The sequence below is a fragment of the Gossypium arboreum genome, chromosome 3 (assembly GCF_025698485.1).
Source record: "Gossypium arboreum isolate Shixiya-1 chromosome 3, ASM2569848v2, whole genome shotgun sequence".
Lineage (NCBI taxonomy): Eukaryota > Viridiplantae > Streptophyta > Magnoliopsida > Malvales > Malvaceae > Gossypium > Gossypium arboreum.
In genome coordinates, this window is record NC_069072.1 from 7,296,752 (window position 1) to 7,368,840 (window position 72,089).

Genomic DNA, 72,089 nt, shown 5'->3' on the forward strand with positions numbered 1-72,089 from the left:
TTTGAATCAAACATTCTCGAATTTTATCTCGTATAAAATGACAATCGATCTCTATATGTTTGGTGTATTCATGAAATATAGGATTGGATGCAATTTGTAATGTTGCTCGATTGTCTGAAAACAGTAAAGAAGTGCGACACTGATCAAGGCAAATTTCTTTTAACAAGCCATCCAACCAAACAACTTTTGCTACTACTGCTTTCATACTCCTATATTTAGCTTCTGCTTATGAACGAGACACAATACTTTTGCTTCTTTGACTTCCATGAAATGGGAGAGTCCCCAAGCTTAACACAAAAACCAATGATTAATCATCTGGACATGGGACATGAAGCCCAATTTGAATCACAAAATGCAACAAATTATGGTTTATTAGATGCAAGCAACAAAATACCTTGGGCATGATTTTTCTTTATATATCGAACTACTTGAAAAGCAGCTTCCAAATGAGATTTCTTTTGTTTGTGCATTAATTGGCTTAAGTGTTGAACCACAAAAGATATTTCTGGTCGTGTGTTGGTCAAATAAAGGAATCTTTCGAGAAGTCGTTGATACACTGCAACATTTGAAACCAACTCATCACCATTGATTGTAAGTTGTATAGTTTTGTCTTATTCAACTGAAATAAGTTTCTAATTTTGTTCAAGAGGTGTACTTGCTGGTTTTGCTTCTCCTGACCCAACATCGGCTATCAAATCCAATGCATACTTCCTTTAGCTTAACATAATACCTTTACTTGACCTTATAACCTCTATACTAAGGAAAAATTTTAGTACACCCAAGTCTTTCATCTTAAAGTTCTAGTGTAGAACCGTTTTAAGCTCATTGATTGTACCAATGTCACTTTCTGTGATTAACAAATCATCAACATATACAAGTAGTATGACTATGTTACCTCCCAGCCTTTTTGAAAATAAAGAATAGTCATATCTGCTTTGTGTGTAACCTCCTTGCAACAATGCCTCAGTAAGCTTCAAATTCCATTGTCGAGAAGTTTACTTCAACCCGTACAATGATTTAAGCAAATGACACACCTTGTGCTCCCCCTATTTATGAAAACTTTCTGGGATATCCATATAAACCTCCTCATGCAGATCACCCTACAAGAAAGCATTGTAGACATCCATTTGGAAAAAATGCTAGTCATTCATAGTAGCCACATTAATGACCGTCCGAACAGTAACATGCCTAACCATAGGAGAAAAGGTTTCCTGAAAATCAATACCAGCTTGCTGGTTGTATCCTTTCCCTACCGTTCGAGATTTAAATCGTTCAAAAAAACCATCAGAATTGTACTTGATCTTATAGACCCATTTGTACCCTATAGGAATCATGCCAGAGGGTAAAGAAACAACCTCCCACGTACTATCATCTTCCAAAGCATGAATTTTTTGTTGCATGGCATCAACCCATCTTGGATCTGAGATAGCCTCAGTATATGTTTAGGGCTTAGGCATGGAAAAAATATGGGCTGCAAATGACTGAGAATGAATATATAAATGTAAAGGAGAACACACATGAGAAATATGGTATCTACATGTAGCAAGGGAAGTGGAAGATTGGTTAGAGCAAACATAATCCCTCATCTATGCTGGTTGCTTGACAGACCATGTGGTGCATCGTAAGGGGATTGAAGTAGGAGAGGTTGGTTGAACAAACGGGGGAAATGATGGCTTAGGAAAAGTACATGACTGACTTGGTGAAATATCATCAGGTGGTAAGATTGGAGAGGTAGAATCTGCTGGTAAAACTGGGGATGTGGAAAGTATAGGAATGGAAGGCATGGGCTCAAGATCAAGGAAATGAGAACTATCAGATGTAGGGGAAAATAAAAAAATTTTGTTGGGAAATGTAAAAGAAAACACAATCTCATAAAATATAAAGTCTCGATTAACAAAAAAAGCTTTTAGTTTCAAGATTGGGTAACAGGTAGCCCTTTTGAACATTAGAATATCCCATAAACACAGAAGGAATAGCCTTTGGAGAAAATTTATACCGATAATTTCACAAAGTATGGTAGCATAACAAAGACATCCACCAAACACACATAGACAAGAAAGATCAGGAGGTTTATGATATAAGACTTCAAAAGGACTCTTCCAATGCAAGAGAGGAGTAGGTAGACGATTGATAAAAAATAGCAGTTAAGACACATTCTGTAACACCCCTAACTCGTATCCGTCACCGGAACAAGGTTACAGAGTATTACTGAGGTTTACAGATCAATCAAACAAAAATTTCAAACGTTTCATTACATATAAATATTCATAATAAAACCAAACAAAATCATACATATTGTCCTTTAAACGATGTGGGTGATTGTTGATAGCTTGACTAAATCGACACAATTTATTCCAGTTAGAACAGAATTTACATTTGAGATATTAGCGGAACTATATGTATCTGAGATTGTGAGATCACATGGAGTTTAAACATCAATTATTTCATATCGAGATCCGAGATCCGAGAAACTAAGGATAAAGTTTGGATTATTCGGGATAGTTTGAAAGCTGTATCTGATTATCAGAAATCGTATGCGGATCTAAAAAGAACTTGTTGAAAGAATCGGGCATTTTTAAAAGTCTCTCTGTGGAAGAAAGTGTTACGGTTCGGTAGGAAAGGAAAGCTGTGTCCAAGATTTATCGGATCGTATGAAATTGTTGAAAGAATCGGCCCTGTAGCTTATAGATTAGCTTTACCCTTCAAACTCGAGAAAATCCATAATGTGTTCCATGTATCGATGCTGAGACGGTATAGATCTGATCATTCACATGTAATTCCTCATAGTAAAATTGAACTACAGTCAGATTTGATGTATTCGGAAGAACCAGTGAGAATTTTAGCCTTGGAAGACAAAGAATTGCGGAATAAACTAGTACCATTAGTAAAAGTCTTGTGGCATTGACATGGTGCAGAAGAAGCTACCTAGGAAACCGAAGAATTAATGAGATTACAATATCCGAACCTATTTTCAGGTAACAAATTTTGAGGATGAAATTTCCTAAGGGGGCCTTGAACCACTATGTCCGACACCACTGAAAAATTCAGGCTGTTACACATTCACCACAAAATTTACTAGGCATATTAGACTGAAATTTGAGAGACGTAGCAGCATCAAGAAAATGTCGATGCTTATGGTTGACAACCCCATTCTGTTGAGGAGTATAAGCACACGAGCTTTGATGCACAATTCCTAACATACTAAAATATCCATGGCATTCATTTTTAAAAAAAAAAACATATTTATTATCACTAGGAACATATTTGATGCTGATTGAAAATTTATTCTTGATCAAGGCAAAGAACTGTTTAAGGGATACAAGAGCATTGATTTTGGATTGCAACAAATACACCCATGTCATTCTCGAGTAATCATCAACAATAGTTACAAAATACCTATAACCACTATGATTAGAAATTCGATAGGACCCTCACAAGTCTATGTGAATAAGAGAAAAAAAATTAGCATCAACACGAGTTGTGCTTATGGGAAATGACAATTTAGTTTGTTTAGCAATGGGGCACACTAGACACTGTTGGATACTATCATTATTTGAAACTATATAGGGAAGATTAAGCACCTTATTTAATCTTGAAACAAAAGCATGGCCAAGTCTAGCATGCCAAAGGAAAGATGGTTCAATATTTGTTGAAAGAGACGTAATATGCGAAGTTACAACCACGTTACTATGTCGAAAATATTGTAGGATATAAAGATCACCTTGCTCCCTACCAATCCCTCTCATCTTTTCACTTGAGAGGTCATAAATAAGACAAAATTTAGGATTAAATGAAACAAAATATTGGAGATCATTAATAAGTTTAGAAATGGAGAGAAGGTTATAATTGAAATTCGGAACATAGAGAACTTTGGTAAGCTGAAGGTCAGGTTGAACAGTGGAAGTGCCAATATGGGTAACTGAAACAGAGGAACCATTTGAAAGTTGAACACAAAGATTATTTGATATACATGCAACAAGAAATTCTAAGAATTGGAAATCTGATAGCATGTGGTTGTAGCTCCACTATCTATAATCGAACTGTTGGACACACCAACCATACCTGCTAAGCTCGCAGCAACTTCAACAGTAGGCTTATTGTTTATGTAACAACCCGAAGTTTACGGGTATCGAAAAAGTGTATTTTCGGGTCACTATTTTCGTAAAACCGATTCGTAAATATTTATTAGAAATATTTACGAAGTTAGTTGAGAGGTTAATTAGATTTTGGCTAGGTGAATTAGCTTGAATTAAGGTTAATTTAGTGAAAGGTCTAGATTGAATATAGGGTAAAAGTTGAATAATAGAGTCAAGAAAAGTTGAAGGACTAAATTAGCAAATAAACAATAAGGGAATAAGAGGCAAATGTATGGAAAATATTATTCCATGTGTATGTATAATATACATATATTTATACTTAATACTTAAGTATGATATAATAATATAATAAAACATAAATAAACTAAAGTAAATAAAATAAAGAAAAAGAGAAATAAAGAAACGAAACAGAGAAGAACAGGGGAGAAAGAAAGAAAAGAAAGAAAAAAAAAACGAAATTAGGGATTTTAAGGTTTCAAGCTTAAGTGGTAAGTCAATTTAATCCATTTTCTTATAATTTTAATATTTTGGAATCCTAGAACAAAATATTACTTGATTTATGTAGAAATTTTAAAAGTTAGTTAATTTTTAGATGTGGTATATATTGAACTAATTGAAGAATTAGGGTTTGAATTGATAGAATTTCAAGTTAGAATTGAGAAAAAGATTAAATTGAAAAACAAATCCTAAGTTTTATGTAGTAGGGACTAAATTGAAAGAATAAAATGGAAATTGAATTAAGATATGGAATTAGTTTTGTAAGAGAATAGTTAGTTTGATTTAAGGACTAAATTGGAATTAAAGCAAAAGTTGTATATAAATTGAAATATTCAATGTTAAATTGTAGTGTATTGATAAATTTTAATTGTTTCAACTTCCGTAGCTAACATTGAACTGGGGACCTCGGCTAAGAAAATAAAGGAAAAAGTCAATGAGGATTAGCTCGAAAAATACAGTTTGTATTTCTATAATCCGAATTTAATTATTAATTGTTGAATTTTGATTTAAATGTTTATGGTAAGATATTAAGGTAGGTAATAGCATTTTTTTTATGTTGAATTTAGTGTATGTGAATTTGTGATTGATATGATACTTGAATATTAGAAAATTGTAGTATTGAAATTGAATTGAATTGAATTGAATTGAATTGAATTGTATTGAATTGGAATTTATGAGTTATTTAAATTGTGTAATGAATGGAAAGTTGAAAAGTGAATTGAATACCCTATTAACAATGTCGGGCTAAGTCGGATATAGTTGGCATGCCATAGGATTGAAAGTGTTTAGGGATACTTCGACTTCGAAACGATGAGGCACTATGTGTCGTATTATTACTGCTTCGGATAAATCCGATGAGGTACTGAGTACCATATTGTTTTACTTCGACATGGCCAATGAGGCACTGAGTGTCGTACTAGTGTGTTTGGGTTGGATCCGCTTATCCGTCGGAGTTTGAGTCGTGTTAATAGGGATATATGAATGAATTGATCAAATGATTGACATTGAATGATATTGAATAAAAAATGAATATTGATATTGAAATTGAAATTGAGAAATTTATTGTGAAATGCTATGGAACAGAAATTGTGAGATTGAAACAGAGATACGATGATTGAAAGTGAAATGGATGATGAGTTTTATGAAATTGATTATTTGTTGAATGATTATTATTATGTATGATTATGTATATAAAATATTATAAATTTTTGCTCAATAAGTATTCGGATTATAGAAATACCACTGAGTGTATACTCAGCGTACGGTTTGTTTCCGTGCGCAGGTTAGGTTAAAGTTCAATCGTTGAATCAGCATCCAAAGCCGATCCTGAACTCAAAACATATGGTGAAGTATTTTTACTTTTGAAAGTGGCATGTACCTAGGTTGTCTTTTGATGTCATTTTGAGATGTGATTATTAATGGTGTTGTAACGCCCCAATTTTCGGGAATTCTGTGAATGTTGACAAAATTTCATGCTTTGATTTTGTCATTTGTGAGTGAAATTATGAAATAGGACCTATGTGAAAATGTTTGAAAATGCTATAGGCTAAATTGAAGTGGCCAAATAAATAGGAGTGCAAAATAGGAGGATTTGCATGATAAACCTCCCATTTTACATGAAGTGGCCAACCATCATGTTGTTGTAGACAAAATGTACACTTGATATCCATAATTTATGGTACAAATTGATACAAATTGATAATAGGTTAGGTAAATGTTCCATGATAATGGGTTAGGTAAATGTTTCATGATAATAGGTTAGGTAAATGTTCCATGATAATGGGTTAGGTAAATGTTTCATGATAATGGGTTAGGTAAATGTTTCATGATAAGAATATCATGTCTTTTGTATTAAAGAATTAAATGGATGAAATATGAAGTTTTATTAAAAGAAAAAGGGGTGAAAAGAACAAAGTTTTGTCCATCTTTGTTCATCATAGCTGAAAGTTAGAGAAGAGAAAGGAGAGGAGAAAGCTCTTGAGTATTCGGTCATTAGGAGGAGGAAAATTGAAGGTAAGTTCTTGGTACCTTGCTTCTATTTTGAGGTTTATGAGTTCATCTTGATTCTACCTTAACTCTTGAAGCATATTTTGGTTTTTAGTTGTGTTGTAAGCATTTAGTCATGAATTAAAATGAAGGAAATGGTTGTTGTTTCATGTTCTTTTGATGAAAAATGGAAGATAGATGAAGTTGGGCCAAACAAATGAGCATGCATGTGCCTTAGATGTTAAAGGGAAAAATCAGCTAACATGCTGTGCTTTAAAATGATGAAATGGAGATTATACTTAAGTAAAATCATAGATATGTGATGATTGATTGGTGATTTACATGTTTAAATAACATGCATGCAAGGTATGTGTGAAAGAGTGATTTGGTAATAAATCTGCTTGGGACAGCAGCAGTAACGTGACTTTGGAAAATCACCATAAATTGTGGGAGAAGAATTAGAAGCTGAATAAATTATGTAATTAAAGCTTAATGAGTCTAGTTTCAAATGAAATAAACGAGAATATATTTTGGATTCTGTACAATGAGAAATTTGATTTGAAATGAAGAGTGGTCAGATTAGTCAAACAGTGAAACATGGGAAACTTTAAGAAAAATCTGGTATTGATTGGACATACCAAAAATTCTGAAAGTTTTATGGATAGAAGATATATGAGTCTATTTTCATGGAAAATTAACGGCACTTGATTTGGGGTTTCGTAGCTCCAGTTATAAATAATTTAGTGACTGTTGCTCAGGAAGACAGCTTGTAGTGAAATTATAATTATATGGTAAACATTGACAAAAATTTGTTAATGAGTTGCTTATTGATTTCTTATAAGCTTACTATGATCTGTAGGTGTGGTTGGCGAATATTGTAAGGGGTTAATCGTAGTTCGTATTTGAATAGTTAGATTAACGTGTTAGTAATCCAATTGTAGGCGGTTAGTGTGTGGATCTCGTCGAAGATATCGTCGCAAAAGTGTGTAACTAACACCCTCTTTCTTAGTCTAGATCAGCAAAAGTCGAAAAGCGAAATACCGAAAACCGGTATTTTGTAGATTTGCGAGTGTGCGAATGCTCGTGAGGTAAATCGATTAATGTTTTTGGTAAGCTGCAAAATTTGGACTGCAAAGTGCATGATTTCTGTGCCATCGATATTTTTAGGCTTAATGGGCCAAAATTGGAATGATGGGCCAACGGGCCCAATTCGGTAAGAACCTTCGGTACGTGATTCTGTTAGTACGTGATAAGTAGGAATATGCATGAAAAACCCTAAAAGCAGCTAAATTACTATAATACCCCTAGGTGGAAAATTACCGAAATACCCCTAGGGTTAAATTGACCTAAATGCATGTTTGACTATTGTTATTTACTGCATGCCATGTTGTTATTATCTGATACATGGGATTGGGATATTGACGGAGGAAGTACTGAAAGTGGCTTGTCCACGTCTTGGAGGCTTTGCCTCAATTTATTGATAATCGAGCAAGCAAGGTGCAAGCTGTGGAGTGTTGAAATTTGGGTGGGTTGAGCTATTCCCACATGGAGTGTATGGGTGGTACGGGTGGAGTGTAGTGGTTGGTGGATTGAGTAGTCTTCCCAAATGGGCTTGCATATGTTTACTGATGTTGCATGTATTTTGAAATGGGCCTATGGGCCATATCGTTATCTGAATAAGGGCTAAGGCCCGGTTTATTGTAATCTAAAATAGCTCGGCCCAATACCATTGTTACTGAATGGGCTTAAGCCCAATAGGCTTGAGCTGACTTGGGCTTTGAATGGGTTTTCCTTACACACTGAGTTTCCCCAAACTCACCCTTTATTTTCATCCACGCAGGAAATCCCCAACCATAGTGGGCTTGGAGCTATGAGGGAATTCGGAGTGGCCACCCGCTCGAAAGTTTGATTTTCTTACGTGAACTGGACATCCTTTTAATTACGTTTGAGGTTTTGGGCTTTTAAATGTAATAAGGCCGCTTATTTATTTTTGATGGTTTTAATATGTATTACTAAGATAGGTAATACTTATTTTAAGCTGTTGAAATTAGATAGCTTTAGTAGCGTTTTCAAAAACAACAGTTGATTTCAAAATAACACGACAACAAGCAAAGCTTCCGAATGAAAGTATTTTCCAAAATTAATCACTTTTCCTAAAAATGACTTAATCGAATCGGTTTCTAGAAATATCCATGACGTTAAGGTGTGGCAATGGCGGTATGCATGTCTAGGATTGGATCCGAAGGAGGTTGGTACTTAGCGATCCGATGGACTCACCACCTCTTTTCCGGTTTCCTACAGTGCACGACTTCCATTCACTTTAACCCTTAATGAATTAATCTTTTGAACATCAAGTACGATTTTCTAGACTTAGAATGGAAATTTTTTTTTTACGTTTTTGATGTGGCATGCCGGATCCGGCCATAACTTCTGGGCCGGGTTTGGGGTGCTACAGGTGTATAAAATGATATTGGTTGATTTATATATATAAACATATGTCTTATAATATAGCCATTTATATGGTTTAGTTTGAATTGGTTGAATGGTATTTAAATGAATTGATTAGATAACTTATGATAGATATTTATGAACATGCATGAGTTAGATCATTATAATGATAGTTCTGACACGTTTTAGATGTATTTAATTATGTTTTGGACTGGTTGAAAAATTGGAGTTTGAGTTGCTTGTTGTTCAAGGTTTGTAGGGTTGGTAAACTTGTTGTATAAGGCTCATTTTGAGTCCACATGGCCTGGAATACGAGCGTGTGGCCAAGCCGAGTGAGACACATGGATTACATATGGGCGTGTGGTTAGGCTGTGTGTCCCCTGCACCTTAAAAATGTAAAACAGAATGCTTAGAAAATTGCACATGGGTAGAGATACGGGCGTTTGTCTCAACCGTGTTAGACACACGGGCGTGTGGTTGGCCGTGTAATGTAAGTCAAAAAGTTACACTGGGTAGGACACAGCTTGAAACACGAGCATGTTATAGGGTCACACAGGCATGTCCCTAAGCCACATGGGCGTGTGAGCCTTACACCTAGGAAAAATTTTGAAATTTCTAGAAAAATTCTCTAAACATTCAATTAAGTCCCGATTTGTTTTAAATACATATATTGGGCCTCGAAGACCCGTAAAATGGACAATACATTTAATTTATAACGTGTAGGTAATTTTTTTAATGTTCATAATTGATTTGAATTGTTTGATAATGCTCTGTAACCCTGTTTCAGTGACAAATAAGGGTTAGGGGTGTTACAGTTCAACAAGCTTAAGATTTATTGATACTGTGTTTGAGTAAACACAGGTACTTGTGGACCAGACACAGTACCAACATTACGAGACACTTCACCACTACTAGCAGAATCATTGACTGAAACATTGTTCACTGCAGACCCTAAAACATTATTTGTCTTCTTCTTAGTGAACTTAAAGTCAGCCGGGTAGCCAATTATCCTATAACAATTTTTTTCTCTTTTATACCCTTTAATCTTGAAATGATGACACGTTCCATTAAACTGCTTCTTTTGAACCACATGTGCTGAGTGTAAAGAAGCTGGATTTGAGAACCTACAACACTCGAACTCTACTGCCTCTAAGATTCCTTTTGTACAAGCATAGAGTAAGTTTGATTTACAGTTGGTAATGGGTTCATCAACAATATTTGACTGCACACCACATTATAAGACTCACTCAACCCCATCAAAAATTGAAATAGGCATTGTTGCAACACATGTTGAACATTCTGCCTTGACTGAACACAACCACAAGAAGAAAAAGGTACAAGAGCATCGTATTCATCCCAAAAAAGTAAACCCTAGAGCCATCAACCTTATAAAAACGTTCTCCAAGATCTTTCCATACGGCTGTTACACTAGAGGCAAAAACAATTCCTGCTGAGAGCTCCCTACTAACTGTATTCAGAATCCAAGATAATATAATGGCATTACACTGCTCTCATTGATATCCCAACTCATCTGGTAACAAATCTTTAGAACAAGTACCATCCACAAACCCAATTTGTTTTTGGCTAACAGCGCAATCTTCATTGATCGACTCCAGACATTATAATTGTCAATTCCAAGCAACTGATGAGATACCAACAAAGCACTTGGAGTATCCGACAGATGCAGGTAAAGAGGGTGATTAAAATTAATAACTAAATCAGAAAGATTCTCTATGATTGCAAACCAACCAGTACTGAAGTAGAGAAAACTGTCGATCAAGAACGATGCAAACAAGAGAATAACGACATAAGGAAAAAAAACCCTAAATTACTAACTGGGCCTTACAATCTGGACTACGCCTACCAACAAATGTAATTGGTCTAGTAGAAAAACAAAGGAAAAAACTTAACTTTCAATCTTCATAACCTGAAACAAAGTAAAAACAAATTAACAAATCGAGCAGTCTTTGTGACCAGACTTTGGTGACCGAAAAGTTAGCTATCACTGGAGCTCTGATACCATGTTGAAGAACTGATCATGAATGAAAAAATACTCTGTGATATTAATAAGTATCTCAATGTATAATTACAAACTCATTGACCTTTTATAGATTATCTGTTAACAAACCTTATAGGTAACCTATAGGCGAGCCCCTTTGTCCGAGTCCTTTGTGTGAACCCCCAATGTGAGAAACCCTTGCATGCACGAACCCTCATTGCATGTGAAACTCTATAGTCCTTTTACGTGAAATCCAATAAGCGAACCCTCTATTGTGAGCCTATATGCAAAACTGTGTAGGAATTTATGTGCGAGCCCTTAGGATATTCATGCGAGCCTAAACTGTTAATACATACGAACCCTAGGTAATTATTTATGTGAACTGTATATAGCATGCAAACCCCTTTATATGATAATATGTGAACTCTATACATGCAGACCCCTAGGCTTGAACCTATATGTGCAAATCCTACATGCGAACTTATATTTATGTGTTAAGATAAACTAGGCCTGTTAATTCGCATGTAGATACTGAGTATGTAATACTATTTTTAACTCAAATAAATTATATATGTATGTGAAATTGATGTGAATAAATGTATGAATACATGCCATTAAATGTTAGTATATGACAATATATGTTAGTATATGTGCATAATTATATGAAATCGGGTACAAAGGATAGAGTTCCATAGGAGACAATGGCAATTTAAGTCCACACTGAAAGTCAGTACTGCAAGAAGTAGGCGACAATGTCATTAAAATCGGATAAGCCAAGATGGTAATTCAAAAAGCCATTAAAACCAGGCAACTAGGATGGTAAGTTATTGTAGTAAAAGTCATCGTCACAGATGAAAAGGGAATGACCATCTTCACCAGGAAATATGGGATGGTTAGTTTTTTATATGTGTTTTGGTGTGTCGAGTGATGCTCGAGGGCGGATAGGATGGATGGGTGGGAAATTTGCTTGTGCATTGCATCATATATAAACAATATATACATTGATTTATTATATGTTCCATATGTTATGCTTAACTAGTTATTATTTCTGTGCTTTTTTGTTTGTGCAATTAGATATAATAATTTATAAGTTAGTCTTATACTAAGTCGTTGTAAGCTCATTCTCCCTTTTCCTTTACATCTCAGGTAACATAGAAAATTAGGACTTGGTATGGTATCAAAGGACTCTTAGATTAGCAACTTGTTTTATCATTTAAAAAGTTCCCATTTATCATTTATTTTTGGGATTGTAATTACTAATTTCATGCTTTTATATCTTAAGTGTGAGATTGATTAGTTTATTTATTTTAAAGCATGTCACTTAGTTAATCCTCTAATATTTGCATGCTTTTCAGTTTAGAAAACAATTACTTTAGATGTTTTTTGTTGCTTTGCAAAATACTTAAATTTTTGATAAAGTCTTATTTTAAATACCTAAAATTTATTTTCCTAAAACTTTACATTAATAATGTTGTAATCGGTTTATTAAGCAAAGTTGATTTAAATTAATGGACTTCTTTCTTAAAAATAAAAGAGCAATTTTTATACAAATTAATGCTTCAAAAACAATGGCTTTATAGGATCACTTCGGTGATCGAATTTAACGCGTTCGACTTAGTTGAATCTCCTAGGTTGGGTCAGAGGTGTTACATAAGTGGTATCAAAGTCTAGGTTTTCTAAACACGATTTTGAACTTTTGAAGGAGTATGCATGTATAGGAATAAATTTCATGAATAGTAAGTTTTTATTGAAAAACTAGTTCGAGGAAGTCTGATACCAAGTACTGTAGGAAACTTTCTAGTAGTAGAAAAACTCTAGATAGAAGATAACATAAACTAAAAACTTGAATTAAGTACTAATTACTTGAAATTGTAGAAATATGAGTATGAACACCCAAGGCAGATGTGGTAGGGGTAGACCTTATAGGGTTATACCTGTGGAACCGCCCACAGTTCAAAAAGAAAACTAAACCAATGACTATGTAAAAAAAACTCTACTGCCAATGACAGTGGAGGTATTGTGAATGGAGATATGAGAATTGAAAATCAGAATGATAGAACTGTGGGAGATGATGTTGGGACTCAAGCTATGCTAAGAGCGCTCTAAAGAGTCATCAGATCGGATAATGGAAACGGGAAAGACAAGATGGCCACCGAAAAACTCAAATCAAACAGGGCTAAATTGTTTAAAAGTGTCACCAGAACAACTCTTACCATAGTAGAGTATTTGAGGCTAAAAGTGAAAAACTAAATTAAACATAATAAAATTGCTTATATTCAAACTCCGTAAGTATGAAAACTAGTTTAATCTACTATAATGAATTACAATAGATCATGCATGAATGCTTGTTGCTCACCTTATTGATAATTTTTAAAGTGCCATCTTAACCAAACTTATGCCAAACTAAGGTAACTAACATGCTTGTGTATGAATAAGTTAAGCATAATATTTTCTATTTGAACTTACTAAGCATTTATATGCTTACTCTAGTTGTTTTCCCTACTTGTATATCATTACCTTATGGAACTTGCTGAGTCGAATTAACGCGAAGCATACATACTATCAATAATATGGTAGAATTATATTCATTTTGAGTCAAAATATTGTGGCATGTATATAAGGGTAACTTGTGTGCATATGGTCATTTTGAGTAGTTAGTTATGTGGTAATTAAAGCTTTGGTTGAACTTGTATGTTAAGTTTAATATATGAAATATTTTTTGCTTGAGTCATGTTTGATGCTATTAAGGGTGATAACTTTAAGTTACATGAACCTCGTATGATAAATGTTGTAAAAAGAAGTAGATAGGTGAAGATAAGTTGATGAATGTTTTGAAAATGGTTATGCTTTGATTATGATTTTTTATGCCATTGGAATGATTGTTTGCAAATGTGTTATTGACTTGAATTGGTATTAAATGACATGAATTGGAATTGGAAATTTAGGGAAATGCATAAGTGAAATGTAGGTGAATGGTTATAAACTAAAACTTGTACCAAATGTGCTCTTTGCCAAAACAAAGGCAACTTCGCGACCTCGAGTCCCTATGATCGCGTGATTCGTAACAAGTAATAAATATTTCTAATGAAGATCAAACCTGGACTAACTATTATCATGACGAAAAGGCAAGCGCACCTATCGAACAATAGTATAGTAATGGCAAGATCGAGATATCGTACCCAAGGGAATCAAAAGTACTAGTAATAACTATCTTTTTATTATCTAACCTTGAAATAAAGAGGAGTTGTTTATTAAACTAATTAACTAAACCAATTAACTAATTAAACAAAAGTAAAGAGAACAGTTGGAAAAAGACTTGAAGAAAATTAATTTGATAAAGACGACACCCAAGGAGGAATCCACCTAGATTTCACTTGTTATCTGACTCTGAACCAGACAATTTATTCACTTGACTTGATCCGTAAGACTTACTAACCTATGCTATTATCCCTTTTGAGACTAATAAAGTCTAACCCTCAGTTGAATTAATCAAAATTTCTTTCTTAATTAAAACCCCTAGGGAAGCAGTAAATCACTCTATGGACTCCCATATTAGGTTTCACCCTAATCCGGCAAAATCTCGTAACCCTATTTCTAGGCGTTCGATCAACTCCGCTTAATTATGCCAAATCTACTCTTGGACAGGGACTTTTGCTCCTCTGCATAAGCACATCAAATCATGAATTAATACCCGGAATATTAACTCAAGCATTAAGAACACATAATTAAGAACAAATCAGGTATTTATCATACAATTCAGATAATAATAACAAGATCCATCATAGGTTTCAACCCCCTTAGGTATCTAGGGGTTTAGTTCATAATAAGATAAGTGCACATCTCAAAAGTATGAAAATAACAAAACATAAAGAAAACTCTAAAACCCCTGAAGAAATTCTGAGAGAGCTCTTCAGTCTTGGAGTAGCTCCGGCTTTTGGGATGGATAGTCTGGCTTCCTTAAAGTAATTCCTAGCCTGTGGTTCTGTATTCCAGAAAGATTCTGGAAGAGCCCCCTTCTAGGTCATACTTAGGGTGTTTATATAGGCTTTGGATTGGCTTTCTTCCTCCCTAAGTACCCTTTTTCGTGTAAAATACAACTCTTTGAAAAAGGAACACGCCCGTGTGCCACGGCCGTGTGACGTGTTTGCCAGGCCGTGTTCGATCCGTTAAATTGCACACGACCGTATGTGTCAATGGCCAGGCCGTGTGAATCGTGAAAACCTTGGTCGACACCCTCGAAGGACACTGGCGTGTGATCAGCCCGTATGGTAAGGCTTAGGCCATGTGATCTTCTCGATTTGGTCCATTTTGTCCCTTTTTAGCTCGTTTTTGGCTCCTTTTGACTCTTAGTGCTCTCCTGAGTACACAACATTAAATAACCAGATTAAGAGCACCAAAATCCCCAAATCTAGTAGTAAACATCCATAAATATGCTAAGTATTTGGGGTAAAACTATGTATAATTTAGCGTTTATCACCCTAATATCGCGACATAGGTCGATAGTGAGTGATGTCGCGACGTCGAGATGCCGAAATTCACGATCTAACTCACTAATTGATGATGTCGCAGTATGAAAGTCATGATGTCCTAATGATGACCCAAAATTTTGAAAACATTACAATTTGATCCTAATTCGGCCTCGAGTTAGCAAAAGAGATCTTGTTAGCTCGTATAGGACCTAGAAACTATTATGTAGCACAGTGTGAATGCGAAATATACTTAAATGCATGTGAAAATAGTTGTATGGTGTAGATTTGACTGTAGTTGCTTCGGCAATGAATGTAGCAAGTTGTAGCTTGTACCTGATGATTGGGTCGGGCAAGGGGATTGTCTACTTATAATATACCAATAGGTGTCTATGTGACTCTTTAAAACGACATCACTTTTCAAGTTACACCTTTTAGTTTTAAGAAACTATTTCAAGACAACCTTTTAAAAGTAATTTTTGGATTCAATAACGCAATTTTTTTGGTCAGGAAGACTCTCTTGAATGATCATAATGTTTGTATTGGATAGAATCCTATTCAAATAAATTTTTAACAAATGTCATCACCATTCAAAACAAAGGTATTGATTCGATCCATTACTTGATCATTTCCTAACTATACATTTTCATTTCATCCATATTCTTTCTTTATTTTATTATTGTTATATAGGCATATCATATATTTATATAATTGTATATCAATCTTAATTATGCATGTTAAAAATCATGCTTATGAGAAACTAGCATTTAATTTCTATTAAATAAATAATCCATGAGACAATCATACTTTTTGCATAATATGATTACTATCAATATAACTTAACTATTGAAATCTAATTCATGCAACACGAGTAAAACAATAAATTGGCATACCTTTCCTTGCGATAAAGATTTCTTCTAAATCATAATTTGACATGATAATTGATCTCGATAAAACCAAATTTATCAACAATCATACTCATAGTACCATGCTTGTAGTGTCATGTGAATATGTGATAAACAAACATACGTTCATTAATTTATCAGAATTTGAGAAAATAGAACCTTAAAATTGTTGGTGTATGAGGATAAAAATAAACTTATGAGAAATTAAAGAAGGCTTCAAGGCGTGTATCGATGCCACTTTCTCTAAGATTCTTTTTGCTCCTGCCTATATTTTGGTGTGAAAAAGAGTTATCAGAAAATGAATCTCGAAGATACAATGAAACACAATGATTGTTTACATTTTGTATTGATGGAAAGAGTCCAGTTAGTATTGAGTGGAACATACAAGAATATCAATGGAGGAGAATCAAAAGAAACTTTAGTTTCTATATTTTTTGTGTGTCCAACAAATGAAAATTGACTCCTATTTATAGAAAACATTAAAGCTATGATTAATTGCCCGTAGTTGCTCAATTTTGAAATTAACAGATATCAAATTACTTAAATTTTTTTAAAAAGATCAATTTATTTAATATCGAAATTGAGTAAAATTAGAGAATATGTTTTACATAAATGTTGCTAACTTTCAATTTCAAACATTTTTCTGGTAGAAAAATTGAATATTTTAATCAAATATATTATTTAATATTTAAGGTAAATTATACAAACGGTCACTTAACTATGCTTGTGTTCCCGTTTTGGTTACCCAACTTTAGAAATTTTCAAATTAGGCATTAAACTTTGTATTTGTTCCTATTTTGGTCACCCGTCATTAAATTAAAAACGGAAAGTCTTTTTCTAACCGATATAATAACACATTTAGTCCTCAATACTTATATATTCTATCAATTTGATCCTAATTCTAAATAACTTAATAAATTTAACACTTCACATTTACAAATTTTATCAGTTTGATCCTCAAATTTCCAAACAAAAACTTTCAGCTTTTAAAACAGAAACATTCCGCATTTATAAATTTGTGAACCACCCAAAAAAAAAAAAAGACTACTCCAAGTATGCAAATATAACATACTTGTAATATAAATATTTAGCATCAAATGATACCATGTCTATTTCTTCATCACTCAACTGTTCAATAATATCCCTTATTAATTAAGAATTATGGGGAACGCATGCATGTGCATATTTTTGTCCATTAAGATTTTCTAATATAAACTATCCAAGAGCAAATTATAATAATAAGTATAAATCAATAAATCCTAAAAGGTAAGTTATAGTGTTTCCACTACACAACATAAAATTAAGATGATCAAGTTTTCTATTTCAATGCAATTAATCTTAATTCAATTTTGTGTAGATGTGAATTTCTTATACAATTTATTTTCATTTACGGTTTTTGGAAATTAGATTTAAGATAAAACAAACAAGTACAAATATTAAATTAAAAATTATTATTAAGTTTAGTATTTTTCACAAAGGAAATAATTAAAAGATAATTATATAACTATATTTTATAAAATAATAAAAGTAAATTAAACATGCGATATTTTTAAACCTCACTTAAAAATTAAACTTTCACTATTTATATATGTGATGATAATTCTTAAATCAAAAACTTTTTTATTAGTATTTTTGGTAGAATTAGAGAAGTTTTCTTTTCTTTTCTTATGGGTTTTAGAAATTTATAGACTTAGAATATCTCTATTTTATAGGTTGAAAATTTTGCTTATAAAGTTTAAATATTGAGTTGATAGAATTTTTAAATGTAAATAGTTAAATTTATTAAATTATTTAGAAATAAATCAAATTGATAGAATATATAAGTATTAAGAACTAATTATGTTATTATACTAATTAAAAAAACTACACTATTATTTTTATTATCAATTTAATAATAGATGACTAAAACAAAAATAAATACAAAATTTAGTGTTTAAATTTGTATAATTTACCTTAATATTTATATTACATTGATTACCCGACAAAGTTATTTAGATGTGATGTGTGAAAATAATAGTAAGCAACTACCGTTAGGTAAGTGAAGACAATTATTGTCATTTTTGGTGGTGTTGCCTGCTACAATGAATCTTGAAATTATTGGCTAGTGATTTTTTTAAACTCAAAAAGGAAACTATTCGAATTAAAATTAAATCTGAAATTTTATAATATCATGTGGACAATGTATAATGACAAATTAAATAATGTAATAAACAGTGTCATATGTCATTTGACATGACGTTATTAACATTAATTATCCCTTATAAAGATAAGTTAAAAGTAAAAGAAATGTAAACAAAGCAGGTGTGGGTAATCGTGGTGTAATTTATTATCTAAAATCATCCTACAACAGTGACATGTTTGGTGAGACATCTAATAAAACCATGATTCTAGAAGAAATGCTCCTAATCTTACCTAATTATCATTTCTCTCATTTTACTTAATCTTGCTTCCTTTTTTACTTTATTTTTGCTTCATTTTGCCGACGAAAGGGCTTTGGGTGTTATCTATTTTTTTCATCATTACAAAATAAGAGGAATACAATATAAAAACAGAATCATAGAGAGGATAAGGTTTGTTCATATCATCAATGTCCCGGATGACCACATTTGTTTATTATTAATTTTGATTGGATTAAAATATTTACAAAATTTGATTTTCTTATTTTCATTCATTTTATTTTTAATTTTAGATTTAATTGTTAATCAAATTAATTACATCAATTTTTTAATTACATGCAACAGATTAATAGTTTTTATTTCAAAATATCATAACAATAAATTTAATTTAAAAATTATATAATATTAATAGTTGAAAATAAATTTTAAAATTTAAAATGTAGACAAAGACTTGATTCTAAATTTTAAAAATTAAAATAATTTATGAAATATTTTAACCTACCTTTTACTTTAAAATAGATTTAGTTTTATGCAGATGAAAATGCATTTAATTTTCTAGAGTTAATTTGTTTGACTATATACATAAAAATAATATATCTTGTTTGACTATATACATTTTTTATAATATATTATAAAATCTGGAAATTTGAAATAATACAACACTTTATATTTACATTGAATAACATAACTGAATAAATTATAGTCAATTCAACTATTACTTATCAGTAAGACTTGGCCCACAATGTGACTTTTGAGGTGAACACTCAGTGCCACTAAAATAGTCATATATTTATTGAATTCACATATAAATTTTGGAAACTAGACTATTGGAAAATTTATACCTTTTAATTTCTTTTAGTCAAATTGCATAAAAATTAATATGTTATAACAACATAAAAATTTATTTATTATATATATTATAATAATTACATATAAAATAAAAAATAGTTAGTAGATATTTAAATTTGAAGCTAAAAAAGGTAAAATCTTCTCTAAAATATATGGTCTCTTTAAAATAGGCAAAAATTTCAAAATAAGTCATTCATTTGCCAATTAAATTAGTTTGTTATTAAATCATATACTAAAATATACATAAAAAATAATACTTCATCTAAACATAACATGAAATAAAAGTAGATTCATAAAATAGAAAATTAAGTCCCCATTGCAGGCATTATCCTAAACAACAACAAGAATCATGTAGTGGTGCTACTGCTACTGATCATCTGGATATGCTTCGATGATGGAAGGCAATGCAGGAATGTCAATGATTTTGTAGCGAGAGAAGCCTCCTTCTTCCAAGATTTTCTTCCATTCCACCTCGGTTCTCTCCTTTCCACCGCTGGAGTGTGCAATCATTAGGAGGTCGAATATGAACCCCATGTCATCGAACACTCCACTCCCCTCTGCTTTCACAACAACTTCAACAATTATCACTTTCCCATTTTCTCTTGGAATTGCTTTCCTACAATTCTTTAATATTTTTATGCAATCTTCATCACCCCAATCATGCAATACCCACTGCAAATTAAAACACAAAAACCTCTCTCTGAAAGTATTATCTTATAATTCAATTATTAATTCATTCTAGCATTTAATCATCATTCTAAACACTTCAAAGACCTTTCTAAAATGAATGAAAAAGAATTTAAACCTAGAATAAAGTAAGTACCTTCATAATTACCGCATTAGCATTTGGAATGACATGGAACATATCACCACCAACATGAGAGATCTCATTGTATGCTGGTGCCGCCAAGACGACATGCGGTAAATCGAAGTTAACACCTTTAATGTGTGGATATGCTTTTACGATTTCTGATATTAAGCCTCCAATCCCACCTCCGACATCAACCAATGATTCAATAGAGCTTAACCCTTGTTTGTAACCCGATAGAATAGCACTGGTGACGACCTTAGACGTACTAGCCAAGCCATCATTAAAAAGCTTATTGAATTCAGGATTTCCTGATGCCAAATCCCATATCTCACGCCCATGAGCTTTTTTGAAGGCAATGCCACCTTCTTTAACGCACTGGCTAAAGCAGTGCCAAGGAGCAATTAGCCATGGATGGTTCTCCATCAATACCATGGGCGCCAATGTTTGCTCAGAGTCATGTAGCAGCCATCTCGATGAGTGAGTCAGATCGTACAGGGGATCTCCACCGTCTAAAGGGTGGTGGACAGTGAAAATCTTTCTACGGACGAGCAATCTCATTATGCGAGCAAGGGTGGTGATGTCCGGCGAAGTAAGGCAGCCATTAATGCATGAAGCTATTTGCGATAGAGTGATGGCGACACCATGAGAGTGTATTATGTCAGCTATGCGGAGCTCCACGGCAGACTTAAGCGCCATGGAATCTGCAAAGCTGAACATGTATCGCCATATCTCCGCTTGCCCTTGTAGCCGTGCTTCATCTAACTCTATTATTTCCTTTTCTCTCCCACTTTCTTGAGAACTCATTTTTTCTTAGAAATATACAGCAAAGTGGAGAAGAAAAGAAACATATATATAAGCAATATATCAGTGAGAAATGGAGATCAGGAAATGGGCTAAATTCAAGGACAGCTAGGAATACTGTATATATTCCTTCCAAAAAAGAAAAAAAAATGCAAAAAAAAAATGGAATACTATATGAATAGTACAAGTAATTATTATGTAAAAAATCAACAACGGATGGTGCTATCGTATTAACTTATTTCAGTCTTTGGACCAGAAAAAAGAACTTACCAATGGGAAAATATTTTTGATGATGACAGTTCATCATTTTTTAATGAAAGGTGGATTTGCCCATAAAATCTTTGAAGACAAAAACTTCCAACGTATCTACAATTAATTAAAAAGAGTCTTACCCTTGATGAAGAAATGTATCTCGAAATTTCAAAATATGAAGATTTATCTGAAATATGCTTATCCCTAATGAAGGAAATAATTGAAGATTTGAATACTATATTGACAAGGGTTGCCAATCAAGAAAAATTGATGCAACACCTTTGATTATGGCCACCTCCCCACAAGCGTCCATGGAATATAAAAATCTAGAAATTAGCTATAATAATGGCGGTGAGAGATTAAATTAGAAAGATGCCCACTTATTCTAGAATCTACATAACTGAATATTTAAATATCTACGCAAAAATTTTAAAAATTAAAATAAATTAAATTAGACATAATTTCAAATTCATTGAAATCAAACTTTAACTAAATCTAACTTAATTCAACTTTGAAATTTTAAAATTTAAGGCAAAAGAATTCAATTTAGCTCCTATTTTCATTCCAATTTAACTTTAGAATTGAAATAATTATACCTGAAAAGGGAAATTCGTAAACCCTTCGAAAATTTTAAAATCTTAATTGAAATTGAAAGTCTTGGACAAAATTAATTGTCTACACATAAGTAGCATTTTATAGTAGCCAACTCTCAAGATTAGATTACGAAGTATGATGGTTAACAACTTATTTTCTTCTATAACCTATGCAGTGAGAAGATATATCAATATCTTAAAATTTATTATAAGAGTATTTTGTCCATTGTGTGTGATAACATGTTAATTTGTATGGATTTTTGTGTTTAATTTGGTTAATTTTTAAATTGATCTCTGTTGAATTAGTGTTTTTATGTTTTAATATTGTCCGGGATGCAATTGGGATACTATGAGTCAAAAACGAGCTAAAAAGGACCAAATTGAGATACAGTCAATAAAGTGAGGCCAAATAAAAAATATGGAAAAAGCCAATGACTCATCAAATTCATTTGACTTTGTAAAAGCTAATGAGTCATCAAGAGACATGTCCGTGTCTCAGGTCGTGTGGGCATTCGAAACAGGGACACACGATCGTGTCTCAGCCCGAGTAACTCTCTAATTTGGGTCACACGGCCAAGTCACACGCCCGTGTGCTAGGTTTTGTGAGCATACTGACTTGTATTCTTAAGAAGATATAGAGGACACACGACCGTGTCACTTGGCCGTGTGTCATACATGGTTGAGACACACACCCATGTGATCGAAAATAGGTCATTTTCCAAGCCACATTTCTCACCCAATTTGACACCCACCTAGACTCAACATATTGCACATTAATAAGTCATAAGAAGGCATTCAAAACAAGCTAAAATCAAGTCTTAAACATGTTTTATCACCACATACAACCAATATGCCCTTAGGCACTTCAAATGACAACTTAAAAAGATGTCAACTGATAATACTCTAGAATGACACATTTTTATGTATTAATTAAATTTTTATTTTGAGTATGATCCTATTAATTTGAGCTATTTATGGTTATTTTTAAATCTTGTAGGGACTAAATTGAAGGAAAAAGGAAATTTGGAGGCAAAAAGTGTGAATTTAAAGATAAAATAGGCCGGCATGCGAAGTAGGAAGGAAGTGGTGTCGAAAATGCAAAGTGTGGAAGACTTGGGGCCAAAAGTGCAAAGAAGAGATTTTATAACACAAGACTCCATTTAATTTTTAATTATATTAGGATAATTGTTAAAGATTATTATTTAGATTTAATTTTAGCTTTTATGTTTATTTATATTTAATTATCTTTAATTATTTCTATTTATCTTTTTGAATTTAATTAGGAATAGACTAGGTTTCCTAAATACTATAAATAGGAGATGGAGTGACACAAATTTCACTCATCTTTTCTGTAAACACTCCCTCTCCCAAAAAGCTTAGCCTTTGTTCCTTTCATATTATTCAATAAAAATTTCATTTTCATTACGTTTATTTTTTTCCCCAAAAAGTATGAGCCACTAAATTTATCTAGCCAAAGGTTGTCGAAATTCTTCAGGTTCATGAGGCTTAGAATCTGTACTTAGCTTTCTCAACGAGTATTCATCGTTTCTCTGTATTATGAGACTGACGCTTCTGTCCATGTCCCTTCAAAGGTGATCTTTTCAACTTGTGCAAAAAATGACCGCTTTGTATGTTTTAGGAAGGTTGCACAGTCGGTTCGTTAGCTTACTACGTCAGTAGTTGTCAAGCCCAAAAGACAAAATGGCGTGGCATTCGCCATTGAGAAGTGATGATCTAGTGTAAGATGGTCCCACAAAAGCGATGGTTGGCTAAGTCAGGTTCCTCTAAATCGTAAGTTTAAAATCTAAGTGAAGCTGATGGTCGTAGGCATCCTCTTCCACTATAACTGGCTTATTCTGTTCGAGAAGAATCACCTAAAAACTTAGGATTGAACCCAAGGCGGATCAAGACAACCGGAGGCTAGAATTTCACCATAAAAAACTCTCTTTGCTCAACTCTGTTTATCTTTAAAATTTTAATTTTAATTTTCGCAATTTCAATTCAATCAAACTTTTAATTCTATTTTTTTTATTTTTTTCCCCAAGTACGCAGGTTTTCTTGGGCACAATTCTGTCCGGGATTTCAAGGAACAAGAACTTGTGCAAATCTAGGCCTTGAAGAATTGACCCTATTTTCCTTATACTATTATTTTCATTACTTTATAGGGATATGATATTTGTTGTGCTCTCAATGACGAATCAACTTTTAGCACTGTTGCTGGGGACTGGTAATGTACTAATCTTGTTTTTTTTTTCTTATGACCAGATCTACTCCAGGTATTCTCACGTTTGATTCAGAAATAGAGAAGACTGCGAGAGCCAATCGCAAGGAAACGAAGGTACGGAAAAATAGTCAGGAGTGGTTAGGACTCAGAGTAACCCATCGCCAGAAATTAAAGTCTGTGACGAAGTTGAGTCTAGGTTAACGAAAACTTTACTCAAACACTTGAAAGTGAAAAAGTAGAAGTCGATTCACCAGAAGAAATGCTTAACGCTAAGGTTAACGAAAACCTGAATCTAGCACATCAACCTATGGATCAAATGATTCAGCAACTGGCAGAAGCTCCAGCAGAACTGTAACACCCCAAACCCGGCCTGGAAGTTATGGTCGAATCTGGCGATGTCATATTGAAGGGTTTTTTGTAAAGCATGATATCGTTTGAAAAGCCCAATGTTTATTTAGCTTTTTGTGTGATCTAGAAAATAATTTTAAACCTTGCGTCACTATCAAAAATATTTACTTTAAAATGTTATTAATTTTAAAATCTCATTTATCGGGGAAACTTTTGAAACATTTTTGCGTATTCGTGGTATTTTGGTAAATCATGCATATCTTTTGAAAACTTGCATCCTACTACTAGAAGATATAAATCAAGGTAAATAAAACCCCAAAAATAAAAAATTATAGAGGCTTTATTACATTAAAATACCCAAATAAAACTACTTATAAATTAAAAATCAAATGAGGAAGCAAGAGCGGTTGTGTGGAAACCTTTGAGTCTCTCGCAGCATCGATTCGCCTAAGATTGGAGATTACCTGTACAGTTAAAACAGATGGGTGAGTTTACGAAAATTCAGTGTGTAATCGCATATAAGCAATCAATCAGACAACAAACACAGTCTGGGCCTAAGCCCCTTTTAGTAATAGTGACAAGATCAATTTGGGCTTTAGCCCATCTCAATATAGAAACAGTCATGTGTTTCGGCCTTGGCCTATTGCAGTAATAGTAAATAGTGCAATAACAATAATAGTGCAGTAATAGTAAGCAGTATGCAAGTCCTACCCATCCAGCCTCTACACTTCATCTCCGTCTAACCCTACACTCCATGTGGGGAAATAATCAACCCACCCATCCCTACACTCCAGAATTAGCACCGGCTACGACACTAAATAGTATTTGCAGCAGAGCTGCCAGTATAATAGGCTTAGAGCCATCAGTGATTTTGCGTGAGAAGCGCCGATCTGATACACTTCCTCCAATCATATATAAGCCCATCCCCATGCAATGCATCATGCAACATGTCATGTCATATCATAATATTAAACATGTACTCAATAAAATTATACATAGCTTGCTAAAATATAAACATACATCACATAGGGGCAAAACAGTCATCCTACCATATAAGGGCAAAATAGTCATTTTACCTTATAAGGGCAAAACCGTCATTTTACCACATAAGGGCAAAACTGTTATTTTAACATATAAGGCAAAAACGTTATTTTGCCACACAAGGGCTAAATCATCATTTTATCACATAAGGGCAAAATCATCATTTTAACACATAAAGGCAAAACAATTATTTTACCTTACAAGGGTATTTCAGTCATTTTACCCTATGGGGGTATTTCAGTTATTTTACCCTATGGGGGTATTTCGGTCGTTTTACAAGTAAATAAGGGTCCAGGTACTCTTACTGGCCCACCAATAGGTCTACAGTCGTCATGGGCGACCCGTGCAACCTTAACAGTCAATCGGTGATAATGGGCCCACGGCCTATATTGCGGGCCCATGTTGGCCCACACGCTCGTATGGACGACATAACCTAAGATGGCCTTAGTAGTGTGATTCACACAGCCGACCCAAGATTAACTACATTAGGCCTACGTGGCCTAGTTCAGCCCAGTATTGTTTCGGCCCATGAAAACGCTCATGGTCATCTCGTTGACCAAATGACCATGTTTTGTTACACGACCTACCACACTGGCGCCCACACGCCCATGTGGTGTCGACAACCCACTTTCCGGCTTTTCAGCCTTTTGGATTTTTGGCTTTTAAGCCTTTACAGTTTTATGTCTAATGGCAGTGTTACACACCTGTTTACGAGAACGCGCCGAAAGGTCCACGAGTACTCCTACCTACACTCATCACAAGATCTAGTTATTCTCATACCAACCGATCTATCCAAAACTCCCACCAAGATAACTTCCCAAAAACTTGCCCCTCACCAGAACCAATCAATCCAATTATGGCTCACTCCCTGAATCTGTTGTAAAAGACCAACTAAAAGGCCTTAGGGCTATCTACAATCCAAACCACACTTATCAACTATCAATTTTTGAATAGTTGTACTAATCGAGAAGTCACTTACTGAAAACTCAACATCTAGATACGAGGGAAAGTACAATCGGCCACACTCACCCAATGCCAAAACTACAGAGAGTGAATATAGGAAAAGAGTAACAATCGTTTTCCCCTATCAGCAATAGGCAGAAAGAAAGAGATGTTCAAAAGAAAAGATTTCAATGGTAAGCAGAAACAAAAAGGGAAATATAAGCACTTACCAATCGTCAAAGAACTCCTACAAACTGAAAACAAAACATTAAAAATTGACTTAAGGGAGATGGAGTATTCGGTTAAATGAATCAACAAAAGAAATGGTGATTGATGGAAACCGGATGAGAGGAGAAATGGTATTTGGCCGAGAACCAACAACTGATTGGAAGGACAAATGAGAAAAAGTTCGGTCTTAAGCCAAAGTCTAGCAACCCAAAAGAATAGAAGAGGGCAATAAAGTATTCAGCTACAATAGTTACAATGAAGAAAGGGAGAGGGCAATAAACAATTGACCCAATAAAAAGCACAGTTGCGAAAAGGGGGAAAAGAAAAAGAGTTCGCCCAACACACGAAATAAAGAAGGAATCAAAAGTTGTATCGATTGCCAAAAACAAAGTAACAAAATGCAAACAACCTAAAAAACTCTATCACATTTGACCACTAAGCAAAAGAACCCTGAAGTAGATAAAAACCGGAACTTGTGATAGAGTAGCCATCCTCTGCCGAAACTCTGTGTGCCTACAGTCCAATTTCGGCACAACACCTTTAAACCACTCAAATTCCCTGATTTCTTCTACAATTTCCTCCCCTCCATCTCCTTAGATTCGGCTAACAACCAATCCATTCAAACCTGTTCAAATTCTTGGTGTTTCGGTCAAACACAACTTCCTTCGGTGGCCAGCAGCAAAAATAACCTCCATTTGAACAAGCAGGGATTCGAACCTTAGACCACTAGCACACTCCACACGCCACTATCTACTAGACCAGTAGGCTTTTTATATCATACTTTACCAAAATAAACTTATAACCCTACTGGCCAAAGATGGGCGTTTTATCTTTAAAAAGCAAAAATTTTGTGGAAGCTAGGACTTGAACCCATGACTTCCCAGACATTTCCAGAGCACACAACCACTAAGTCAAACACTCAATTGAATCACTTCCTTACACAATTAAATATTTATGTGCAGTCTCCTAACTGCACCCTTGCTCAAAACCTAATACTTTTAGGCCCAAATTCGGGGCGTTACAACTTACCCCTCGTTAAAGAAATTTTGTCCCCAGAATTTCTAACTATCAGAACGGTCGCTTAACATAGACTACACCACTACGCTCACACTCTAGTTCCAAAACACTGCCACATTTAACCTGAATGATTTTCGTACAGTCTATAGATAGACTGGGACAATACGTTAATCCATTACTCAGTCGCACGATCCTGAGACCCAGCTCGAGCACCTCTATGACCTTCGCCGCAGCCTCTTGTATTCATTTCGTGAGCACCTCTAGAGTATATTCGAGTTACATTTTATCTTTATTAGCAGTTTTATGCCTCGGTTTACAGTTCTAGTGTTTATTAATAGATGTTTTATGGAGACAGTATCAAAAGTATAGAGTTTTATTTCCGTACCATGAAGTGTCTATTGGTGTCTACTGGTTTTACTACAGTTTCAGTATATACTACTAAAGAGTTTGTAGTACGGTATAATACCTACAGTAGTCTCAGTAATCCTACCTAATGCAGTTTCAGTCAAAATCAAAATACAATTTTCAGAGAGAACTTGGTAAACCGTAATTTATACATATTTTTATCCCATGCTTAGCACATTTATCGATGGTTTCTCCTTAGAATTGGTGAATTCGATGCTCCTAATCCTTCAATTTCTTGTTTTATACTTAGGTGAGCATAGGAGAAAAAAGAGAGAGAGAAACAGGCTGAAAATGAAGAAAATGAACCCACATAGGAAATCAACACTGCCTGGACTTTCTCACACGGGCGTGTCACACGGTCGTGTCCCTTTGGCAGGATTGAAGCACAACTTACATGGGTATACTACACCCCCGTTCCTGTTCAACAACTTTGACCACGAGCTGGAGTAATCGCATATGGGCGTGTCACACGGGCGTGTCCCTGCCGAGCCCAAGTATAACCCTATTCAAAAAAGGCCAATTTTGGGGGCTCTTAGGCATTCTAAAGCCTATTTAAACACCTGAGAAGGCACTTAAGAGGGGGAGCAGAGTAGGAAGCAAGGAATTACTCAAGGAAAGTCGATTGGTCCATCTCAGAAGTCAGATTCATCATCAAGACTAAAGATCTCCCTTCAAGTTCCTTCACGAGTTTTGGGTTTTCTTATGTTTTGTTATCTTTATGCTTTTGAGATGTTTTCTTTCATAAGTATGAACTAAACCTCATAAATACCTAAGGGGAATGAAACCTAAGACAGATCTTGTTATTATTATCTGAATTGTATGATAAATATTTGACTTGTTCTTAATTATATGTTCTTAATTCTTGTGTTGATATTCCAGGATATTGATTCAAGTTAAGCTCTTATTCAGAGGAGGAATAGACCCCGTCTAAAAGTAAATTTGTCATAATTAAGCGGAGTTGATTGCTCGCCTAGAGATAGGGTGATAAGATTTTACTGGATTAGGGTGAAACCTAATAAGGGAATCTATAGATCGAGTTAATGCAATTCTAGAGTGTTAATTAGAAAGAAATTTTTATTATTCAACCCAGGGTTAGACGTTATTAGTCTCGAGAGAGATAATAATATAACTTAGGGATTTCTACGGATCAAGTCAAATGAATAAATCGTCTGATTCAGAGTCAAATAACGAGTGAAGTCTAGGTGGAATTTTCCTTAGGTATTGTCTTAATCAATCAAATTTTCCCAAAAGTTTTTTCCCAAATTTTCTTTCTGTACATTCTTAGTTTAGTAATTAGTTTATATAACCAAACCTCTTAATTTTTAGGCTAGATAATAAAAAGGAAGTAAATACTAGTACTCGTGGTTCTTTTAGGTTCGACAATCCGGTCTTGCTGAACTATACTACTGTTCGATAGGTACACTTGCCTTAATTGTGATAATAAGTTAGCCTCAAGAATGATTCATTCATAAATCTTTAAAACCTATCACGAATATCACGCATCAAGTTTTTGGCACCGTTGCTGGGGAACTAGGATATTAGGAACACTCGATTTTTATTACTTTATCCATTTTACTTTTATTGCAATTTAAATTTTTTTATTTTATTTTCTAATTCTTCATTTATTTTCTTCTGAAAGGTTTTTCTAGCTTATGACAAGAAGAAACCCGTTAGGACCATTATTATTCGATAGTGAGATCGATCGCACAGTTCGTAGAAACCGAAGAGAAATAAGGCGAAGCTTATGATACACAGAGGAAGAGTAAGATAACGATACTTCAACCACAACAGAGGAGATGGCTGAAAACCAAGAAAATTCGCTACCTCCTGCAATTGCTGCTAATCAGAATCCTGCTCCACGCACTATGTATGATTATGCTAAACCTTCTTTAACAGGAACTGAATCGAACATAGTTAGACCTGCTGTTGCTGCAAATATTTTTAAACTGAAACCTAACACCATTCAAATGATCCAACAGTTTGTTCAGTTTGATGGTTTGCAGGACAAGGATCCCAAAGCTCACTTGGCAAATTTTTTAGAGTTTTGCGACACTTTTAAAATTAATGGCATTTCTGATGACGCCATTCACCTTCGGTTGTTTCCCTTTTTATTGAAGAATAAGGCTAAATAGTGGTTGAACTCGTTGCCACGAGGATCAATCACTAATAGATGACCGAAAAATTTTTATTAAAATATTTTTCGCTGGCTAAAACAGCCAAATTGAGTAATGATATCTCCTCTTTTGTGCAGATGGATTTAAAAACACTCTACGATGCATGAGAGAGATACATGGACCTTTTGCGAAGATGCCCTCACCATGGGTTAGCACTCTGGCTACAGGTCCAAACGTTTCACAATGGCCTAAACCCTTCGACTCGGCAAATGATTGATGCAGCCGCTGGTGGAACTATTAATAATAAGGCACCTGAGGCAGCTTATGAATTTATTGAGGAGATGTCACTGAATAACTATCAGTGGCAAGTTATGAGGACAAAGTTGACGAAAGCAGCCGGTGTTTTCAACCTCGATGTGGTTACTATGCTATCTAACCAAGTAGAACTCTTAAATAAAAAGATTGAAAGTTTGTGTGGTTCTACTCAGGTACATCCAATGATGAGGTGCGATTTGAATGGAGGAGGAGCATGCATAGAATATCAACCCTTCAACCCTATAATTGAGGAGGAACAAGTCCAATATATAGGTAACAAATACTCTAGACCCTAAAATAACCCATATAGTAACACTTATAATGCAGGTTGGAGGAACCATCCCAATTTCTCATGGGGCGGTCAAGGAAATCAGCGACCACCACCACCTCTAGGCTTCCAACAACCACCCTACCAGCAAGAGAAAATGCTAAACCTTGAGGAGATGCTAACAAAATCCATCTCAGTGTCAGAAACTCGTTTCCAGAATACCGATACAGTCCATATGAATCAACAAGCGTCAATCCAAGGGCTCGAAACTCAGATAAGGTAACTCGCCAAACTGATTTCTGAACGACCACAAGGTAGTCTTTCGAGTAACACTAAAGCTAACCCAAGGGAGCAAATCAATGCAATTATCATTCAAGATGCGGAAGGGTTAGTTGCACCTGAACCAGAGCCGATGCAAGAAACTAGGGTAAGTAAAGGTAAGGGTGAGGTAGACCATAATGACCAGAAACCTATAAGTAAAGAATACAAACCTCGTGTGCCATACCCAAACGCGACAAGAAAAGACCGCACAGAAGAGCAATTTGGTAAATTCCTTAAATTATTAAAAAAAAAACATATTAACTTACTGTTTATTTAAACTCTTTCACAGATGCCAAACGCAGTCAAATTCTTAAAGGAGCTTTTAACAAATAAACAAAAGTTGGATGAGGTGTCACATGTGGAGTTGAATGTAGATTGCTCAGTCATTCTACAGAATAAGCTACCCAACAAATTGAAAAATCCAGGGAATTTTATGATTCCTTGTTTAATTGGTAGTTTAGATGTTCATAATGCATTGGCTGACTTAGGGGCAAGCATTAATGTTATGCCTTATAAAATGTTTAAACAGCTAGGTCTTGGGAAACCCAAACAAACTAGGATGAGCATTCAATTGGATGATAAAACCATTAGATTTCTTAGGGGTATCATTGAAGATGTTCTTGTTAAGATCGATAAATTTATATACCCAGTAGACTTTGTTGTTCTAGACATGAAAGAGGATAGTAACGCACCTTTAATTTTAGGACGACCCTTTTTAGTGACTGCTAGAACCATTATTGATGTTGGTACAGGTAAACTCACAGTTCGTGTGAGAGATGAAACAATCAGCCTTCAAGCTCGTAATTTGAGTAACACATCAAAAATTCAAGTTGGTTGTATAAATTATTCTACTAATACTGATCATGTGGTGAAACCCTCTGTGCAGGAAACAATTACGAAGAATGCATATGAGCCGTGTTGAAACAACAACAAATGACCTATCTATGAAGAACGACGGCTACAAATCGAGGAGCTAGATGAATGGCGGACACAGAAATCGAAAACACCCAATAAACCGAAACTGAGCCAGGACGAGCTCAATACATCACCAAGTCAACTTAATGTTGGAGACAAAGTACTACTAGATGTAGCAGATCCTCGCATTACTACTCCTGAACCTAATGAAGAAATTCCTCTTACGGTACTCAGTATTTTCCCATTTGGTACAGTCGAGGTAATTCATCCCAAATTTGGTACTTTTAAGGTAAACAATACTCATTTTAAACCTTATGTTGATAAAGTTGATACCAGGGATAAGGAGTGTAAACTCCTCGTACCACTTTGACCATGCAGAAGAGAGATAAGTCCAGTTTAAGACTATAAATAAGCGCTTCTCGGGAGGCAACCCGAGCACTAATAATAATAACTTATTTAAATTCTATTTTTTCACGTCTAACCTACTACCTGAGTCTTGAAACACAGGGCTTTCCCATCTATACGGCTAGGGACACATGTGTGCCTTAGGCCATGCTCACACCATAGGAGGAGACACAGCCGTACGATACGGTCGTGTGAAAATAAGGTAAATTTTTTCCCCAACACGGGATGCGATAAGTTGTCACGGCCGTGCGATATTACCGTGGGCAAAATTGCAAAAAAAAATGGGCGTGAGACATGCCCGTACCTTGAAACCGTGGTTGAAACTGAGAATGTAACACAGACGTACGACACGCCCGTGCCATCCACCCGTGGTCAACACTTTCAAAACGAACACAGGCGTGGACCTATGTACACAGGTGTGGGAGAAGCGAACGAAGCAAGACACGGCCGTGCAACAATGCCGTGTGCACCAACACGCTCAAAGAACATAGGCATGGGCCGAATGTCAGACGCGTTCAAATTCAAAATTTGCGAAACACACGGGCAAATATTAGGCCACACAGGCGTGTCCCACGGCCGTGTGCCCTAAAATCTATATAAACCCTTCACTATTCATCATCTCCCTCCCCAAAAAAAATCTCTAATCCTAGCTGTTGCAACTTCACACGCCCTACCCCCACGCCCGTGCGCCGCCTACAACACCGATTTCAACACCCCAAACTCTTTCTTTTTGCGTTTGTTTACTCTTTTCTCTCTATTTTTCTTTAAACATGTTGTTTTTTTCATGATTTCTCTGCTCTATTGAACTATTTTGAATGAATATTCATAGTTAGAATATTAAAATACTCGTTCTTGTTTTACAAAAATTTTGTCATTCTAGTTACTACATTATGCTATAGTCTTTCATTTTTCCTTGTTTCCATGAAATTTATGCTTACCCACATGCATTCATTCATATTCCCGTTACATTATTCACATAATCCTATAACTTGATATATATAGTTGTTTTAGTTTGTATCATCTAGTACATAAATCTCAAGAAATATTCATATTTAGTCTTGATTTTCCATACTATTCTTGGGGCATATTGGTTGAACTTTGATTTTTCAATGCAGGTATAATGTCGTCCTCACGTGGTAAGAAGACCGTTGTTCCCGCTTCGAAGAAAAACAAAGGATCAGCGTCATCCTCGGGTCCTACCTCGGAGATTCGCCACCCGTTCCTCCAGGTTCCCTTGGGACCCTAAGAGGAATTATATCAGATATTATGGGCGCGACCCCTAGGTGTGGGCCGCTGCATTGACTGGATCGCACTTGAACAGATTTATTTGGCTGATGCGGTCTGAGCCCTTCTGATAACTAACCTGTGAAGGCTCTTCTTCGAGATCGTCGAGCCGACGTATCTCGAGTTCACATTGGATCTCTGCTCGATGTTCCATCTTCAAACCGTCATGACTAACTTCGATGATCCTGGAACGGTCCAGTTCCGCCTTGGTGGTCTAGTATGCCAGTTGAGCGTACCCGAGTTCGGGGTAGCACTAGGGCTTTATACAGAGGAGTTCATGGATGACAATGAACTCAACACCCTCCACTGTAATGGCGTAAATTCAATGTTATCGGAACAGTGGTTTCGTAACCACAAATTCGATTTAAAGAGAAATTTATTTCAATATTTTTGCTTGAAAATTTATATGATAGGAAAATCGTATGAAAATATTGATAGGAAAATTTTATCAATTTAGTGATTAGTTAGAAAAAGAAATTATTGAAAAAATTGGGTAAAATAAGGTATCGGGACCTCTATCTCGTAAAACCGAGTCAAAAATAATTTTATAAATATTTATGAAATGTTATTAATGTGGTATTAAAATTTCGTTAGGAAATTTTAATGTTTGGGTAGTCAATTAAATGAAAAGGACTGAATTGTAATAGGTGTAAAAGTTGCTAGAGTGATTAAATAGCTTATTAGTCTAATGAGAAAGGATATAAAAGGCAATTAGACCCAAAAGTTATTTGGGCTGGACGGCAAGGGTATGAAATCAGCAGAAAAATTGATAAATTAAGGGTAAAATTAGAATATTGCAAAATTAACTAAATAAAACTAGGACTAAATAGGAAATATCTAGATTTCTCTTCATTTCTCTTCAATTCCAGCAGCTAAAAATGCCATAGGAGGGTTCTCTAAGCTGGTATTTCATAATATTTGCACCAAGTGAGTTAATCCTTGCCTTTTCTTGTAATTTTGTGTTTCTAAGACTTTTACAACTAGATCCTACTATTAAATTCATTAGTTTTGATTTCATGGATGAAATTTAAAGTCACCATGGTTGAGTGCTGTAATTTTATGATGAAATAGAATGAAATTAAAGCTTTAATTTGTTTATGAGATGATTTTATTAGGCAATTTCAATGGAAATTGATTTTGGGACCTAATTGTGAAAATGTTTGGAATTAAAGTCTATTGCTGAAATTCTGATTCCTAAAGGTTGTAAACTAGTTTAAGGTGATAGAATAAAATGTTAATTGATAAAAATCAGCTCAATTGAGAGGCTAATTGAGTAGGGACGAAATTATCATTTATTAAAAGCTTAGGGGAAAAATGGTAATAAACAGCTTGCACTAAAACAGTTTGGACAGCAGCAGTAGACTAACTTTGAAAAATCACCAAAAATTGTAGGAATCGAATTAGAAGATGAAAAAAAATATGGAATTAAAGCTTATTGAGTCTAATTTCTCATAGAAGAATTATTGTAAGCAATGGATTTGTAAATTTTGAGATATAATGAATTTTGTGAGACAAGGTCAGAATGAATTCGGATTCCCCTGTTCTGACTTTGAAAAATTATAAAAAATTGAATAAAAAAATTAGGGACTTAAATTTATATGTATAGAATTCTGAATGAGTCTATTTTTAATAGAAATAAACAAGAACATCATTTGAATTCTGTATAAAGAGATAATTTATTTTTAGTGAAGAAGGGTCAGAACTGTTAGACAACAGAATAGGGGTGACTTTGAAGAATAAACTGTACTGATTGGCTAAACCAAAAATTCTGAAAATTTTATGGTAGAAATATATATGAGTCTAGTTTCAGGGAAAATTAACGGATCTTAATTTTGAGTTTCGTAGCTCAAGTTATAAATAATTTAGTGACTATGACTCAAGTAGACAGCTTTGAATGAACTATAAATAATAGTTGAATTATAGAGAATGTTGCATATGAACATGAAATGTATTAAATTGATAATTAAATTTATTTATTTAGATCCAGAAGATTCAAATACGAAGCTAGATCGAGGAAAGGAAAAAGTTTGGGATTAATAGATTTTTACTGTTTACAAACAAGTATCAAGGTAAGTTCATGTAACTTGAATTATATTCTTAAATGCTTGAAATGCATGTTTTTGATATGAATATGATTTGAATGTTCATTGTATGAAAATTTATGAAACATTGATATATTTGATAAAATGGGAAGAAATCCCATTTGAATGAAAGGAAAATTCGATGGATTTCGAAAAGGAATTGACGGTAAAAAGGATCTAGCAGGACGGGTGATCCTATCTGATATAGCCCTCCAGAAGAATATGTGTAAAATGGATTTAGCCGGACGGGTAATCCGAATTAGGGTCTGAATTTAGCTTTGGACTGGTAATTAAGATCCAAGCTCATTAGAGTAATTGTCGTTGCGAGGATTTAGCTTTGATGGTAATCCCGACAATACTCTATGAGTTTATATTGAGGATTTACAGGTGGTAATCCATTGCAAGGTTGAGGTTCATGGAGTGTGCTCTCTGAAATGGAAATGTGCGCACATGAATATGAATTGACGGACCCGGAATTGTACACTAAAAGTGTACCTCTGAAATTCCATCGAAAATTCCAAGAAATTCAACGGGATAAATATGGAAAAATAACAAGGAAATGGAAATCATAGTATATATTATTGGTACATGGAAATTATTGTACTAACTTGAATGTTGAGTTTGTGCATATTAGGGTAATAATGCATTGAAAGGATATATGAATGTTTATTATATTGTATTGAAAATATTAGGTAAGTATAATTCTTGTTACATGAGCTTACTAAGCACAAAGTGCTTACCCCGTTTCCTTTTTCCCTGTTTTGTAGTGTTAAGAGCTCAGAGGTCGGATTTGGTCGGAGACACATCACTTTATCAACCTCGGATTTGGTATATAAAGAAACTTTATTTTGGAAATCAATGGCATGTATAAGCTAACAAAGTAAATGTTAACGTGAAATGAATGTAAAGTTAGCCATTAGTATGGTTAACAAACCTGGTTATAGATATGTGATGACGTTATCTTTTATAAATGCATAAATCTATCATGAAAATATGTTGAATTGAAAAAAAAATTTTATTTGTAAACTCCAGTAATGCCTCGTACCCTATTCCCGCAATGAATACGGGTAGGGGTATTACATTTATTAATATCGAGCTACGGTTTAGCGGTTCTAGGACCGATGTAGCAAATCTGGGATTAGCTATACATGCCATTTAAATTATTATTGATAGTGTGATACCTCGACCATTTAAAATGTGTTTTTCTTATAGTAATGTCATCCGACCGAGCTCAATCTGAGGAAGTGGGAGTCATGCTCAAACTTGAAGACAAAGAGAAGAAATTAGCGATAGAAGGCCGAGATAGAGGGTCGAGGAGGAGGCAAAACAGTCTTCTTTCAAATGATGAATGAATGGTTTAATCAATACTTAAGAACTAACCTCAGTAGTGCAGCAAGTTCAAGCTCCCCTCCTGCTCCTTCACGGTTCGAGATCCCACAAGGTGCAGTCTTGAATCATTAGAAAAGGAAAGCTCCAAGAGATAAAATCGAAAATATGGGGTAGAAGAATTTGAGCGAGAGTTGATGATGATTAAGAACGGGCTGAATTCTGGTTAGAAAATACTACTCGGGTTCTGGAAGAATTATCTTGTACACCAGAAGAATGTCGAAATGTGCCGTCTCACTACTAAAAGATACGACTTACCATTGGTGGAATACTAAAGCTTGGTTGTTCGAAAGAAGAAATTACATGGAATTCTTTCGAATCGAGTTCGAGAAAAAATATATCACCAGAGGTTCCTTGACCGTAAAAGAAAAGAATTTCTTGAGCTAAAATAGGGCAATAGATCGAGATTCGAATATGAAAGAGAATTTGTTCGATTGAGTAAATATGCTCGAGAATGGGTACAGTCAGAAGTTGAAATGTGCAAACGATTCGAAGAAGGGTTGAATGAAGACATTAAGTTACTGATTGGAATTCTTGAAATTCGAGAGTTTGCTACATTGGCAGAGAGAGCTTATAAAGCAGAACAATTGAGCAAAGAAAAGAAACAGGCTGAGAGGGAAGTTCGAATTTTTAGTAAAAGACCGATGGGAAAATCCCAGTTTTCTGCTTCAAAGAAATTGAAGAAATATCAGGATCGTTCTACTTCATCCATTGGGTATTCGGGCAAAGAACGAGGTTCTCAACGCACTAATCCAAGGCCTTCTACTCCATCAGTGACCAGTGTTGGCAGTGTTGGCACTCCTAAACCGAGATACCAGTACTGTAATAAAGTTCATTTTGGTGAATGCCGATTTAAGAGTGGGGCTTGTTACCGATGTGGTTCTTTTGACCATTTCCTCAGAGATTGTCCAGAAAGGGTTGAAAAAGAAGTTGAACATATATCGAAGCCGAGTAATCTAGTTTCGAGGGGCAGACCACCTCGACCATCCGGTAATGTCAGTGGTAGTCAAGGAGCTACAAAAGATACTATAGGTAGGCCTGAGGTATGAGCACCTACTAGGACATATGCCATTCGTGCCGGAGAAGATGCTTGACACCGATGTTATTCTTGGTACATTTTCTTTACTTGATCTTGATATTCTGCATTGATTGATCCCGGTTCTACGCATTCATATATATGTGTTAAACTTGCAATTGTTAAAAATTTATCTGTTGAACCTACTGAATTTGTGGTTAAAGTCTCGAACCCCTGGGCGGTCGTGTTAGTGGATAAAATTTGTAAAAATTGTCCACTAATGGTAAGAGGTTATTGTTTCCCGGCTGATTTGATGTTACTGCCATTTGATGAATTTGACATGATATTGGGTATGGATTGGTTAACTCAGCATGATGCGGTAGTAAATTGTAAACAAAAATATATTGTGTTAAAATGTCAGAATGGTGAGTTGCTCGGGTTAAATCGATCGATGAGGGTTATCGATATGATTTCGATAATGGCAGCACAGAGGTATGTCAAAAAGGGGTATGATGCTTACTTGGCTTATGTACTCGACACCAAGGTATTTGAGTTAAAGATACTGAGCGATTCGGTGGTATGTGAATTTTCGATGTGTTTCGGAAGAATTACCAGATTGCCACCGAAAGAAAAGTGGAATTTTCTATAGATTTGATTAAGGAACTACTCCGATCTCCATAGCTCCGTCATGGGATGGCTCTATAAATTAAAAGAGTTAAAGACACAATTGCAAGATCATGTTGATGGGGTTTTGTTCGACCGAGTCATTCACCTTGGGGTGCTCCGGTTACATTTGTGAAAAAGAAAGATGGGTCTTTGAGATTGTGTATCGACTACCAAAGCGACTTAATAAAGTAACCATAAAGAATAAGTACCGTTACCCCAGTTGATGATTTATTTGATCGGTGAAAGGTGCTACTATGTTTTCAAAGATTGATCTTGATCGGTTATTATCGATTATAGGTAAAGGAGTCGGATGTGCCAAAAAGCGACCTTTAGAACCGTGTGCGGGCATTATGATTTTCTAGTTATGCCGTTTGGGCTAACTAATGCACCTGTAGTATTCATGGATTTGATGAACCGGATATTTAGACCGTACTTAGACAGATTTGTAGTAGTATTCATTGATGATATTTTGGTTTATTCTCGGGATGAAGAAGAACATGCAGAACATTTGAGAATTATGTTGCAAATTCTACGAGAGAAGCAGTTGTATGCTAAATTCAGTAAATGTGAATTTTGGCTTCGAGAAGTGAGTTTTCTTGGACACATTGTATCTGCCAAGAAGGCATCGAGGTAGATCCAAGTAAAATCTCACTATTGTCAATTGGAGTCCATAGAAGAATGTATCCGAAGTTAGAAGTTTCTTGGGTTTAGTTGGTTATTATCGGAGATTTGTGCAGGATTCTCTATGATAGCTTCTCCAATGACTCGATTATTGCGAAAGATGTAAAGTTCGAGTGGGTGATGAATGTTAACAAAGTTTCAACCGATTGAAAGACCTATTAACGAAAGCACTGTATTAGTGCGACTGAACCGGGTAAGGAATTTGTTATTCAATGATGCCTCATTAAATGGTTTAGGTTGTGTTTTGATGCAAGAAGGTAAAGTAATAGCCTATGCTTCAAGATAACTTAAACCACATGAAAGAAATTACCCAATACATGATCTTGAATTAGCTGCTATTGTATTTTTATTTGAAGATATGGCGGCATTACTTGCGGTGAGAAATGTCATATTTATACTTGATCATAAAAGCTTGAAATATTTGATGACACGAAAGATTTGAATTTGAGGCAGTAGCGGTGGCTTGGCGATAAAGGACTATGATTTGATTATTGATTACCATCCGGGTAAGGCTAATGTTGTAGGTGATGCTTTGAGCCGGAAATCTCTGTTTGCTTTACGAGCTATGAATACCGGTTATCATTGGTGATGATGGTTCAATCCTAGCTGAATTGAGAGCTAAACCGACATTTTACAGCAAATATGTGAAGCTCGGAAGAATGATGAGAAGTTACTGAGTTAAGCAGACACAGTGTGAGTCGGTAATGATTACGAATTTGATTGGTTCGATGATTGTTTATTATTCAGAGGTAGGGTATGTGTACCTCGAATTGAGCTCATCTGAAGATTCTCGTGAGGCCCAGTAGTACTATGTCTGTACATCCGGGAGTAATAAAATGTATAATGATCTGAAAAAGATGTCTTGGTGGTCGGAATGAAACGTGATATTTACGAGTTTGTATCAAGGTGTTTAATATGTCAACCGATTAAAGTTTGAGCAAACAGGTACCTTTGGGGTTACTTGACCAATTACTATACCGAATGGAAATGGGAAAGAATCACTATGGATTTTGTATCGGGCTACCTTTGTCTCGAGGAAAAAGATGCTATTTGGGTGATTGTAGACCGACCGACAAAGTCGACTCACTTTATTCGATGCGTATGGATTATTCTTTAGATAAACTAGTTGAACTGTACATATCTCGAGATTGTCGGGTTACATGGAGTGCTGTCTCCATTATATCGAGATAGATATCCCGATTTACGTCTCGTTTCGGGACAAATTGCAAGAAGCCTTGGGTACTCGGTTGTATTTCAAAGACCTTGCATTTCATCTTGAGACGGATGGTCAATCGGCGTGTAATTCAAGTATTGGAAGATATGCTCGATGTTGTATACTAGAGTTTGAAGGTAATTGGGAGAGGTATCTACCTTTGATTGAATTTGCTTACAATAACGATTATCGATCTAGTATTAAAATGGCTCCGTATGAAGCTTTGTATGGTAGAAAATGTAGAACACCGTTATATTGGATGAGCTCGATGAAAAGAAGATACATGGGGTTGATTTGATCGGGAAAGCAGAAGAAAAGTAAAGGTTATTCGAGATAGTCTAAAAGCGACTTAGATCGTCAAAAATCATATGCCGACCTTAAGCGAAAAGAGATTAAATTTCAAGTCGGTGACAAGGTATTTACGAAAGTGTCTCCTTGGAAGAAAGTTCTTCGATTGATCGAAAGGGTAAATTGAGTCCAAGATTTAACGGCCCTATGAAATCATAGAAAGAATTGGACCGATTAAACATGGATTGGCATTACCACGGAACTTGATAGAATCCATAATGTTTTCATGTATCTATGTTCTGACGATATCGATCGGATCCTTCACATGTTATTTCTCCGATGAAGTAGAGATTCAACCGGATATGACTTACGGTGAAGAACCGATCAAGATATTGGCATGGGAGACAAAAGAGCTTAGAAATAAAAAGATAAATTTGGTGAAAGTATTGTGGCAAAAGCACGGGATTGAGGAAGCAACATGGGACCCGGAGGAGGCAATGAGGAAACAATACCCAAACCTCTTTACTGGTAAGATTTTCGAGGACGAAAATCCTTAAAAGGGGGGGAGAGTTGTAATGGCGTAAATTCAATGTTATCGGAACAGTGGTTTCGTAACCAAAAATTCGATTTAAAGAGAAATTTATTTCAATATTTTTGCTTGAAAATTTATATGATAGGAAAATCGTATGAAAATATTGATAGGAAAATTTTATCAATTTAGTGATTAGTTAGAAAAGAAATTATTGAAAAATTGGGTAAAATAAGGTATCGGGACCTCTATCTCTTAAAACCGAGTCAAAATAATTTTATAAATATTTATGAAATGTTATTAATGTGGTATTAAAATTTAGTTAGGAAATTTTAATGTTTGGGTAGTCAATTAAATGAAAAGGACTGAATTGTAATAGGTGTAAAAGTTGCTAGAGTGATTAAATAGCTTATTAGTCTAATGAGAAAGGATATAAAAGGGAATTAGACCCAAAATTTATTTGGGCTGGACGGCAAGGGTATGAAATCAGCAGAAAAATTGATAAATTAAGGGTAAAATTGGAATATTGCAAAATTAACTAAATAAAACTAGGACTAAATAGGAAATATCTAGATTTCTCTTCATTTCTTTTCAATTCCAGCAGCTAAAAACGCCATAGGAGGGTTCTCTAAGCTGGTATTTCATAATTTTTCACCAAGTGAGTTAATCCTTGCCTTTTTCTTGTAATTTTGTGTTTCTAAGACTTTTACAACTAGATCCTACTATTAAATTCATTAGTTTTGATTTCATGGATGAAATTTAAAGTCACCATGGTTGAGTGCTGTAATTTTATGATGAAATAGAATGAAATTAAAGCTTTAATTTGTTTATGAGATGATTTTATTAGGCAATTTCAATGGAAATTGATTTTGGGACCTAATTGTGAAAATGTTTGGAATTAAAGTCTATTGCTGAAATTCTGATTCCTAAAGGTTGTAAACTAGTTTAAGGTGATAGAATAAAATGTTAATTGATAAAAATTAGCTCAATTGAGAGGCTAATTGAGTAGGGACGAAATTATCATTTATTAAAAGCTTAGGGGAAAAATGGTAATAAACAGCTTGCACTAAAACAGTTTGGACAGCAGCAGTAGACTAACTTTGAAAAATCACCAAGAATTGTAGGAATCGAATTAGAAGATGAAAAAAATATGGAATTAAAGCTTATTGAGTCTAATTTTTTATAGAAGAATTATTGTAAGCAATGGATTTGTAAATTTTGAGATATAATGAATTTTGTGAGACAAGGTCAGAATGAATTCGGATTCCCCTGTTCTGACTTTGAAAAATTATAAAAAATTGAATAAAAAAATTAGGGACTTAAATTTATATGTATAGAATTCTGAATGAGTCTATTTTAATAGAAATAAACAAGAACATCATTTGAATTCTGTATAAAGAGATAATTTATTTTTAGTGAAGAAGGGTCAGAACTGTTAGACAACAGAACAGGGGTGACTTTGAAGAATAAACTGTACTGATTGGCTAAACCAAAAATTCTGAAAATTTTATGGTAAAAATATATATGAGTCTAGTTTCAGGAAAATTAACGGATCTTAATTTGGAGTTTCGTAGCTCAAGTTATAAATAATTTAGTGACTATGACTCAAGTAGACAACTTTGAATGAACTATAAATAATAGTTGAATTATAGAGAATGTTGCATATGAACATGAAATGTATTAAATTGATAATTAAATTTATTTATTTAGATCCAGAAGATTCAAATCTGAAGCTAGATCGAGGAAAGGAAAAAGTTTGGGATTAATATATTTTCTTGTTTACAAACAAGTATCAAGGTAAGTTCATGTAACTTGAATTATATTCTTAAATGCTTGAAATGCATGTTTTTGATATGAATATGATTTGAATGTTCATTGTATGAAAATTTATGAAACCTTGATATATTTGATAAAATGGGAAGAAATCTGTTTGAATGAAAGGAAAATTCGATGGATTTCGAAAAGGAATTGACGGTAAAAAGGATCTAGCAGGACGGGTGATCCTATCTGATATAGCCCTCCAGAAGAATATGTGTAAAATGGATTTAGCCGGACGGGTAATCCGAATTAGGTCTGAATTTAGCTTTGGACTGGTAATTCAGATCCAAGCTCATTAGAGTAATTGTCGTTCTGGGATTTAGCTTTGGTGGTAATCCGACAATACTCTATGAGTTTATATTGCGAGGATTTAGCTCGATGGTAATCCATTGCAAGGTTGAGGTTCATGAGTGTGCTCTCGAAATGGAAATGTCGCACATGAATATGAATTGACGGACCGGAATTGTACACTAAAAGTGTACCTCTGAAATTCCATCGAAAATTCCAAGAAATTCAACGGGATAAATATGGAAAAATAACAAGGAAATGGAAATCATAGTATATATTATTGGTACATGGAAATTATTGTACTAACTTGAATGTTGAGTTTGTGCATATTAGGGTAATAATGCATTGAAAGGATATATGAATGTTTATTATATTGTATTGAAAATATTAGGTAAGTATAATTCTTGTTACATGAGCTTACTAAGCACAAAGTGCTTACCCGTTCCTTTTTCCCTGTTTTGTAGTGTTAAGAGCTCGGAGGTCGGATTTGGTGGGAGACACATCACTTTATCAACCTCGGGATTTCGGTATATAAAGAAACTTTATTTTGGAAATCAATGGCATGTATAAGCTAACAAAGTAAATGTTAACGTGAAATGAATGTAAAGTTAGCCATTAGTATGGTTAACAAACCTGGTTATAGATATGTGATGACGTTATCTTTTATAAATGCATAAATCTATCATGAAAATATGTTGAATTGAAAAAAAAAATTAATTCGTAAACTCCGGTAATGCCTCGTACCCTATTCCGGCAATGAATACGGGTAGGGGTATTACATCCACCGCCACATCCATTACTCCCCTCAAAATGCTGGAGGGATCTCGTCCTTCCTCGGCCACCTACGATCCTAGCCACTCCAAGGCATCGGCTCTCCCTCTATCTTTGAGGTAGCTACACGCCATCTTGGCTCACATTCTGACAAAGAGATGAGAGAGAACCGGCGTTGTCACCACCCACGATGCCTATTTCTTATGAAGCATAGCGAACGGGCACGTCCTCGACCTTGCCTACTTCATCGCCCTCGCCATCCGCCATTAGACGAAGCGACATAGGAGAGGGGTCATCTCTATTGGGCCCCATGTGACTCCACTGGCTCGGCACTTCGGGCTTCTCAATACAGCAGCACAATCATCCTCCCTCACTCTCATCGGCCAGATGTCCTCACAGGGTATATCGAGCATGCTAAGTATGAGGATGATTGAGAAACGACATGACACCTACCCTCCTCAGTACTGCCTCGTCCAGTCCACCAAGGAGGAGGATCCAGAGGACATTATTGATGATGTCCCTCACGTCATAAGGACCCACCGTCTCAGCCACCACCCCCCTCTTGTCCAGTTCATGTGGCGGCTTCATACGTTGACATCTCTGAGTGCCTTACTCGATTAGAGCAGCAATGTTTTCAGCGATTCGATAACATTGATACTACTCTAGAGCAATTTGTCAGCACTTCCACATCTCATCACCACCCCCACCTCGCGAACCATCTAGCGATGAAGATGTTTAAAAACTTTTATTTATTATTTTATGTTTTTACTTTTATTCTATTTTAAGACTACTTTTTATTTTTCTTTAAGCTTATTTTTAGGTTTTATAATTATTCTTTTACAATTTTTAATTTCGGCTATTTCATTACGAGTAATTATTATTCTTTATATATTTCCTAAAAAGTTCCTGATTCTATCACAGTTATAAAGAGCTCCAAAGTTCACTATTACTTAGGAACTTGAAACTTGACTAGGAAAGGTTCTCCACGACTGCCATGCCCTGCTCGACCATGACTATAGCCACATGAGATATAATATTCTTTGGCGCAGCATTTGTGGAACCCAACCTCTACCACCACCGGAGTATCCTCTTCCACCCTCATCATTGCTTTGACCGATTATTCTCCATAGCTCCAATTCAAGGAGTTTATTCATCATTCAGAAAGTTTCACTTCTCTCCCTATCTTATGATTATAAATCTATCTTTGTACATTGAGGGCAATGTACATCTTAAGTGTGGGGGGTCTTTTATATCATTATTAGAAATCCCTGAATTTTGTCTTATTCTCACATGAATCACTCATATCACTATTAGAATGAATTTTGATTAATTTATGATTTTTATTGATATGTCTTGAATTAAAACATAGGCATTTATGCATTGATTGTTTAAACTTTAAGAAATTAGGGAATCAAGTATGATAAGTTGATTTTTGAAGAATTAAAAAATTTTAGGTTGTTTCCCTAAGTTTAGGTATTATCTTGAGTTGAAATTCACAAGTTTGAACATAAAAAAGCCATAATTTTTGTGAGATCTTGAGCCTTTAGAGCATATTTTATTCCTTTCATGCTCACTTTTATTATAAGTGCGTCAGTATTGATTTGTTATTCTAGAACTTGCTTGATTATGCATGTCAAGACCACACCATTTGATTTGATATGTCAAGATGATAAAGGCACTTAAGTTTAACCCACTCACTCCATAAAAGCCTACCTTCATAATTAACCCTTAGAGAGCCCCTTTGAGCCTAACAAGCCATTAATTGATTTACCCTCAATATTAACCCATAACCCATTATTGTTGAAATCCCCTAATTTGATCCCTATTTTTGTCGAGATTTGATTTGACCTAATTGCTTAGCTATGTTTTGTTCTTCTATGTATTTGATTTGTTCTTAAAATAATAATAATAATAATAATAATAATAATAATAATAATAATAATAATAATAATAATAATAGTTCATTACATATTAGTAGTAATTCGTCGTTTTTGAGCTTGAGCTTTAATTCCATATTCTGAGAAGAAGCTCACTTGTATTCAAATGATAACTAGTTATTTTTCTAGCTAGGTAATTTTTCAATTCAATCTCGATTCTAACTTTTTCTTTCAGCTTGTGACCACACCCCCTAACCAAAGCCACGTTACAACCCTCTAAAAAGACCTTTTTGATTGATGTATCAGCTCAATATATAGTGGTGGAAATTTGATTTTCAAGCAAGCCTATGGTAATAACTTTTCATATTGACTAATGAGTGTTTTTATTTATGTCCTTAAACACCTTGAGTTGTTTGAGTGAATCTTTAGTGAGGATGTTAAACTCTGCGATATTTTGATCAAAGGTAATCACTTAGATAAGGGGAGACACCTATGTTTTCGTGATAAAATATTCAACTTGGAATGTTTGAAACTTTGATGTACTTTTAGTTGAATTCTCAATGTATGAATACTTATAGATTATTTTGAGATATTATTGATAGGGATTATAAATTGAGAAGAATTTATTTTGATTATGAGTTGAGGATTTTGCTTAAGGACAAGTAAATGCTTAAGTGTGGGTGTATTTGATAAACCATAATTTATACATATTTTTTCCCATGCTTAGCACATTTATCGATGGTTTCTCCTTAGAATTGGTGAATTCGATGCTCCTAATCCTTCAATTTCATGTTTTATACTTAGGTGAGCATAAGAGAGTAAAGAGAGTGAGAAACGGGCCGAAAATAGAGAAAATGGACCCACGTGGGAAATCAACACGGCCTGGACTTTCTCACACGAGCGTGTCACACGGACGTGTCCCTTTGGCAGGATTGAAGCATGACTTACATGGGTATACTACACCCCCGTTCCTGTTCAACAGCTTTGACCACGGGCTAGAGTAATCGCACATGGGCGTGTCCCTGCCGAGCCCAAGTATAACCCTATTCGAAAAAGGACAATTTTGGGGGCTCTTAGGCATTTTAAAGCCTATTTTAACACCTGAGAAGGCACTTAAGAGGGGGACGCAGAGTAGGAAGTAAGAAATTACTCAAGGAAAGCCGATTGATCCATCTCAGAAGCCGAATTCATCATCAAGACTGAAGATCTCCCTTTAAGTTCCTTTGGGAGTTTTGGGTTTTCTTATGTTTTGTTATCTTTATGCTTTTGAGATGTTTTCTTTCATAAGTATGAACTAAACCCCCTAAATACCTAAAGGGAATGAAACCTAAGAAGAATCTTGTTATTATTATCTGAATTGTATGATAAATATTTGACTTGTTCTTAATTATGTGTTCTTAATTCTTGTTTTGATATTCCAGGATATTGATTCAAGTTAAGCTCTTATTCAGAGGAGGAATAGACCTAGTCTAAGAGTAAATTTGTCATAATTAAGCGAAGTTGATTGCACGCCTAGAGATAGGGTGATACGATTTTGCCAGATTAGGGTGAAACCTAATAAGGGAATCCATAGATCGAGTTAATGCAATTCTAGGGTGTTAATTAGAAAGAGATTTCAATTATTCAACCTAGGATTAGACGTTATTAGTCTCGAGAGAGATAATAATATAACTTAGGGATTTCTACGGATCAAGTCAAATGAATAAATCGTCTGATTCAGAGTCAAATAACAAGTGAAGTCTAGGTGGATTTTTCCTTAGATATTGTCTTAATCAATCAAATTTTCCCAAAAGTTTTTCTCTAAATTTTCTTTCTGTGCATTCTTATTTTAGTAATTAGTTTAGATAATCAAACCTCTTAATTTTTAGGCTAGATAATAAAAAGGAAGTAAATACTAGTACTCGTGGTTCTTTTGGGTTTGACAATCCAGTCTTGCTGAACTATACTACTGTTCGATAGGCATAGTTGCCTTAATCGTGATAATAAGTTAGTCTCAAGAACGATTCATTCATAAATCTTTAAAACCTGTCACGAATATCACGCATCAGAACATACAGGATCAGCGCAGAGACTCGGTCTACCATACATTCAGTATAACATTTCAAAATATTTCAAGTCGTTTGAAATAGTTCTTTCAAAAATTTCAAGTTTTTTTAAAAGAACCCAAATCCATAGCCGAGTTTGGCAACCTGACTCTGATACCACTAAATGTAACACTCCAAACCCGGCCTGGACATTATGCCTGAATCTAGCGATGTCACATTGAACTGTTTTTCGTAACGCATGATATCATTTGAAAAGCCCAATATTTATTTAGCCTCTTTGTGCGTTCTAGAAAATAATTTTAAACCTTGCATCACTGTTAAAAGCATTTACTTTAAAACGTTATTAATTTCAAAATTTCGTTTATCGGGGAAACTTTTGAAACAGTTTTACGTATTCGTGGTATTTTGCATATCTTTTCAAAACCCGCATCTTACTACAAGCAGATATAAATCAAGGTAAGTAAATCCCCAAAAATAAAAAATTATAGAGGCCTTATTACATAAAAATACCCAAATAAAACTACTTATAAATTAAAAATCCAATAAGGAAGCAAGAGCGGTTGTGTGGCCACCTTTGAGTCCCTCGCAGCACGGATCCGCCTAAGACTGTGGATTATCTGTACAGTTAAAACAGATGTGTGAGTGTACGAAAACTCAGTGTGTAATCCTATATAATCAATCAATCAGACAACAAACACAGCCTGGGCCTAAGCCCGTTTTAGTAACAGTAATAAGATCAGTTTGGGCCTTAACCCATTGCAGTAATAGTAAATAGTGCAATAACAGTAATTAGTGCAGTAACAATAAGCAGTAAACAAGTCCTACTCATCCAGCCTCTACACTCTATCTCTGTCCAACCCTACACTCCATATGGGGATATAATCAACCCACCCATCCCTACACTCCAGAATTAGCACCGGTTGTGGCACTGAATAGTATTTACAGTAGAACTACCAGTATAATAGACTTAGAGCCATTAGTGATTTGCAGTAGAGTTGCTAGTACAGTACACTTCCTCCAATCATATATAAGTCCATCCCCATGCAATGCATCATGCAACATGTACTCAATACAATTATACACAGCATGCTAAAATATAAACATAAATCATATAGGGGCAAAACAATCATCCTACCACGTAAGAGCAAAATAGTCATTTTACCTCATAAGAGCAAAACCGTCATTTTACCATATAAGGGCAAAACCGTCATTTTAACACATAAAGGCAAAACAGTTATTTTAACACATAAGGGCAAAATAGTTATTTTAACACATAAGGGCAAAATTGTCATTTTATCACATGAGGACAAAATAGTCATTTTAACACATAAAGGTAAAACAATCATTTTATCTTACAGGGGTACTACGATCATTTTACCCTACAGGTGTATTTCTATCATTTTACCCTATGGCGATATTTTGGTCATTTTACCTTATAGGGGTATTTCAGTCATTTTACAAGTAAATAAGGGTCTAGGTACACTTACCGGCCTACCAGTAGGTCCACAGTTATCATGGGCGACCCGTGCAATCCTAACAGTCAATCGATGATAATGGGCCCACGGCCCATATGGGCCCACCGCTCTTAAGGCCCACATAACCTAAGATGGCCTTAGCAGTGTGATTCACACAGTCGACCCAACATTAACCACACCTTTGTGTGATTATTCCTGTATAGGGCTTACAGGCCCATTGGGCCTACGTGGCCCAGTTCGGCCCAGTATCGTTTCAGCCCATGAAAACGTTCATGGCCATCTCGTTGACCACACGACCATGTTTTGTTACACGGCCTACCACACGGGTGCCCATACGCCCGTGTGGTGTCAACAACCTACTTTTTGGTTTTTCAGCCTTTTGACTTTTCGGCTTTTCAGCCTTTATAGTTTCACGTCTAATGGCAGTGTTACACACCTGTTTATAAGAACACGCCGAAAAGTCCACGAGTATGTCAACCTACACTCATCATAAGATCCAGTTATTCTCATACCAAACGATCTATCAAAAACTCCCACCAAGATAACTTGCCCAAAAACTTACCCCTCACTAGAACCAATCAATCCGATTATGGCTCACTCCCTGACTTTACTGCAAAAGACAAACCAAAAGGCATTAGGCTATCTACAATCCAAACCACACTTATCAATTATCAATATTTGAACAGTTGTACTGATCGAGAAGTCACTTACTGAAAAGGCAACGTCCAGCTACGAGAGAAAGTACAATCGGCCACACTCACCCAATGCCGAAACTAAAAAAATTAAATAGAGGCGAAGAGTAACAATTGTTTTCCCTATCAACAATCGGTAGAAAGAAAGAAATGTTCAAAAGAAAAGATCTCAATGGTAGGCAGAAGCAAAAAGGGAAATATAAGCACTTACCGATCATTAGAGAACTCCTACAAACAAAAAAAAACACCAACAATTGACTTAAAGGAGATAGAGCATTCGGTTAAATGAATCAACAAAAGAAATGGTGATTGATGGAAACCAGATGAGAGAAGAATAATGGTTTTTAGCCGAAAACCAACAACCGATTGGAAGGACAAAGGAGAAAAGGTTCGGTCTTAAGCCAAAGGCTAGCAACCCAAAAGAATAGAAGAGGGCAATAGGGTATTCGGCTACAATAGTTACAATGAAGAAGGGAGAGGGCAAGAAATAATCGACCCAATAAAAAGCACAGTTCCAAAAAAGGAGAAAAAAAAAAGAGTTCGCCCAACATACAACATAAAGGAGGAATCAAAAGCTACATCGATTGCCAAAAATAAAGTAACAAAACGCAAACTGCCCTAAAGAACTCTATCACATTTGGCTACCAAGCAAAAGAACCCTGAAGTAGAGAAAAATCGAAACTTGTGATAGAGTAGCCAACCTCAGCCGAAACTCTATGTGCCTACAGTCCAATTTTGGCACAACACCTTCAAACCGCTCAAATTCCGCGATTTCCTTCACAATTTCCTCCCCTCCATCTCTTTAGATTCGGCTAACAGCCAATCTATTCAAACCTGTTCAAATTCTTGGTGTTTCGATCAAACACAACTTCCTCCCGTGGCCAGCAGCAAAAATAACCTCCATTTGCACAAGTAGAGATTCGAACCTCAGACCACTAGCACACTCCATATACCACTATCCACTAGACCAGCAGACTTTTTATATCATACTTTGCCAAAATAAATTTACAACCCTATTGGCCAAAGATAGGGGTTTTATCCTTAAAAAGCAAAAATTTTGTGGATGCCAGACCTTGAACCCATGACTTCCCAGACACTTCCAGAGCATACAACCACTAAGTCTAACACTTAATTGTGTGACTTCCTTGCACAATTAAATATTTATGTGCAGTCTCCTAACTGCACCTCTACTCAAAACCTAATACTTCTAGGCTCAAATTCGGGGCGTTACAAGAACAACCACCATTGTACATTGCGTATCCTACTATGGATTCTAATTTTGAATTGAAGTTAGGTTTAATCCAGTTACTACCAACTTTTCGTGGGTTGCAAAATGAAAATCCCCACAAACATCTGAAAAAGTTTCATATGGTTTGTCTTAGCATAAAACCTCAGGGGTAATTGAGGATCAAATCAACTTGCCTGTTTTCCCTTTTTCCTTAGTAGATTCTGCTAGGGAATGGTTGTTTTATTTACATCTTGGATCTATTACAACTTGGGTTGACCTTTCTCGTTTGTTTTTCAATAGGTTTTTTCCAGCATCACATGCAGCTAAGTTAAGAAGGGAGATAGTTGGGATAAGGAAAAAAGAATCAGAGTTTCTTTACGACTATTGGGAGCGATTTAAGAAGTTGTTTGCAAGTTGCCCACAACATGGTATAACGAAACAATCTCTACTCCAATACTTTTATGAAGGCTTGAAACCCATAGAGATAAATATGGTAGACGTCGCCAGTAGAGGAGCATTGGTCAACATGACTCCCCAACAAACAAGGGACTTGATATCCATGATGGCTGTAAATACTCAGCAATTTCAAGTCAATCTTGAGCCCTCTAGAAAGGTTCACCAGCTAAGCAATTCAACCTTAGAAGATAAAATTGATAGACTTACTAATATTGTGAATTCTCTTGTTGCAGAAAAAGCAAAACCAGCCCGATTATGTGAAATATGTGCTACACCTGAACATATAACTGATGCATGTCCTAATTTATATGATGATACTATGACTCATTTGGATGCTGTGGGAAATTTCCCTAGGCCATCACAGAGGCGATATGACCCCTATGCTAATACCTACAACCCAGGATGGAAAGACCATCTTAACTTGAGTTATGGGGCCAACCCACGGTATAACCAGCTATATCAAAATCGGTTTCTATAATAGCCGCGAGATTCAGGTACCTCTTTAGAAACCATGGTCAATAAATTAGCAGTTAATGTTCTTGATTTCCAACAGGAAACTCTAAATTTAAAAAAAGAAACAAATGAGTTTCAACAGAAAAATGAGGCGTCTATAAGAGAATTGACCATATCAATTGAGAAAATGAATTCTTAAGGAAGCTACCGTCACAAACAGAACCAAACCCAAGAAAAAATATGAATGTAGTAACGCTGCAAAGTGGAAGAGAACTGGAACCAATTCCTAGCAGAAATCTTGGGCAAGATTCCGTCCAAGAAAAAATGAGAAAGAGGAACAGGTCCGAACAAAACCTTTATTGCCTAAAATTCAACCTCAATTTCTAGGACGATTGAACCAATGTCGAAAAGGTAAAGAAGATAAGAAGATCTTCGAAACATTCAAAAATGTCGAGATCAACATACCACAGTTGGATGCCATCAAGCAAATTTCGCGATATGCCAAGTTCCTTAAAGAGCTCTACACCAACAAGCGAAAATTAACTGGTAATGAAAGGGTAAGCATTGGTGAGAATGTATCCGCAGTGTTATAGTAGAAGATGCCAGCGAAATGTAAAGATAGGGGCATGTTTGTAATACCATGCAAAATAGGCCACTTAGGAATTGAAAAAGCTATGTGTGATTTAGGGGCCTTAATAAATGTAATGTCTTTTTCTATTTATGAATCACTTAACGCGGGTTTTTTGACAAAAATAGATGTTATCATTTAGTTAGCAGACAGGTTTATTGTGGATCCCAAAGGAGTCCTTGAGGACGTATTAGCAAAAGTCAACGAGCTTATTTTCCCTGTAGATTTTTATGTGATAAAAATGGAGGAGGATAGCACTCTTGGATCCTCGGACCTCTTGTTGGGCCAATATTTCCTTAGTACTGCTAGTACTAAGATTGACGTACAAAGATGAACTCTCACGATGGTATTTGACGGAGAGATTGTGCAGCTTAATGTTTACGATGCTATTAGTCATCCAAGTGAAATCTTGAACATAAACCGTGTCGACATAATTGACGATGCTATTAGTAGAAGAAACTTTTGAGTCTATTTATGAAGATAAATCTGAATTTATATTTGATGATTATGAATCTGTTAATTAATTATTGTCTCCATGGAACACTAAACTTCTACCTTCTGTTGTGCAGGCTTCAGATTTGGAATTGAAACCGCTTTTCGAGCATCTTAAGTATGCATTTTTTGAGAAAGGTAATACCCTACCGATCATAGTTTCAAATAGACTCTCCAAGCTCGAAGAAGAAAGTTTGATCCAGGTACTAAAAAATCATAAGGAAACGATTGGCTGGATCATTGCCGGCTTAAAAGGGATAAGCCCTTTGACATACACACACAAGATTTACTTGGAGGAAAACACGAAGCCAAAACGAGAGGCACAAAGATGATTGAGCTCGAATATGATGGAGGTGGTAAAAAAATAAATAATCAAGCTACTGGATGTTGACATAATCTACCTCATTTCTGACAACAGATGGGTAAGTCTGGTGCAAGTCGTGCCCAAAAAAATGGGCGTGACAGTAAAGAAAAATGCTGAGGGTGACTTGGTGCCAACCCGAGTGCAAAATGGGTGGCGTGTCTGCATTGATTACAGGAAGTTGAATCTTATACTAGAAATGATCATTTCCTTATTCCTTTTATAAATCAAATGCTTGAGCATTTAGATGGCAAAACTCACTTTTGTTGTCTTGATGGATACTCAGGTTTCTTTCAAATCCAGTTGCACTAGAGGACCAGGAAAAAACCATTTTTACATGCCCATTCGACACATTTGCGTACAAAAGAATGCCATTTGGACTTTGTAACACACCGGCCACCTTCCAGAGATGCACGAGGAGTATATTTTCTAAATATGTGGAAAAAATTATCAAATTTTTTATGGATGATTTTTCTATATATGGGAATTGTTTTGATGAATGCCTTAAAAACCTCACGATAATTTTAAGTAGGTGCATAGAATTTAATTTTGTCTTGAATTATGAAAAGTGTCATTTTATGGTAGACAAAGATTTGATTTTAGGTCATATAGTTTCAGCTAAGCGAATTGAGGTCGATAAGGCCAAAACTAACATTATAAATTCTTTGTCATACCCCTCTACTATAAGGGAAACACGTTCTTTCCTTGGCCATGCAGGGTTTTACAGACGTTTTATAAAGAATTTCTCAAAAGTAGCTGAACTATTGTGCACATTATTGTAGAAAGATAAGAAATTTGAGTTCGACCCAAAATGTAAGGAGGCTTTTGATACACTCAAGTAGAAGTTGGTTTCCGCGCCTATAGTAGAAGCACCAGATTGGAACTACACCTTTGAAATTATGTGCAATGTAAGCGAACACAGTGTGGGGGCCATGTTGGGGCAAAAGATAGATACAGAGCCCCATGCCATTTGTTATGCCTCAAAAACCCTAGATGCTGCACAACGCAACTAAACCACCATAAAAAAAGAACTTTTAGATATTGTATTTACTTTGGATAAATTTTGATCTTACTTATTGGGATCTAAAGTAATTATTTTTTCTGACCATATAGCTTTTAGGTACTTGATCGCAAAGAATGAAGCGAAACTAAGGCTCATTAGATGGATTTTACTACTCCAAGAATTTTACATCAAGATTTGAGATAAAAAGGGATGTGAAAACTTGGTAGATGACCACTTGAGTAGGTTAAAAATACCTTATGACGACATTCCTATAAAGGATAAGTTCCCTGATGAAAGCCTATTTTCGACCGAGGCACATTTCCCATGGTATGTGGATATGGTAAATCTCCTAGCCACAAGTTCATTGCCCACTAGGTTAGCACGTTTCGTGAAGGACAAGCTTAGACAGGAAGCTCGATATTACATTTGGGATAACCCATACTTGTGGAAACACTGTAGATAATAAGACGATCTGTTCCAGAAATCGAGGTAATCTCTATCATTACTTTTTTGTCATACAGAAGCTTATGGATGTCACTTTGGCCCTAAAAGGACTACTTATAAGGTATTGGAGTGTAGACTATATTGTCCTACAATTTTTTGAGACACATAATTTCTGTAAGTCTTGCAATAAATGCCAACATACAGGTAATATCACTAAACGAAATCAAATGCCCCTATCCCTGATTTATGTATGTGAGATTTTTAATGTATGGGCCCATTTATTTCCTCATTTAGAAACATATATATAATTCTTGCAGTAAACTATGTTTCTAAGTGGATAGAAGCAAAGCCTACTCGTAATGATAACGCTAGAACTGTTGTGGAGTTTCTAAAATGAACTATTTTTTTTAGGTTTGGCACACTTCGAGCTCTGGTCGATGATTATGGAACCCACTTTTGCAATAAAGTCATGGAGGCACTTATGAAAAAATAAGGATTTCACCATCGTATAGTTACAACCTATCATCCCTAAACAAACAGCCAAGCAGAAGTTTCGAATAGGGAAATCAAGACTATTTTGGAAAAAATAGTATGTATGTATGTATGTATGTATGTATGTATGTATGTATGTATGTATGTATGTATGTATGTATGTATGTATGTATGTATGTATGTATGTATGTATGTATGTATGTATGTATGTATGTATGTATGTATGTATGTATGTATGTATGAGTTAGCTAGACCTAGTTGTAACGATCTCAAAAACATAAAAATCACAAGAAACGGGTAAGAATTGAACTCACGTGAAACAAAATGATAAACTGTAAATTATACATATTTTTTACCCCATGTTTAATGCATTTTCTAGATGATTTCTCATTAGAATTGGTGAATTCGATGCTCCTAATGCTTTAATTTCATGTTTTGTACTTAGGAGAGCACCACGAGTCAAAAGGAGCCAAAAAGAGACAAAACAGACCAAATCGAGAAGATGACATGGCCTAAGCCTTGCCATACGGACAGCTCACACGCCCGTGTTTTTCGAGGGTGTTGACCAAGGCTTTCACGATTCACACGGCCTGGCCATTGACCCATACGATCGTGTACAATTTAACGGATCGAACACGGCTGGCAATCACGTCACACAGCCGTGTCACATGGGCGTGTCCCTACTGAGTCCAAGTTAAGTCCAATTCGGAAAAGGCCACTTTGGAGGGTTTCTAGGCATTCCAAAGCCTATAAATACACACTAGAATAGGAGAAAAATAGAGACGGAGAAGAGGGGTAAGGAATTACCCCAAAGAAGCCGATTGATCCATCTCAGAAGCCGGATTCATCTGCAAGACTGAAGATCTCTCCTCAATTCCCCTTCAGGAGTTTTGGGTTTTCTTTATGTTTTGTATTCTTTATTCTTCTGAGATGTTTTTTTATTTAGTTATGAACTAAATCCCCTATATACCTAAGGGGATTGAAACCTAAGATGAATCTTGTTATTCTTTTCTGAATCGTATGATAAATATTTAACTTGTTCTTAATTATATGTTCTTAATTCTTACTTTGATATCCCAGGATACTGATTCAAGACACACTCTTATTTAGATGAGGAATAGACCCTGTCTAAGAGTACATTTGCCATAATTAAGCAGAGTTGATTGCACGCCTAGAAATAGGATAACAAGATTTTGCTGGATTAGGGTGAAACCTAATAAGGGAATCCATAGATCGAGTTAATGCAACCATAGAGTGTTAATTAGAGAAAAGTATCGATTATTCAATCTAGGGATTAGACATTATTAGTCTTGAATAAGGATAATAACATAACTTAGGGATCTCTATGGAACAAGTTGAATGAATAAATCGTCCGATTCGGAGCCAGAATAACAAGTACAGGCTAGGTGGATTTTTCCTTAGGTATTGTCTCAAGTCAATCGATTTTCCCAAAAGCAACTCCCCAATTCTTTTTTTTGTGCGTTTTTAGTTTAAATAATTAGTTAATTTAAACAAACCCATTTTATTCTTAGGCTAGATAATAAAAAGATAGTTATTACTAGTACTTTTGGTTCTCTTGGGTACGATATCCTGGTCTTGCCATTACTATACTATTATTCGATAAGTGCGCTTGCCTTTGCATCGTGATAATAGTTAGTCTAGGTTTGATCTTCATTATAAATATTTATTACTTGTTAGGAATCACGCGATCAAGTTTTTGGCACCGTTGCCGGGGAACTAAAATATTAGGAACGCTAAATTTTTATTACTTTAGCCATTTATTTTTCTTGCAATTTTATTTTATTTTATTATTTATTAATATACTTTTTCTCTCTCTTGGCAGGTTTTTATAGTTTATGACTAGAAGAAACCTGCCAGGACCATTACTCTTTGACGAAGAAATCGATCGTACAATACGCAAAAATCAAAGAGAAATAAGGCATAGTTTACGATACACGGAGAACAAGCGAGAAGACGATACTCAACCCCCAATCGAAGAGATGGCCGAAAACCCAGGTGATCAGTTGCATCCTGCAATTGCAGCTAATCAAAATCCTGCTCCACGTACTATGTATGACTATGCTAAACCTTCTTTAACAGGAACTGAGTCTAGTATAGTTAGACCTGCTATTGCTGCGAATAATTTTGAACTAAAACCTAACACAATTCAGATGATACAGTAGTTTGTTCAGTTTGATAGTTTGCAGGATGAGGATCCCAATACGCATTTGGCTAATTTTCTTGAATTTTGCGATACATTCAAAATCAATGGCGTTTCTCATGATGTCATTCGTCTTCAGTTATTTCCCATTTCATTGAAAAACAAAGCTAAACAGTGGTTGAACTAGTTACCACGGGGGTCTATCACTACTTGGGAACAAATGACCGAGAAATTTTTACTAAAATATTTTTCGCTGGCTAAAATAGCTAAATTGCGTAATGATATCTCTTCTTTTGTGCAGATGGATTTAGAAACATTTAACGATGCATGAGAGAGATAAAAGGACTTACTGAGAAGGTGCCCTCACCATGGGTTACTGCTTTGGCTGCAAGTTCAAACGTTCTACAATGGTGTGAATCCCTCGACAAGACAAATGATTGACACAGCTGCTAGGGGAACCATCAACAATAAAACACCGGAAGATGCCTATGAATTTATAGAGGAGATGTCACTGAACAACTATTAGTGGCAAGTTATGAGGACAAAGGCAACGAAAACAGCCAGCGTCTATAACATCGATTCAGTCACCATGCTCTCTAATCAGGTAGAACTTCTCAATAAAAAGATTGATAGTTTTCTTGGTTCTACGCAGGTACATCTAGTAATGAGGTGTGACTCAAGCAGAGGAGGTGTCCATACAGAATACCAATCCTTCAATCCTACAACTGAAGAGGAACAAGTCAACTATATTGGTAATAATAACTTTAAATCTCAAAATAACCCATACAGTAATACTTATAATGCAGGTTGGAGGAACTACCCAAATTTTATTTGGAAGGTCAAGGAAATCCAAAGCCACAAAATCCTCAGGGTTTTCAATAGCCACCTTATCAACAGGAGAAAAAACTAAACCTTGAAGAGATGCTTTCTAAATTCATCTCGGTGTCAGAAACTCATTTCCAAAATACCGAGACAACACTTAAGAATCAACAAGCATCAATCCAAGGACTCGAAACTCAGATAAGCCAGCTGTCTAAACTAATCTCGGAAAGACCACCAGAAAATTTATTTAGTAATACCAAATCTGGAGAGCATGTCAAAGCAGTTACTCTAAGGAGTGGGAAAGTGTTAGCGAAATCTAAAAAAAAGTTAGCACAAGAAGCCGTGGAAAGCGAAAGGAAGGAAAAAAAACCCGAAAATAGTGACAAACCAGTACCGGAGGAATATTCACCACCGGTTCCATATCAAGCAAAATTAAAAAGAGATCGTATTGATGCACAATTCGGTAAGTTTCTTGAAATTTTTAAGCAATTACATATCAACTTACCTTTTGTTCAAGTTATCTCGCAGATGCCTACATACGCAAAATTTTTAAATGAGCTTTTAACAAATAAAAGGAAGTTTGAGGACTTATCTATAGTAGAACTCAACGAGGAGTGCTCCGCCATACTCCAAAATAAGCTCCCAACCAAACTAAAACATCCAGGAAGTTTTACTATCCCTTACTTAATTGGTAATCTGAATATTGAAAAGGCACTAGCTGATTTAGGCGCTAGTATTAATTTGATGCCCTATAAAATGTTCAAATAGCTTGGTCTTGAGGAACCTAAACCCACTAGGATGAGTATTTAATTAGCCGATAGATCTGTTAAATATCCCAGGGGTATTATAGAAGACGTACTCGTAAAAGTAGATAAATTTATATTCCATGTTGATTTTGTTGTGCTTGACATGGATGAAGATGTGAAAGTACCCTTAATTTTAGGGTGCCCATTCCTAGCCACTGCTAGAGCCGTGATTGACGTGGGTGACAATAAATTGGTACTTAGAGTAGGTAACAAGGAAATGATCTTTAAAATTTATGATGCTATGAGATTCTCTAGGGAATAAGATAATTCATGTTATTTCATTCACTCTATTGATCATATTACACAAGACTCTTTTCAAGAAATTGTACAAGAGGAGACAACAGAACCGTGTCCAGCTTCATACGAGGAGATATGTGAGGAACCTAATAACCATCCTTCAAGACAAGTAGAATACGAGGGTATTAAGATCAACAATGAACTTAAGCAAAAACCCTCGATTGAGGAGCCTCCCAAACTGGAACTTAAACAATTACCAAACCATTTAAAATATGCACTCCTTGGAAATAATTCTACATTACCAGTTATTATTGCTTCTAATTTGCAACCCAAGGAGAAAGAGGAATTAATCCAAGTATTAAAAGAACATAAGAAGGCCATAGCATAGAAAATTTCTGACATTAAAGGAATCAGTCCTTCTTTTTGCACCCACAAAATCTTAATAGAAGATGAATACAAACCATGTGTGCAAGCTCAAAGACGTATGAACCCCAACATGAAGGAAGCTGTAAAAGCCGAGGTAATTAAACTTCTAGATGCTAGAATTATTTATCCTATTTCTGATAGTTCTTGGGTAAGTCCAGTGCAGGTTATCCCTAAGAAAGGAGGCATGACGGTTGTGACCAACGAGAAGAATGAACTAATCCCAACAAGAACGATTACAAGATGGAGAGTTTGCATAGACTACAGGAAACTAAATGACGCCACAAGAAAAGACCACTTTCCCTTGCCATTCATTAACCAAATGTTAGAAAGATTATTCGGACACATGTATTACTGCTTCCTAGACGGACTCTCTGGTTACTTCCAAATCCCAATAGCTCCTGAAGATCAAGAAAAGACGATATTCACATGCCCATATGGTACGTTCGCTTATCGTAGAATGCCTTTTGGATTATGTAATGCCCCTGTTACTTTTCAGCGCTGTATAATAGCTATATTCGATGAACTCGTGAAAGATATCATGGAAGTCTTCATGGATGATTTTTTGGTATTCGGTAACTCTTTCCATCTCTGCCTTAAAAATTTAAAATGAGTTTTAATAAGATGTGAAGAAACAAACCTTGTACTTAAATAGGAGAAATGTCACTTCATGGTTCAAGAAGGTATTGTACTAGGGCATAAAATTTCTAGTAAAGGGATTGAGGTGGATAAATCTAAAGTAGAAACAATCGAGAAATTACCACCTCCTAGTTCAATTTAGGCTATTAGAAGCTTTTTAGGACATGCTGGTTTTTATAGAAGATTCATTAAGGATTTTTCTAAAATAGCTAAGCCTTTAACTAAATTGCTAGAAAAAGATATACCTTTTAACTTCGATCAGGAATGTTTAGAAGCATTTAATACTTTAAAGGATAAATTAATTAATGCTCCAATTATAATTGCACCTGATTGGAACTTGCCATTTGAACTAATGTGTGATGCGAGTGATTTTGCAGTAGGTGCAGTACTAGGACAGCGAAGAGACAAGCATTTTCAACTTATCTATTACGCCAGCAAAACCTTAACGGCTGTACAAGAAAACTATACTACCATAGAAAAAGAGTTGCTAGCTGTGGTTTTTGCTTTTGATAAATTTTGATCATATCTCATATTGTCTAAAGTTTTTGTTTATACTGACCATTCCGCCCTTCGCTATCTTTTAACTAAAACCGATGCAAAACCTCGACTCATCCAATGGATTCTCCTTTTGCAGTAATTTGACTTGGAAATTCAGGACAAGAAAGGAGCTGAAAATCTAGCAGCTGATCATCTGTCCAGACTCAAGAAAACCAATACCAGAGAACTAGATGACGTGGAAATAAATGATTCATTCCTTAAAGAAAAATTTTTCGCTATATCTGACTCCGAGGTACCTTGTTTTGCAGACATCGCGAATTTTTTAGTTGCTAACATTATCCTAAAATGGTTAACACACCCGCAAAAGAAGTGATTCTTTAACGATGTAAAAAACTACTTTTGGGACGATCCATTTCTGTTTTACGGATGTGTAGATCAAGACATCAGAAAATACGTTATAGGGTTAGAAATATCAAAAATATTGGAACACTACCACTCAGGGCCAACCGGAGGACACTATAGTGGAACAAAGATTGCATACAAAATACTTGAATCAGGTTTTTATTGGCTTTCGTTATTCAAAGACGCTATCAGGTATGTTACTTTATGTGACAAATGCCAACGGACAGGTAACATATCTAAACGTGATGAAATACCTCAAAACTATATACTTTCTTGCAAAATATTTGACGTGTGGGGTATCGATTTCATGGGCCCATTCCCCAGTTCATTTGGAAATAAATATATCTTAGTAGCAGTAGACTACATGTCCAAATGGTTAGAAGCTCAAGCTCTACCTACTAATGATACTAGAGTGGTAGTACATTTCCTTAAAAAACTCTTTTCGAGATTCAAAACACCTAGAGCAATTATCAGCGATAGGGGCACTCATTTTTGTAATACCCAATTTGAAAAAACCCTTAAGAAATACGAAGTTCATCATAGAACGGTATCCCAATTTGAACAAACCCCTTTTATTCTTAGGCTAGATAATAAAAAGATAGTTATTACTAGTACTTTTGGTTCTCTTGGGTACGATATCCCAGTCTTGCCATTACTATACTATTGTTCGATAGGTGCGCTTGCCTTTTCGTCGTGATAATAGTTAGTCTAGGTTTAATCTTTATTATAAATATTTATTACTTGTTATGAATCATGCGATCACAAAAAAATAAAATAAAATGAAGAACCAACTTAAAACTTCTTCCTATGGCGGTTTGGCCAAAAAATAGAAGAAGAATGCATAGAAAACTTTAAAATTCCAATTTGTTTTATTTTAATTTCAAGTAAATTACAATTTTGCCATTCAATCACTTTATTTATTATTTTACCTTATCATGCCGTCCCACCTCATTAATTTAGGTATATTTATTACTTAATTCCTTCCTTATTTATTATTCAAGCCATTTAATCACTTAATTATTATAATTAGTAAGTTTTGCACTTTTTTTAATTTAGTCCTTTTTAATTAATTGACTATTGAAACGTTAAAATTTTTCAACGAAACTTTAATACCACCTTAATGACACTCTTTAAATATTTATAAAAATATTTATGGCTCGGTTTATAAAAACGAGGTCCCGATACCTTACTTTCTAAAACCATTTGACCTTAAAGTCTTACCACTCGAACCTAATAAATCATTACAAAACATAAATTTCTAATCCAAAAACCTTTTTAAAAACCATATTTTACTTGTAAATATTAAATAATAATATTTACGAACTTACTCGCTAGATTTGGTGGCTTCGAAACCACTATTTTCAACACCACTGAAAAAAATTGAGCTGTTACATTGCAGGTCATACCGGGACTAGCTACGAGAGGAAGAATTGGTGGTTAGGACGTTCTTAACTACTATAATCAGCTTATTGTTTGGAGGAGAAAATTAATTTTCAAATATTAATTTAAAAATCCGGAATCCACTGAGTCTAGTGCTAAGGCTTATTATCTTTGATTACAAAATCCAAATTTAATTTCCAATTTAATTTTTAATTTATTTGATTATTTATTTATGTTGTTTCAATTATTTAGTTTCTAAATATTTCAAAACTCTCCTGATTTATTTGTTTATTTTTCAAGATGTCCGTTTGGAGTCGTGGGCACGACTATAGCCACGACTATCGACATGAAAGAAATTCCAATCACAAGTTAAATGTGAAAGTTGATTATTATACCAATCCTTGTGGACTCGACCCTACTACCACTCTTTACTAGTATTTAGAGTTATTTTGTAGGAATTATTTTTGGTGATTTTGACGCCCATCAGTGTGCAAGTGAGAAATGTTAAAAATTTTGTTTAAAAAATAGAAAATGTTTTATGTGAACTCATTAAGACACCAAAATATATAAGCTTTTTTTAAAAAAAAAAATCAAACCTATTTTTTAATAATCATTTTCTAAAATTATTTTCAATGAAACAAACACAATTTTCTATTTCTAATTTTGGCATGGACATTATTGCTAATGCAACAGAAAGTGAGTTCGAGTGTGCTAAAGAGTATTATCCTCCTATTTATGGGTTAGGGAGGGGTTATGGATAATTTTAAGAATTATGTCAAAAAGAACAGATATGATCAAAATCTATAATGAAATTGTTTAAAAACAAATTTTTTATGCATTCATATGATTCATGGAGTTTTTATATTTTATTTAAATTGAAGATATAAATTTTTGGGGAACAAGAAAGGAGAGAATAACATAGTCACATACATTTATTGATGCTAAATGAAATAAAGGAGGATTTATAAAATAGGAAATTACATCCCCATTGCTGGCATTATGCTAAAAGCTACTTATCATCAGGATATGCCTCGATGATGGATAACAAGGAAGGAATGTTGATGATTTTGTAGTGAAAGAAGCCTCCTCCTTCCAAGATTTTCTTCCATTCCACCTCTGTTCTCTCCTTACCATTGGTATGAGCAATCATTGCGAGGTCAAGTATGAATCCAATTTCATCAAACAGTCCACTTCCATCTTCTTTCAAAATTATTTCAATAATTATCACTTTTCCATTCTCTTTTGGTATTGCTTTTTTACAATTCTTTAATATTTTTATGCAATCCTCATCGTCCCAATCATGCAAGATCCACTGCAAATAAAAAAACACACAAAAAAGGTTAGTATCTAATTATTTTCTTATAATTAACAGTACTTAATATATGTTGTTAACCAGTCTAAGTAGTGCTAAAACTTGATTAAAATTTCATGGCGTGATATCAATCTTCTATTACTGTTAAGTTGACTCTCCATGAGTTCATTACTTGATTTTTTTAATTAAAAATCACCCCCCAAAAATAACCTTAATGGATATAGCTTTATATTTTTCACTTTCTATAGAACTTTCCTCACCTCGTGGCCTCCTGTCATGTCTGGTTACTTTTTTTATTTAAAAAAAATATTTTCTTTCTTTAAATCTTTCAAGTAATCGAAAATTCTCCCTATAAATTTATAACCTCTCACTCTAACTATATTTCCATTAGATTTACTTTCATTTTTTTATAATATAGAGGTCAAAGTATCGTATAAGTTTTTATAGCAAGATAAAATTGTATTTTACCCTCTCAAATAAAAAAATAAAAAAATTAGTTCTTATACATTAGATCAAAAAATACATTAGTCTTTTTTTGTTAAAACTTATCTATTTGTACTTTTAAAAAATGACGTGCTTGACGGAATAACCAAACAGTGACACGTATTGTGCCACAAGTACATGATGCTAACATATAATACCAGTTTTTAATAATAGAGATAGATAAAACTTTAATAAAATAACCAACTAATTTACTCATTTTGTGATAAAATAACCAACTAATTACTCATTTTGTGAGTAAAGAGAAAAAAATACAATCTGGCTACTATAGAAACCTTCATGGTACTTTCACCTTACTAATATAAGCAGTACAAATATGTTTTCTTAGCCTAAAAAATTAATTGGTTTTAACATCAGTTCGAAGTGATAGTCTATACTACAATTAACCCTTTCTATAACAAACTCATTTCTTTGCTAAGATTTTATTTGTTATAGAGAGGTGATTAACAATATGCTGGTATAAAAAGATAATTGTTGTAAACTTATAATAGAATTTATATCGTAAATTTCTATTAAATAAAGAAAGTAAAATTATATTAAAAAAGAAAGTGAGGATCAAAATTAAAAGAGGCATAGCTGGTGCATGCATTATTACTTTTATGCATATTTTATTTTAAATTCTTTCACATGATTAATTATGAAGTTCATCAATCAACAAATTCAATTAATTAGTATTAGTTATCAAATTAAATTAATTAATTTATTACAAGTTGTTCAATTCACACAATTGATTTATAAGTTTAACATGTTCCAAATTAATAGTAGAATATTTAATTAATTAAGGAACTTAATAGTTTATTAAATTAATATCTTTAATTCTACCCATTAAATATTGTTTTTATTTAATAAAATATTATTGGTAGATTTTTCATGTGAGATTTAAACATTTTATCAAAATAATAATTTAGTTAAGATCATTTTATTTAATATTGTTGTTATAGAAAACTAATTTAATTGAAAATGTTGTTCATAACCGTAATTGTTGCCGTTACAGAGGTTAAAATAAAACATTAAAAATTGATTCTACTAATAACTTAACCATTATAGTAAAATATGGTTATAGTGGTACTATATAGAAAAAAATCCCTACGTTCATTTTTTCAGTTTTTTCAATTTATATACTATTTTAGACATTATTTTATTTTAAAATTTTGCATTTTAGAGAAACAGAGTGGCACGTAATTTAAAATTCATATTTAATCCGGCTTTTTTAATTAATTTTTATTTTAAAAAGTGGATTTAAATTAAGACATCGGTGTATGGTGACTTGCTACTAGTTTTGGTATTTATTTTTGAGTTGCTTAGGAAAAGAATTAAAAATATTATTTTTATTATTTTATTAATTAATTATTTTAATTTTAATTTTAATTTTAAATGATTTATTTAAATTTGTTGATTTGCCTGTTTATTTGTATTTAAATATTTTTAAATTATATTTTGTGTTTATTTTTTACATAATGTATTTTTAAAAAATAAATAATATTTAATATCTTGTCGAGTGCATGATTCCCATGCATTATCAATAAATAATATGATACATTATCATTTAAAAAATAAAAAATCTATAAATAATAATTTTATTTAAATATAAATAAATATTAATTAATTATAATTATTATAAATAAGTGTTAATAACACTTAGATTCTAAACTTAGCGTTTTAACATTTATTTATAATTATTTACTTTTTATTATATTTAAATAAATTTATTAATATTATTTTATTTTATTTAATAATAAATATATCGTATCATTATTCATTAACTATATATAAAATTTATGTACTCACAATGTATCAAATATTGTCTCTTTTAAAAATTATTTCAACATTAACTCACAAATCTATTTAAAATTTAAAATTCATCCTAAACAAAACAATTATTATAAAATTATTTTAAAAATAGTTAAAAAAAATAGCCGGCGAACGCGGGGGACTTAAATGAAAAGAACCCAGAAAAGAGATCCCTTAGAAATCTAAATCAAAAGCAAGCTTTTTTACGTAGCTAAATGACATAAATGATTGACTCCCATCTCCTGCCCTTTTTCTTGGTCAATTCCAATTATTTACAATGAGTTCTCACCTCATTTAAGAAAAGTCAGTCGTATTTTAAATTAATTACAGACTATTTTAGTTATCTTCACCTTAAGTTATTAGTTTGTTAACATAAATCATTGCGTTTATATTTTTATAACTATAAAAATCTTTTACTGTTTTATAGTCTAAGTGTTATTTTGTATTTTCACTTTTATAAGAAATAAAATTGATAATCGTGTTTCCACGATTATAATATATGTAAAAATTTTCTAAATATTATACTCCATGAAAAATAAATTTAAATTCATGATTTAAGTAAGTACCTTCATAATGATTGCATCAGTATTTGGAATGGCATGAAACATATCACCACCAATATGGGAGACTCCATTGTATGCCGGTGCCGTCGAGACAACATGCGGCAAATCAAAGTTAACACATTTGATGTGTGGATATACTTTAATAATCTCTGATATTAAGCCTCCAGTCCCACCTCCGACATCAACCAACGATCCAATGGAGTTGAACCCTTGTTTGTAACCTGACAGGATTGCACTGGTAATGACCTTGGATGTACAAGCCAGGCCATCGTTAAAAAGCTTGTTGAAATCAGGATTCCTCGATGCTAAATCCCATATCTCACACCCATGAGCTTTCTTGAAGGCATCGCCACCTTCTTTCACGCACTGACTGAAGTAGTGCCAAGGAGCCATTTGCCATGGATGGTTCTCCATTAGTACCATGGGCGCCAGGCTTTGCTCCGAGTCATGTAGAAGCCATCTCGATGAGTGAGTTAAGTTGTACAAAGAATCTCTACCGTCTGAAGGATGGTGGATAGTGAAAATCTTTCTGCGAGCAAGCAATCTCATTATGCGAGCAAGGGTGGTGATATCTGGCGAAGTAAGGCCATCATTAATGCATGAAGCTATTTGCGACAAAGTGGCGGCACCACCATAAGAGTATATTATGTCAGCTATGCGGAGCTCCACGGCAGACTTAAGCGCCATAGAATCTGCAAAGCTGAACATGTAACGCCATATCTCTGCTTGCCCTTGTAGCCTTGCTTCATCTAATTCTGTTCTTTCCATTGCATTCGGCCTTTCTCCTAGTTTTCGTGGGATCTTATTTTTCCTAATAATCAAGAAGTAATTTATAGTAAAGCGGAGAGGAAGAGAATTGTGAGTGAGGATTTCTTTTATACAAATATTTTTAATTCTTTTTCTCGTCACCTCTTAATGAATGTCTTTAGAATAAGATAAAACTTTCAGTTTTTTTAATCAAAATCCCTATAAGAAAAAACATCAATCAATAAGCAATGACGTCTTCCAACACAAACTGTTGAATAACATTTGGATAGTCCAAACATAAAACATAAGAACAAGCCTTGTTTAGGGAGAAAAAATAAAATAAAATAAGAGGAATACAATATAATAACAGAACCATAGAGAGGATAAGGTTTGTTGCCGTATTATCAAAGTGCCGGCTGACGAGATTTGGCTATTACTATTTTTTATTCTTATAAAAAGGATTAAAATATTTCATAAATTCATGTATTTCATAAAGCATTTCACATTTTTGACTAATTATATTGCTAAAACGTGATTGGTTGAGAAATTTGACTTTTCCTTCTGCGTTCACACTAGAGGCCATACAGAAATTAGGGTTCAGAAACCATAAAAGATTGGCCTTTGGACATAAAAATTTGAATTGGCCCTTAAAAATAAATTGATAACAATTTTTTAGGTAGCAGAATTCAATTTAGCTTCTATTTTAATTCCAATTTTTTAGGTACTAAAAACTGACATACTTGATAGAATAACTAGACAGTAACACGTTATGTGCCATGTGTATGTGATGTTGATATACAGTGACCAATTTTGAGCAATAAAAATAGATAAAATTTTTAACAAATAACCAATTTGCTCTTTAATCAATATACAGTGACTAATTTGCCTATTTTGTGAGTAGAGAGGAAAAAATACAATCTGACTCCTAGAGCTGATCATGGGCCGGGCGGCCCGGCCTGGCCTGAAGGCCCGCCCGAAAAATGGGAGGGTTTGGGTAAAAATATAGGCCCGAAAAATGGGCTTGGGTAAAAAAACGAGGCCCGTTTAAGAGTTTTTTGTCCCGGGCCCGACCCGGCCCGGCCCGAATTATATATTAATTTATTTTTTTATTTTTAATCATTTTAAATTTTTAATATTACCATTTTTTTATTATATTGTTAATTTGTGTATTGTTTTAAGAATTGTTTTAGTATTATTTTTATTTGTTTTAATATTTGTTTTATGTTTTTAAATATATTTGATTTATTATATTTTTAAATTTTTTATTTAATGAAATAAGAAAAAATTTTAATATGGGTCGGGCAGGCGTGCTCGGACTTAACAATTTTATTTCAGGCGAGGCTTGGACAAATTTTTAGGCCCATATTTGGGGCCGGGCCGGGGCTGGGCCTAATATATGGGCCTAAAATTTTGTCTGGGCCCGGCCCGGCCCATGATCACCTCTACTGACTCCTATTATAGGGACATTTATGGTACTTTTTCCTTATTAAGATAGTCAATACAAATAGGTTTTTTCAGTTTGAAAAATTAATTAGTTTAAACATCAGTTTGAACCAAACATATCGATATCTATATTATAGTAAACCTTATTTAAACATCAGTTTGAACCAAACATATCGATATCTATACTATAGTAAACCTTCTCTATAACAACCCTATTTTTCTGTCAAGATTTTACTTGTTATAAAGAGGTGGTTGTTATATACCTATAACAACATACTTTTATAGAAAGATAATTGTTGTAAACTTACAATAAAATTCATATATCAAATAAAGGAAGTGAGAATTATATTAAAAAGGAAAGTGAGAATCAAATCAACAAAAATTAAAAGATGTATAACTAGTGCATACATTATTATTTTTATGCACCTTTTATTTTAGATTCTTCCACATAATTAATTATGAAGTTCATTAATCAACAATTAATATGAGCAGATATAATCAAAACCTATAATGAGATTGTTCAAAGAAAAAGACCATTTTAATTATCTTCACCTTATAAGATTAACAAACCATTTCAATTATTATAAAAATCTTTTACTATTTTATGGTCTAAGTTTATTTTTACTTGTGTTGAGGGTAATATTCAAGTAAAGCCTTTTTTAAATGGATAGAGATAAAAAAATTATGTAGTCTATAATACAAAAATCTCTATGGTATTTTTACCAGAATTGGACTGCTTTGATTTTTATACCTTGAATCGTGTATTTTCACTCTCACAATTACAAGAGAAAAAAACAATAATCGTGGTAGTTACAATATTTGTAAAAATTTTCTTAATGCTATACTCCATGAAAAATGAATTTAAATTCATGATTTAAGGAAGTACCTTCATAATGACTGCATCACCATTTGGAATGGCATGAAACATGTCACCACCAATATGGGAGACCCCATTGTATGTTGGTGTCGTTGAGACGCCATGCGGTAAATCAAAGTTAACACCTTTGATGTGTGGATATGCTTTGACGATATCTGATATTAAGCCTCCAATCCTACCTCCGATATCAACCAACGATCTAATAGAGCTCAACCCTGGTTGTAACTTGATAGGATTACACTAGTGACAAACCTTGGATGTACAAGCTATGCCATCGTTAAAAAGCTTGTTGAAATAAGGATTCCCTGATGCTAAATCCCATATCTCATATCCATAAGCTTTCTTGAAGGCAATTCCACATTCTTTCACGCATTGGCTGAAGTAGTGCCAAGGAGCTATTTGCCATGGATGGTTCTCCATTAGTACTATGGGCGTCAAGGTTTGCTCCGAATCATGTAGAAGCCATCTCGATGAGTTATTTAGGTCGAACAAGAAATCTCTACCATCTAAAGGATGGTGGATGATGAAAATCTTTCTTCGAATGAGCAATCTCATTATGCGAGCAATGGTGGTGATGTCAGGTGAAGTAAGGCCGTCAGTAATACATGAAGCTATTTGCGACAAAGTGATGGGGCCATCATGAGAGTGTATTATGTTAGCTATGCGAAGCTCTACGGCAGACTTAAGCGTTATGGAATCTGCGAAGCTGAACATGTAACGCCATATCTCTGCTTGCCCTTATCGCATTGCTTCATCTAATTCTATTCTTTCCATTGCATTCGGTCTTCTCCTAGTTTTCGTAAGATCTTATTTTTCCTAATAATCAATAAGTAATTTATAATAAAGCAGAGAGGAAGAAAATTAGAAGATTTTTTATACAAATGTAACATCCCAAATTCGGCCTAGACGTAAAGGCCGAATCTGGAGACGTCACAAAGAATGGGTTTTGGAAACTGAGTTGTTTCGATAAACCATTCAACTTTTATAACTCATATTCATTTATAATTATTATTAATAACGTCATTTAATTAGTCCATTTGTCAAAACATAATTTACAGCAAAAGTCTTAAAACCATTATACTTTAAGAATGCAATTCGTGTTTTTAGAAAACCTTTGTTTTCGTAAAACTGTGATTTCAGACACGCATTGCAATTAAAACATCAAAAACACATCCAA

At 34.5% G+C, this 72,089-nt stretch overlaps 2 protein-coding genes, 2 non-coding genes and 1 pseudogene across 5 annotated transcripts; all 5 read right to left on the minus strand.

Moving 5' to 3' along the window:
* Positions 1-19,840: 19,840 nt before the first annotated feature.
* LOC108474423 (xanthohumol 4-O-methyltransferase-like) lies at positions 19,841-21,869 on the minus strand. Of its 2 annotated transcripts, none has more exons than XM_053025483.1 (3): positions 21,649-21,869; positions 20,468-21,264; positions 19,841-20,316 (listed from the first exon to the last, which is right to left on the minus strand). In XM_053025483.1, the coding sequence occupies exons 2-3, from the start codon at positions 21,257-21,259 to the stop codon at positions 20,011-20,013; spliced, it is 1,098 nt and encodes a 365-aa protein (XP_052881443.1). In that variant the 5' UTR covers positions 21,260-21,264; positions 21,649-21,869; the 3' UTR covers positions 19,841-20,010. The 2 variants fall into 2 exon arrangements, with proteins under 2 accessions (XP_052881443.1, XP_017631823.1); XM_017776334.2 differs by having other exon boundaries at positions 21,527-21,655.
* An 8,655-nt stretch (positions 21,870-30,524) lies between these two features.
* On the minus strand, positions 30,525-30,631 carry LOC128291353 (small nucleolar RNA R71). Its single transcript, XR_008281129.1, has one exon. It is a non-coding gene; the product is annotated as a small nucleolar RNA R71 (small nucleolar RNA).
* A 28,108-nt stretch (positions 30,632-58,739) lies between these two features.
* LOC128291266 (small nucleolar RNA R71) lies at positions 58,740-58,846 on the minus strand. Its single transcript, XR_008281042.1, has one exon. It is a non-coding gene; the product is annotated as a small nucleolar RNA R71 (small nucleolar RNA).
* A 5,644-nt stretch (positions 58,847-64,490) lies between these two features.
* LOC108475664 (xanthohumol 4-O-methyltransferase-like) lies at positions 64,491-68,788 on the minus strand. The gene is made up of 2 exons (XM_017777649.2): positions 67,849-68,788; positions 64,491-64,990 (listed from the first exon to the last, which is right to left on the minus strand). Exons 1-2 carry the CDS (start codon positions 68,611-68,613, stop codon positions 64,688-64,690), a joined length of 1,068 nt encoding a protein of 355 aa, XP_017633138.1. The 5' UTR covers positions 68,614-68,788; the 3' UTR covers positions 64,491-64,687.
* A 2,121-nt stretch (positions 68,789-70,909) lies between these two features.
* Positions 70,910-71,686, minus strand: LOC108475030 (desmethylxanthohumol 6'-O-methyltransferase-like; annotated as a pseudogene).
* Between the last annotated feature and the right edge of the window lie 403 nt (positions 71,687-72,089).

Excerpts from the sequence above, each read along its gene's own strand:
- LOC108474423 (XM_017776334.2), bottom strand. The coding sequence starts at position 21,563 with ATGATGAACTGTCATCATCAAAAATATTTTCCCATTG. Across the intron at positions 21,265-21,526 it reads TCAAAAATATTTTCCCATTG|AAAAAATGAGTTCTCAAGAA; the intron begins GTAAGTTCTTTT and ends TATATTTCTAAG. Across the intron at positions 20,317-20,467 it reads CTAATGCGGTAATTATGAAG|TGGGTATTGCATGATTGGGG; the intron begins GTACTTACTTTA and ends TTTAATTTGCAG.
- LOC108475664 (XM_017777649.2), bottom strand. The coding sequence starts at position 68,613 with ATGGAAAGAACAGAATTAGATGAAGCAAGGCTACAAGGGCAAGCAGAG. Across the intron at positions 64,991-67,848 it reads CTGATGCAATCATTATGAAG|TGGATCTTGCATGATTGGGA; the intron begins GTACTTACTTAA and ends TTTTATTTGCAG.